Here is a 70,853-nt window from a genome sequence, read left to right on the forward strand (position 1 = left end):
TTTTTCTATAATTGCTTTTGTGTAGATACTGAATTTGTGCCATCGTCATTTTTCTGTCCATAAACGTTGTCATCGTTCTCGAAGTTGTCAGCATCCTCAAAAACCTATGTCATTGAGCTGCCAACATCCCCCCTTTTCCGCTTCTTTGAACTGTTGGATGCCTTACCGGGTATATAGTTAGTGCCATGAGTTTGTTTAAGAACTTCAGTTCCAGTTGGCGGAATAGGTGCAGATCGCAACTCTATAGTACCATCAAACTGATTATTCTGATGTCGAAATGGATGGTTTGCTTCTAACCATCGACGATGACCCATATAACAAAATTTTCCTCCATGTTTTAACCAATATGAATAAGTTGAATCTCCACAAGAAGGGCATGTAATACGCCCCTTAGTGCTCCAACCGGATAAATTAGCATATGCAGGAAATCATTGATTGTCTAGATAAGAGCTACACTCTATTTGAATGTTCGGCTAGTGAAAGCATCAATGCATCAATACCCTGCCATAACCTTTTCAATTCATCTATTAAAGGCTGTAGAAAAATATCTATATCATTACCTGGGCTCTTATCACCGGGAATAACCATTGACAGAATGAGTGAAGACTGTTTCATACACATCCATGGTGGCAAATTATATGGAACCAAAACAACTGGCCAAGTGCCGTATGTACAACTCATAGTTCGAAATGGATCAAATCCATTAGTTGCCAAACCCAGCTTAACACTGCGAACATCAGCAGAAAATTCGTGATGCCTATCATCAGATACTTTCCATGCTAAACTATCCGCTGGATGTCTTAACATTCCATCCCTTGTACGTCCTTCATCATGCCATCTCATTAAAGAATCCGTCTTTGATGATGCATACATCCATTTAAATCTAGGTATGAGAGGAAAATACCTCAAAACTTTAGCCAGAATTTTTTTAGACTATGCAGCATCCACTTCATTCGACAAATCATGCTCGCCTTCATTTTATTTTTTCCATCATGAAGATCCACATGTTCGGCACAAATTTTCATTAATATTTTCACCACGGTATAAAGTACGATCATTTGGACAACTATGTATCTTCTCATATCCAAGATTCAAGTCTTTTACTAGTTTTTTGGCTTCATAAGAAGTTGATGGCAAAATAACACTTTCTGGAAATGTATCTTTTAATAATTGAAGAAGCATAGTAAAAAACTTTCCAGACTATCCATTCAAATATTTCAAATGGAATAAATGCACCATAAAAGAAATCTTCGTAAAATTCTTACAACCCGAATATAGTTCTTTATTACAATCTTTCAGCAAGTTATGATACCGAGTTGTGTTATCTTCAGAGTCTATAGGTTCCTCAACATGTATAGATTCAGTAATGGTATGCTCATCACCTATTGGAGCTCCTTCTTGCTCTCCACTAAAATCTATTAAATTTCTAATATTATGTTCAAGAGCATCTCTGAGTAAGCCCCTCATATCATCTTCTACAACAGAATTTTTGTCTGTGTTACTAGATCCAATACTAACAGTGTGTTTTATAATTAAGGGTTGGTTAGATGAAGACGACAATTTAGACTCTCCATGAAATATCCATTCTGTATAACCCTTCAGAAAACCATTCCATACCAAATGTTCTTCAACAGTTTGTAAAGCGATAGCAAAACAATTTACGCATTTTTGACATGGACAAAAAATATTTCCATTCATTTCAGATTTCTCAAAAACAAATTTAACGAAATTTTGAACTCCATTCAAATATTCGGCACTGGATCTCGACTTATTTATCCAACTTTTGTCCATTCTATTAAAATACTGATTGAACTGCAACTAATATAAAAAAATAATAAACAAAATTATTGTATGAATCACCAATACGAACTCATGGTACAAAAAAGGGATATTGATCCATTGCATTATTGTTGCATGTGCCGCTAAAAGTAGTCATATTAAAGTTAAAGGGTGCTATACTAAATCTAATTCTTAGCCTGAGGCCTCATGAATCATCAATCTTTACAAACACATTTTAAAAAAATGCCGGCATGAGAACATAGAGGCATCAATGATCTCATAGGCCATTTTAAATATTCTTTTCAAACAATTATTAAAAAAATTTCTAGAGGAGGAGGAGATCATCATCAGAGCTGACCTCAAGACAGACTTAGGTGACTAACTCATGATGGAATATGGAAGTGTGGTCAAAAGAGTTTGTTGTTTATAATATCACTGTTAAAACAGTGATCTTACTCTAACAGTGATCCTCATGAATTCCAGAGGGTGTATTTTATTTGTAATAAGAAAGAATAAGTCATCCTATCTAAAAATCTGAATGAGAACATTTTATGGACTAATGACTGCTATGTAGGTCACACCATGCCTTTCATTTTATCTCACTTTAAAGTTAAAACACAGATTGATGTGCTGATGCTTGATCAAGGGTAACATATAAAAATTATTAAAAAAAATTATATATCAATATCTTTACTTATCTCCCCCATCCCATTCATTCACACCACTTTAGCATCTACCAATGGAATTAATTATACGGAGTGCAGCAAAAACCAGATATTATGAGAAACACAACGGATTAAAGATGGTCCAGAGTTGACCTTAGAAACAACAAATAGGAAATATATGAATGACATGAATATATTTAAACATGTATATTCTTGTAAAATTGTATATATACAGAAGGAATGTTAGACACTAATCTTCATGTTAACAGAGAGTATGAGGATCATGCAATTAATAAATGTTAACAGAGAGTATGAGGATCACTTACCTCAGACGATGGCGAGGTCGATGGCGGCAGAGTAGCTAGGGCTTGGGATGGAGGTGAGATGTCGGCGTGCAGCTAGGGCATCGACCGAGAGAGGATGAGGTGAGGGGGTCGGGCGAGCATTAAAAACAAGAAGAAAACAAAGAGGAGGAGGAGGAGGAAGAGAAGGAGGAGGAGGAGGCTTACCTCAGATGACAGCAAGGTCGACGGTGGCGGAGAAGCAGAATTTTCGATCACCGATCGGGGCTAGGGATGGAGGTGAGATCAATTTGATGTCAGCGCGCAGCTAGGGCATCGACCGAGAGAGTATGAGGAGAGGGGACCGAGCGAGCATTAAAAACAAGAACAAAACAAAGAGGAGGAGGAGGAGGAGGAGAAGGAGGCTTACCTCAGACGAGGGCGAGATCGATGGCAGCGGGGAAGCTAGGGCTCGCGATGGAGGTGAGAAGTCGGCGCACACGCAGCTAGGGCATTGACCGATAGAAAATGAGGAGAGGGGGCCGGGCGAGCGGTTGGGGGGTTTTATGTTTTCTAACGACGCTGTTAAACATCATCATTTCTAAATATTTTAACGACATTTTAGAGCGTCGTCGTTTCTGAAGATTTACCGACGTCGGGTAAAAGCGTCAGCAAAGGTTGGTGCTGAGCCAAACTTTTCCGACGCTTTCCCCTAGCGTCGGAAAAACACAGTCGGCAAAACTCATATTTGTTGTAGTGAAGGACTCCTACAATTCCTTTGCTGTTTTCATTGGACTATAAACGTTATACAAAGTGTTATCCAGTCCATTAAGGATATAGTTCTTGCATAGAAAGTTTGACTTATTCTATGCTTCAACAACAGCCTCATCTTCACCATTCTTGCTTGGAGAATCCTCAGAGGAAAACTTGGCCAGATTTAAAGTGATCAGGTAAAACAATATTTTCTGCTGCCACCTTTTGAAATCAAGCCCACTGAATTTCTCAAGTTTCTCTCCATGAGTCACAAGCATTGCACTAGATGATGCCATTTTTTCAGTCACTGAATTGTACACAAAATTATAAGAGTAAGAATTTTGTACAGTTCAATGGAACAAATCTAAATTCACTGTAGGTTATTAAAAAGATAATTTATACTAATTAACAGAAGTCAAACAAGTCCAATACTGTATAAATAATATTGATTTTAACTAAACTAGCTTGATATAGATACACTTACAGAAATCTGACCAAAAAATAATTAATTGTCCTTTCTTGCGCTAACTGTATACACACACAACATAAATACAGGTTTGACTAATGCATGTACATTAAAGTGATGAAGACCGATTAACAAGTGCTGGATAAGTAACAATTTAAAGTGTAAAAACACATGTAAGTAGATTTGTAAAACAATTCAGGAATGAGATCAACAAATCTGCACAAAATCAATGTATGTGTTACGTTTCAGTATTCCAGGAATGTAAGCAATACTACAAACAAATTTCAGAAATCAAACTTTGTAAAAGTATATATAGATGTAAACCTGCAGCATTATATATACTAGATAATATTACTGCATAAAAAACTGATAATATCAAAACTGTATAGATTTAGTAAAAATAGTTTAACACAGAAACTGAAAGACTACACAGATTATACTAGTGGTCAAATTTAATACTACATAGAACTGAGATACTGCACATAACACTGATAACAAAAATCTATAAATTATAATTTTGCACAAATTTTCAATTCTATATTGCTGCACAGATGTAAAAACTGGGCAGAAATCTATTTATTAAAATTGTACAGATTCAAAAACTATGCAGAAATCTATTTAACAAAAATCTGCAGCATAGAATTTTTATAATCTGTAGTACTGATAAAACAGAAAGATTTGTCTTAAGATTGTTAGAGGGTAAATTTATCAATACTACAATATTAAAATTCTAAGATAAATAAAAACAATGTAAACATAATTTGTATAAAACCACTTACAATTATTCGAATGTCAATTGAACTTGATAACCGAGTCTTGTGTTTAACACAATTTTCTTAAGACAAATTCGTCTCCCTCTCGGTGCTTAAGGTTTGTATAGACGTTGTCTCCCAGGATAAAATGATATGAAACCTCTTGAAAATGAAGCACTACAATCTTCAAGCCTTATTTGAAACTCAATGCTTAGTACTCAATTATGGGAATGGGCTGGAAGGAATAAAGAAACAAGTGGAGAGAGAGAGCAAATCTGGAAATCTGTTTGCAACTGCAGAAAAAGACTCTGCAGATTTTTGGAGACCTTCAGATTTCTGGAGTGAAGGATTATTATATATTACAACTGAATAGCAGTTATAGGAAGTTAATAAAATGCCTTGAACAGACACAACTATTGACAAATGACAGTTTTAAAAACTGTTTTGTCACACCCTTTAGACCAACTTTGTGGTATGTAAACCATTCATTAAAATATGTTCTTCCAATGTGGGATTTATATTTTTCCATCAATAATCCATTACCAATTTGATACTTTGAAACCAATTATCTAATTTACTATTTAACGAATTTGAGCATGTGAGCATCAATATATCACGTTATTCACGTTTCTACTTAGACCTGTTCAATTGAACATGTGGGTCTCACATTTAATTTGGCTTACACACTTAACTCCGATAATGCTCAATATTCTAACATAACCTTTAATTGCATATGCCATTGGTGTTACATTGTATGATGCGTCAATCAGGCATTCTTCTAGACGCTCTCATAGCTCTTCCATAATCATGATGTTTGAGTAAACGTCCTTAAGAGAATTCACAATCAACTATCTGAGCAGTGTTATCATTTTGTAAACAACTTTTATCTAATCAGTTTAAATGATAACTTTAGGATTCTCCATATATTTTTTAAGCTTTACTTATGTATAATTTCGAAATAGATCTATGCTCAAATTTTTTGTAAGTAAACATTATTTCATGATATTACCCATGCACTGGACACGCATATACTGGCTTTATACTACTGTATTAGTACTTAGTAGTCTGTTGAAGTATGGAATTATTTTTTGTTTATCTCTTATATGTATTATTCTCTTGGTCTGTTTTTCTTATAAAAAAAATTCGTGGACTGTCTTGAACTTGAGACACTGGGGCAGCCCGTTTGTTGCCTGCCTCCCCAACCTGTGGTCAGAATGGCAAAAATTTTGCACTAGATGCAGTTGTGGTTACGGAACAAGAGTAGCTGTAAAGGTGACCATGAAAAGATTTGGGCACAAGGATTGATTGGGAGAGGGAGGGAGCTGATAGATGAGATATATCTGCCACTGGTTTTGCCAAAGCTTAATAGGATTAAAAGAAAGTGGGATGATAAAACAGAACGGAAGAATTGTGACGTGCATCCTCTTCTATGATGGTTACAGGTTAAATTGGGTCTTCATTTGGCATGATCTTCGCCCTACGTGATTTGGTATTAATTAGATTGGGTTGAATTTATATTTTAGTTACATTTAGATTTTTTGATATGTGTGTTAATAATTAGCTCTAAGCCATGATTGTATGTCACATGTTTAAGATCTTACCTAAAAAGCTAGTTAGAAGCTATTTTTTGGGGTTCCTTAATCCTGTATAAGTACCCAAAATTTTCTCTGTGAATAACCGATATGGGACTAAACGCACATCTGCACGAGTCCTCACATGTGTAATATCCAACCCTTTCAGTGAATTGGTCTTGTCATTTGACTGGCCCAGTTGAGAAATATTTGGGCAAAAAGAGAGGAAAAAAACTCCCATGTGCTCGGCACGAGCGGAGGGAGAAAAAGACTCCCGATTGGAGTCTTCTTCCTCCCTACCTAACCGGAAGAAATCCGACCAAGGGATGGAATCCAGCTTTCTTTGGCCCTAGTTAGAGCCCCTCGGACCTCCTCTTTGATCTCACTAGAGAACCCCAACCCCCTTATCATAGTTATCATTGGATTTCTTTGTTCTTCTTCCTCGATCGTCGACTACTACTAACACGATAACCATAGTAAATCATCGTCAGAAGCCAGGTAAGGACTCTAAATCATTAGATCTACCTTCTTCTCCTCCCTTAGTGACCCTTGGAAGCCAAATTTCAGCCAAAGATCGCCAGCTTTTTGGCAGAAAAGGATGATGCCCTACTTCTCCTATTTACGAAAACTAGCCCTTTTTTCGGATTATGGCAGGTTCCACCATCAGTTTTTGTCATTGAGGCCTCCCTCCATTCCTTCGCAACGGCCTGTGGTCATGGCCGAAGACTTGGCTGCCATGTTTGTCCTATTTCACAACTTGAGGAGGCAGAACCTCTATTTTTGATTATTTTTGGTGTCGTCGGATACCTGTCACTACCGATTACTGGCCGTTTGTTGGCATCGGATGTTGGCTGCTTGTTGGTCGGTCGTCGATCCCTAACCCTGAGCACCACCTATAGCCATCCTCTTTCTTTATCTTCCTTGGTTAGAAAGAGAAGCTTCCTTTCTCTCCCTTGTTTGTCTCTTTTCCCCATCCTTTCTCTCTCTATTTATCTATTTACATGATCTAGGGCTTAGTAGAGGGTAACGGGACTTTACTTTGTGGACTCTAGATTGGCCCAAATACAAGGTCTAAGACCGGCTTAGTTGTGACCCTTCAACATGGTGACTTTTACCCGGCTTTTACTGGCATCATGGTCGTTGTTGGATTCCACTAAATTTAGCCATCCTCAATTGCTATAAATTACTTGTACTTTGATTTTATTTTTGATTGGATAGAATAAACTTGATCGGACCGATCGGTTTGTTGGGTCGTACCTCTCAATTAGCCCTTTTCCTTCTTCATCCTTATCGAGCATGAAGCTCTGTCTTTTTGTTGTTCAAGTCCGAGTTGGCTTTGGTTAGGAGGCCCTGAATCATCCCAATATTGAGCGGTATTATCAGCCCAGTACCCTAGCCCTGTCAAGTATCTCTAGAATATGGTTACCATTAATCTTCATTGAGTCATTTAAATCATGTCTAATTTTGATCAGTTCAGTTCATCTTGTTCAGACCGACCCATGCAGTCGGGTACCACCGCCTGATTGACATTGCCTTTCATCCATCCTAATTTGGGCATGAAGTTGTATCCCCAATAGTATCTTAATTTTTAATTTTGTTTGGCTTGTAAAATAATGATAAAATTAATGGTATTTTAATGATATTAAAACAAGTAAATCTGACCTGTCTAACTAAAGTGGAATATTTGAAGCAACAAGAGGTAAATAACCTAATACTTCAAAGTATGTTTTTAAAATTTTTGGTAAATTGATTATTAGTTTATTAAATTTTATTATGATATCTATTTTATACTTGGTTAAATAGGTGAAGCATATTATTGTTACGATAGTAATTATTTTAAATTATATTATGTGTTTGTTATGAAATTTGGAAAATATGACTTGGTAAATTATAAATCCATTATATATATATATATGTATTCTCAGTATGGTTATGATCTGGTCTCACTAATGGAGATTATTCGTTGGCCTTGTCAACTTGTAATATAATAAATTGGTTTCGACACCGAACCACCGGTGATTAAAATAGTGGTATTTAGACACCGAACCATCAGTGATAGAAATAGTAGTATTTCACACTTTGTGCATTCTATATCTTACCCATGCCACTGGGTTATATGGTCATGGCCTGATGTTGGATTTCTAGTATCAGTTTATAAAAATAATAGTACATTTCAAAAGAGATATATGTATTATTCAAAAATTTATTTATTTTGAGTTGGTCTCATACTCTTTAATTATTTATTTATTTAGCATACTTAGATCCCACTTGTTGGTGTTATGTTGCTTACTGGGCTTGTGTAGCTCATTATTTTTTCTTTCTCTATTTTTCAGATCTTGAATCATGATTGCTCAGGATTTGGAAGAGTGCGCTAGATCTTCTAAAGATATTTGTAATTGTTGGAGTTCTAGTTTAGTTTAGTTTACTTAGAATAATTTATTTGATTTGAATTAGTTAACATATTTTGACTTATATCACTTTGGAACTATTGACTATGAGAATAATTTTGTTTAGATCTTGATTAAATTAATTTTCGAGGATCGGAGAAGTATTATTATTGTTTTGTGATTATTATGACTTGATTTGTAGCCTTGCATGCTTGCATGGTTTGTCCTGCTGGTATGTGGCATTTGTTACACTCTAAGCTAGGGGTGCGTTCCGGATTTTGGGCGTGACATGCTAGACCAATTACCCTTTTAAATAATCGACGCTAGCTAGGTTTGTTGCATCATCCTGACCCATAATCCACATTTCGTGCTATATGATGCTACATTCTGATTTTACATGCGGTCATGAGTATGTTGGATTTACTAAATCGGAAATCTTGTACTGTGTTGGTTATGTCCGCTATAATTAATTTCTGCTGATCAACTTTAAGGTACTTGACCAATCCGAATGTGGAGTCCATCAAATTAATTGGTAAGAATTACATGCAGACATGCTTGCTGACGGCATAATCAAACAGATCACGGAAAATAAGGGACGTCAGATAGGGATGGGAAGTCCCGCCCTGCAGGAGAAGATTAGAATACTTTCAGGCCTGTTAAACCCAAGATTTTTATTCACGAATCCAGGATTTTACTCGTGTAATTCTCGATAGGATTGAAATGATTTAAGATTCGAATTATTGATGGTTGAGCTACTGCCCAAGTAATCACTTTTTTTTTTCTCTGAAACATCAATGGTAACATGTATAATTCTGGCTTTCTTCAATTGTTGGAGCCAATAGATCCAAGAAAATTATTCTACCAGGCCCTCATTTAGGAACGGTGGATCGTTTATCATTTCTTTCTTTCCTGTCGGTGGTCAGACTTGCTAATGCAATTTATCTTGGACAAGAATGGGAATGAGATTGAGACTCAATCGATCGCATGCTTTCGGAGTGCTAGTTTTGTTATTTATTTATTTATTTTAAAAAGGTAACTGCTAGTTGAAAAGGCGTACGATAGGATACTGTAAATAATGACCTAGAATCCAAATGCCTTTTGCCCGGATTTGCAAGGAGTGCAAGCGAAAAAAGGAATGTTCCCTTGCCCGTGCTAGGAGGTCACTACCGCATCACCGAAACCAAAGAAGACGAAATCTTTCAGCCGAACTCAAGGAATATGCTGCCCCGTAGAGCGCAGCCTATATGACCCACAACGCCGCCTCCCATATCCATCCAATCCCATCCCATCCTCCATCCTCCATCCTCCATCCAGCCTCAAGCCTTCATTCATGGATACCAGCAAATCACCAACACCCAACTATCAAGACGTCGATCCCGAATTTGAATGGTCTCAACAGGAAGGATCCTACACTCTTCGCGTCCATCTCCCAGGCATGCCTCCTCTCCTCTCCTCTCATCATCATGAGCTCCCCGTTTGTGTCTCTTTCTCATTTCACGCACCATAGATACGTCCATATATACATGCATACATATATATATATACACACACATACATAATATTTTATGTCTTACTTTTGTTCTTCTAGGGTTCAAAAGGGAGAACCTCCGTGTGCAGTTGGACGACGACGGCAACCTGATGACGAGCGGCGAGCAACCACTCGACAGCATTCGGAGGATCCGGTTCAACAAGGTATTCAAGATCCCAGAGGACTGCAACGTGGATGGCATCCATGCCAAGTTCGAGAACGGAGTCCTTTACGTGATCCACCCGAAAGTGAAGACCACCAGACTAGCTGATGATTCCCAGCGTGGGCCATCACCGGTGGCTAAGCCGGCCGAGGCCGAGACACAACCAGCGGCTGGGCAGCAGCAAGAAGAGCGAAAGAGCAGCGAGTTGGTGGATACTGCTCAAAAGGATGCGGAGAAGATCGCGGAGAAAGAGAAGGATCGCACCGCCGGGCCTGCACGAAACGGAAAGGTTGCGGGCGATGTTAGGGGCGACGAGGGTACCGACAACGGTATTAAAGCGGTTGATGAGGGGAGAATGGAGCCAAAGCCAGAGCACGTGACGGCAGAAGGTGTCGGTGCCGCAAGCGTGGCGGAGACGGTGAGATATGATAACGGTAGACCTTTGGGGGATCCTACGAAGCCAATGCAGCCGCTGTGGAATGTTGCTGCGGCTATCCTGGTGCTGGCGTGCCTTGGGATGTATATGGCCTATAAGCTCGGGAAGGCCTCGCGCTGATGGAATCTAGGATTTTACGTGTCATCTCCAAATGAGAGCATAGTCTGTAGTTTATTAAAAAAAAAGTTAATATATTGATTAATGAAATAAGACTAAGAAGACGAGCATTGCGCTTTCTATTTACTACAAGAAAATACACTTTCAGCGACCACTTTCGGCAACTAAATGAATCGTGGTCGCTGCAAATAAGGCTATTTGCGACCAACATATTTGTTAGTTACTGAATAATTGTCCTACACCGACTAAATGCATATTTGGTCGCTGAAAATCAACACCAAGTTGGCGGGGTGAAGGTAAAACGTTTGGCGACTAAAGTAAATAAGGCTATCTGCGACCAACATTCTTGTTAGTTACTGAATAATTGTCCTACACTGACTAAATACATATTTGGTTGCGGAAAAGCAATACCAAGTTGGCACGAGTCCAATATTTCGCACGGGCTGGAGGTAAAACTTTTGGCGACTAAATTTTGGTCCTTAAAGGTTCACCTCCAGCAACTAAAAAAAAATTAGTCCAGAAAAACTTTTACAAATGGTGCCTTTTTCCAATGAAAAAATTGGGCAGAAAGTTTGAGTTTTTTTTAGTGACCAAACTTTTGGTAGTGGAAGGTTCCCGTAAAACCGAACGATGTTGTACTAGCCCCCGTAAGATGCTAATTTCTAAGTTCAAAAAAAAAAAAAAAACTGCTTATTTTCAAACGGTGCCGTTTAACACATTAATTCACTTATGCATATCCTCGTCTCTTCGGCTGAATCTCAATCCCACAACTTTCACTACCAGAAAACAAGCATATAGTGACGGAAAACTAGTAATGGCCCGTTATCTGTCACTATTTGTGACGGATTAGTGACATACAGAAATTTGGTTACCGTGGTGTGAACTTAGTGACAGATTAGTAACAGACCGGTCACAGAATACGCGGGTAGGGTGGGCGCCAAAACTTAGTGACCACCGTAGTGACGGGATATTTGTCACAAAACTGGTAACCGAAATTGCAACCAGACAGTGACAAATTCAGCCGTCACAAAAATCGTAACTCAAGTGTTTATAAATTTTTAAAAGATTATTTTTAGCAGTGATGGATTATTGACAGAAATTTCCATCACCAAATTTAATTTTTAATTTTAAAAATATTAAAAATATTATTTTTGAATAATTATAATAAAAAAAATAGAAAGAGGAAAATTCAAAATGAAACTAAGTGTCGCCGCCCCACCCAAATTCCCCCCTTCCCAAAACCCCTGCAGCCGCTCAACCCGCGGCACCCACCCATCCCCCCCCCCACGCAATCCCTAACCCCTCCTCCTCCTCTCTAACCCAAATCCAACAAATCTCTAACTGGAAAGCCATCGACAGCAGGGATGATCGTCTGGATTCCGGACAGCCTTATCCACACCGTGGGGACGTCTAGCGGCTCTCCGATTTCCACTATCTCTTCTCACCACTATTTTATCCTCTCTCTTTTGCGTTAACTCCAAAACCCTAGCTTTCCCAATCCCTCTCCTCTCGAAACTCTAGCTCCCATGGCGGCCCTCCTATCCTTCCAGTCCCAGTGCCGTTTCTCCGCTGCCGCCCCGAGATCCTCCGTTTCGGCCAGACGGAGCTGCTTCGATGGCCACCGGAGACCCCTCTGGTTTCGCCGCCTAGGGTTCTGCTGCTCTTCTTCTTCATCGGGGTTTTGCAAACTCGATTCCGGATGGGGAGAGATACCGGTTGGTCCAGTTCTCTTCCAACGTAGGCGTTTTTAGATTATTTTTCACTTATTTATATGCAAGTAGAGTTTTAAATGGAAATATGAGCAATGTAGAGATATATCCGATCGGGAAGTTGTCATAATCTGAATGAATTGGATGAGTAATTCGATTAATATTCACTTTTTTGGATAATTAATGCTATTTGTTTCCTCACAGGAGGAAATGGGATTATTTTTTTATAATTGTATCATATGTTCTGTGAAAATCACCTTTTGAATAGTTCCATTCGGTAAGAAGGCTGAGATTCTTGGACCACTTCTCATGATTTTCTTCTCCACTATATTAGATTTTCTTCTTTGTGTTTGGTATGGCCTTTGCAGCAATGCATAGTGCTTTTCTTAACCAAGAAATTGAATTTTCTAAAAAGAAAGACTAATTCTGGATGGGTTTGATGAAAATCCTCTCTTTTTGCACTGTAGATGGTTGAATTAGTTGCACAATTTTGATTTCTTTTTCTTTGTAAAGTTAACTTGTTTTTTCTAGTAAAATAGTTCCCCCTTTGGTAAGAATGCTGAGACTTGTAGATATTTCTCCTGCGTTTTTTTTTTTTGGTCTCATAACATAGATCTCATGTCTACCTGATATGCTTACTATGAACTGTAAATCAATATGTCCATACTTCCTTTTAAGAAGATCAAAGTGTTTAAGAAGATCGGATATTTTGAGATTTTTAATTTACATTTTGATGTGTTTGGTGATGATTATCACCTTAACATATGGTATGGATGAAACATTGTGATGTACGGTTAATAGGTATGCTTGACTTTAGACTTATAGATGATGATATTTATAATGAATGATTATGGATTCTCCAACATTGTGTATACTTCTATTTGGATGAGCAAATGTATTGTGCAATATGGATATTGGATAGGCTGTGTTGGTTGTACAGGATTTGGAACGAGCCTAAAAATAAATATTAAGCTTATAATTTGAATTGTTAATTAAATACAGGTTAATACTTTCTGTCACCAAAAAATGTTTGTTGCCAATATATTCCAATACATTCTGCGACCAAACTATTAGTGGGGGAAGATAGACATTCAGTGACCATTTTTTTGGTAGCGAAAGACCAGCATTCCATGACCAACTATTTGGTCGGCGTTGAAATTAGCGACAACAGATTTGGTCGCTGAAAATTTTCTTCGGCAACCAAACGTTGGTCGTTGTTGGTGTACCTTAGGTGACTACACAATATTAGTCGCCAAAACCTTTCAGTGACTAGGGTTCGGCGACGAAGAGTATGCTAGTCGCAAAAAGGTTTCGGCAACCAAAAATGGTTATTCGGCGACTAGAATCTTAGTCGCTGAATATGTATTTTCTTGTAGTGATTGCAATTGGCTTCAACACAGATAATATGGTGAATATTTATCACCTTGATCTCAGTATACACCGAAATGTTTGGTCTCGGTACTATCCTAAGTTTTCTACCTTAGTGCCAGCCAAAATGCATGCCATCTTGATCCGACCAAGCAACCGAGAATGACACATATCTCAATGAAGACTATTTACGAGCAGTTAATACCCATCAAGGACGTGACCATGATCTTGATGATGATTACGCCAGCTCAGCCATTATTATACAGTTAAAGTGGTTATCACCATGTGCATGACGTGGAGAGCTATTACCATACAATTATCCCGCTAATCTCGGTAACAGACGCTGATACCATTCTTTATAGAGGAGAAATTGGAAGATCCTTAGGTTGGTTATTCTTTCTACTCTACTCTCTTTCTAGAAACTCTTTCTCTCTCTTTCTCTTTTGCTGGTTCCATAGAGTTCAACTGACTTGAGCATCTGTTGACCCAAAATATTTGATTTTGATGATACAAAATGTTTAAATAACAAGTTTACAAATAAATTGGTTAGAGTGTACCAAAATACTTGCAGGAAGCCAAGAAGATATTATTATGTAACTCTCAATATGGAAGAATGTAACTTAACTTTTTAAAACTCTACACAAGAAGAATCGATTCCAAGATCGTCTTGAATCGATCCTTGAATGCTCACAGGCAAAAATATAAACTTTTAATCTTGGGCTTTCTCAAGAGTCGCCCCCGGCATACTAGTATTGACTAATATACCTTCAAGAGTCGATATTGTATCTCATGAGTCGACCTTAGAATAGTCTTAGACGAAGCATAGAGAGTAGTCAAATTAAATCATCATACTGGTGAGTCGACTCATGAAGATCCCAAGTCAACTCCTGTCGAACAAGAGTTGATCCCAGAAACAAACAAGTTACCTCACAATGGCCATAGACAAAAGGCAAAGAGCAGTTGAAATCAACATATTGACGACTCAACCCATGAAGATTATGAGTTAAATCTAGAAGTAAATGAGTCGACCCTAGATTGGCCATAAACAAAAGATAGAAGGAAGTGAAATTTAGTATGTTAATGAGTTGTCCCTGGAAAACAATGAGTCGACTCCTAAACCAAAAGAGTCGACCCCATAATGGCCATAGACGAAAGACTGAGTGCAGAAAAAATAAGAGCTATTTCTAGTCGACCCCTAAAGATCACGAGTCGACTCCTACAGAAGTCTAGTCAACCCGTTTGTACTTGACAAGAGTAATGGCTAGTTTTTTTATAAATCAGAACGGTTGTTTTTATCTCACAACGGCTCTTTTAGTCTATATACTAGCTAGAAACATCTTCCAACTACTCATTGATGATATAAAGGCATAGGAACACTAAGAGGAAGATAAAGGCCTTTAAGTGAAAAAGAAAAAGAGATCGGAGAACAAAAAGAATGTTCAAGAAGAGCTGAAATATTATATCCTCCTTTATTAAGAGAGTTGGTGAAGAGCATTCAAGTTCATTCAAGGCCATCCAACTGATTCGAAGCTCCATCAATTTCTTGATTATTATTTTTAAGGAGCAGTAATTTATTTTGTTGCATATTTTTATTCTGTTTATTGCAAGTTTTAAAAATTGAAACTTGAGAAAAGGTCTATCCAATCTTGAATTAAATTATATTGAGCCTAGAAAAAGGCTTAGTATTGATTTTGATTAATTTCGAATGAAAATCAACTAAGTTGGTTGTGAGCCTAGTCAAAATAGTTGGACTGTAATTTTGGAGGGATGATAGTAGAAATTTTCAAGAAATATGTCTTGGAGAGTGAACGTAGGTGCAGGGTTAACACCGAACTACTATAAATTCGTATGCTTTATACTCTTGCATACTTACCTACATATCATTTTTTCAATTACAAATTACGCACACGCATTAAGTTTTTATTTCGTTGTAGTTTGTTTGAAGTTTTTGAAAAGCCCAATCCTTCCTCCATCTTGGGTTGCATAGCTAGGTAACAAGTGGAATTAGAGCTTTGGTACTCAACCCCTTGTTGACCTAACAGTCAAGAGTTACCAGAACCTTTCTTACCGAGGAACAGTCCATAAATAGATCATCTCTTTTTAATGGCATAAATTACACATATTGAAAAATATGCATGCGCATATTTGTACAAGCATTAGATTATAACATGTAGAGTGTCATAAATAATGATCCTCACACACCTACTAAACTCATAAATTGTGCGTCTCTTTCCGAGCATGAAGTGGAATGGGATGAGTACGATAAGAAAATGGCACAGCAAAATACTAAAGCCATTGATGTTTTATGTTACTCTCTATATGCTTGTAAATTTAATCTTATCTCAACTTGTAATTCTACTAAAGAGATTTGGGACAGATTGGAGATAATTATGAAGGCACTAACTAAGTCAAAGAGTCTAAAATCAATAAACTTATGCACAAATATGAGTTGTTTAAAATGGAATTAACTAAATCTATTACTAATATGTTGACTCGCTTTACTGATACTGTTAATGGTTTTAAAAGTCTTGGTAAATTGTATACTAATAGTAATTTGGTAAAAAAAGATGTGTCTAGCAACTCGTGGAACGAATAAAAGATGGTACTTGGATAGCGGGTGCTCTAGACACATAACATGAGATGAATTCTAGTTTATTTTTCTTTGGAGAAAGGATGGAGGGGTGGCAACAATAGTAAAGAAAAGATCATTGGAATTGGTCCATAAAGGACGTGCAAAAGAAGGACAAATGGAGATAAGAGAAAGAAAGGATGCAGGGCAAGCCAAAATATAGAGCAACCCACTAGGAGGCAAAAGAAAAAAAAATTGGCTAGAGGAAGATGAACCACGGAACGGAATCACAAGAGAAATGCCCATGTAAGCCCCATGCTTGCTCTCTTCCTTTCTTTAGATTATGGAGCGTGAAGGGACAAGGTGAAAGGGTTGGGCTTCCACCCCCCCTATTCATAGAAGACTTAAGAGACCCATTTCGGTACGGCGTTTCACCAACATCGGCTATGTGTCACCCAAACGTTCACACCTGAATGACCTATTAGATCACCATTGGACTCCAAACGGCCGTTCAACCTATAGGTGTCCCTCTCATGATTACAACATTTCGGAAATGACAAACATGGTCATGCCCCCTCATAAATGTAGGATGTGGGAAATCTCTGCCCCCGTATGGAAGAGTAGTGTAGATAATCATCAGAAATATTTGCTGGTTGGCCCTATCGAGGAAGCTATTTCCGCAACCCAAGCTAGCAAGCTTGGCGAGGTTATGGAGGTTGAAATCGACATGGAGCCAACGCAACACTAGTCGGGGCTTGCCACATGACACGCCTGGAAGCACGTGGCCAAGTTCGAATTTCAAAAGCTCCTTATAGCTAGCGACATTCCTACCAAAATTTCAAGCGATCACTGAAATTATGCCAACCAAATAAGTGGGGCGCGATTCATGTGCGAAATGCCCATGCCTAATATTCGGAACGTATGGAGGCCTGCCAATCATGGTGAGTCATATGCCTGAATTCCAAGGTATTAGGCCTTTGCTTTCTCTTGTACAACTAACTCTCAAAGGAACCTTCTAGGTAAGCGCTCAGGCACTTTGACATACTGGTGAGAACCTCCATATGTTCCTTGAGTATCATCGTGAATTAGATATCAGAGGAGGTACATTCTAGTAAGAGGACTTATTTGTCTTTGCTGTTTTAGATCGGAGTGCGGTCGCAGACCAGGATCCTGGCTAGAGTTACCCATCTCGAGTCATAATCTAGCTCGATCTGAACCTCTAGTACTAATGTCTTACTCACTTTATAATTGATATTTTTTTAAAATTTTATTTTATTTCAATTGAAGGACGCCTGTTTATTTTTTTTATTTTTATTAATTTAAATTTTTTAATATGCTACCGGAGAGCTGAGCTGCGCCTAAGATTCTCGTGACCCTAGACGTGGCGTTAAGCAGTGGATGAGGACAAATACACGATTAGACAGACCTATATGGGCAGGCTTTTGGATAAGATCGACCGTGCCTGCCTGTGCCATATGGTAGACCATGCGTAATGTCAGTGACGAGGAAACAGGTTAATTGAACCCCACCCGGAGGAAGCTCGACCCCGGAACGGATGCAGATCGAGATCGGGACGGTCCTAACCGCTCGAAACGGAGCAGCGAATCCTCCGGTCCGATCACGACGTGCGGTCGCCATCCTCCTAAGCGGGCGGGCAAGCGTGCCGGCCACTTTCGTCGCCACATGGATCGATATCATGATTTTTCCTTCCTTTCTTAAGATAGGATGGGACCCACATATCACATGCCGTGCTCCCCACCCCATCCGTTCGTTCCGGGTGCGGTGCGGTGCGTCAGGAGGGGTCCAGGGACCGAGGGATTCAGCTCTTTCCCGAATCCCGACGATGGAATGCGATCCTTTCAGTGGGCTCTCTCCGTACATGATTCGGTGGGCTGGGAGTGGGTGAGGCTCGGGAGGGAGGCTGGCGCGCGAACGGACGCATATTTATAATATGAGATGGTTTTCTTTTTCATACAATTAATTAGTTCGAATATTTTGCCGTGTAAATGGGAAATTGGGAATGGATAGGGTCAGATGGGCATATTTTGATGGCATTACAAGAATCTGTTTATTTTTGTACATAGCACATCCCAAAGCTCAGTCAAGTGTATCGAATGGATTTTTTTCTTTTTTTTTGATAAACCGAATATATTAATTGTTCAAGTATCACACATTTACAATTAGACTTAAAAACGAATCATTCGTGGAAGCTGATGGGCCATAATTGTCCTTTATCTTACCGCCCTGATCCCTCCGTTTAGATTTGTTTATTGTTTCCGTAGCCTTCACAAAAGCGGGGTGCTGATAAGACCGGGACACCTCACCTGGTCACGCTCCCCAACTCACGGCCTCTACCTCTATAAGCATAACAAAGGCTTTCTTCTCTTTCTTATTTACAGCAGTAAGAAGAAGAGAGAGAGTGAAGAGTCGGATCGGTATCCATCGCCCCTTCCTCTCCTTCCTTCTCTCTCTCCTTCCCCACTCCGCTCGCGGTGTCGTTGCGCAGCCTTTCCAGGTGAGACTCGTGCCTTCTCTTCTCCTCTCTCTCGCATCTCTCTGCGCATGCTGCTAAAAAAAAGCTGATAAATGTCAAGAGCCCTTGTGCCGATGATTGTGAAGTTTCCTGCACCGCGCCCTGCGGTTCGTGTTTCCTTCTCTTTGGCTCTCTGCTTCTGGGTTTCAGCCGTCTGTATTAAGCTGGCTCACAGCACGCGTGCCCTGAGAATCACGAGAGTGAGAATCCAGTTTGAGAGTTGACTAACACGCACAAACCCCGAAAAGAAATTGGGGGGAGGGGGATCCAAATGAGTTGACTAAGAGGGGGTAGACGAAGCTTGATGTATTTTTTTGGGCTTATAGTTCCTTAGAAACTATGTCCTCATAAATTGTCTTCATAAATCTGCTAGTCTGCAATTCCAGAAGAAAGAAAAGGTGACCATGGAGCTCTCATCTCAGAATAATTCGCATATGCTGCCTTTTGTTGGGTATTCTGGGATAGAAGATCAGGTCAACTCCTATCTTTTTGTTTTTTGTTTTTTCCCCAATAAATATGAACTATAGTTCGACTTCTTGGATAAACCTTTCATTTGTTCATGTGTTCGATTTCGTTTCCCTTTGATAAACGAGAGGGTATAAGACTTTACAGAGTTATTACTCCGAAAATGATTTACAAGGTATCTTCTGCGGTTCTCAAAAGAGATTTAAGGTGGATATGTAATCTAGGTTTCAGATTATCCATTCGTTCTCTACTACAAGATCGGAGTAGAGCCAGCAACATGCTGTGTTACAATGGAGGCACTATGCCATCTAAAGATGCAAAGGAAAAGAAAAAAAAAAAGGGAAAAAAGGGGGGGGGGGATCCAAGAACTTCGTAGTTTAAGCCTCGGAAGCATAATGAAAAAGGGGTTCTCAAATTCTGGAATATCTCTGTTAAGACAAGAAAGAAAAGGCGTTTTATAATATGAACTGGAACTGTCCTTCAAGTGTGCTGTGAAGGATGGGGTCAAGAAACAGGCAAATTTGGATCGTTGAACTACATTATGGCTGCTATTTTTGTACTAATGGACGAATATCCTTGATATTTATTTCTTTATTATTAATTTGTTTTTCAGGTGTACCTAGAGTCTGGGTCAAGGGGGCCCTATGCTCTGGTGCTTTACACCATTGTTGTGGGACTGCACTAACTAGAGTGTGTTAGAAAGAAAAGGTGAAGGGTAGTATCAGGGGATGCAATTTTTTTTTTTTTAAAAAAATCTACATGTTACTTCTATTTCTTAGTCTAGATGGTAATGGTTTCAATCCTACAATAACAATCACTATGATACTTCTGGCAAAAAAGTTATTTTAGAAGTTACAAATACCTTTTATATGAATGTTTGTGATTTCTGTTGGATGAGCCATTTGGGATTTTTGTTGTGGTAGGGAAGACAATGAATCATGACAAGATATATGTTTGGAGAGGCTAGATGGGTGCTTAGGTGAGCTTTTTGTCTTCTTCTTCTTCTTCTTCTTCTTCTTTTGTTTTCCCCCCTTTCTCCTCTTTGCTGATTGTCTTTGTGGATGGTCTCTTGCATGTTAATGCTGTCCTAATTAACCTAACTTTTATGGCATACGGGGTTATCAGGTTGTTGCTCTGAAAATCTTTGAAGGGCTTAAGAATTGATATAAAGGTGTTCTAGAGAACAGCAGACATAAAAAATAGACAACAGGGAATATTGGTTTTGAGTTCTAGGATTATCACAAATACTAGCTTGGATACACTATAGTAGGGGTGTGGAAATAGGTCTTAACTCTTAAGGTTTGCCATGCTGGACTTTTAAGTAGATGTTGACATGTGTAGATGAAGCTATCTTAGAGTTTAACCAAAGATATACTTTATCGCTTCTCTCCCTTAGTAGCCAGAATCTTTTACATAGTGTAAAGACACCCACTTTGGAATCTTCCTAGAATCTCCAACCTGCTTCCACTTTCATGCTCTACTTCTTAAGCATCTCATTACTAAAAGTGTTTCTCAAGTATTCATTTCCCAGCATCTGTAATCGCACCTGCTTCTGCACCTTCTCTGGGTTTGGCAAATAACTGCTGCCGCATATTTGAAGGTGTAAGGCTTTTAAGGAGGGGCCTGAAGTCCTAATTCCAAGAGAAACTAAATGGTACAAAATGGTGGATTCGGTTTTCTCCCACTCATACCAGAGGCTCAGGTCCTAATTCCAAGAGAAACTAAATGGTACAAAATGGTGGATTTGGTTTTCTCCCACTCATACCAGAGGGCTGGAACTAAAACCGATAAGGTTTGGGGACGTTCTGCGGGGAACTTTCTTCGCTAGGTCCTTTATGACCTACTAGCAGCTGAAGGAATCTAACGAACTCTTCCTTTTTGATGCTTAAGCTTGGACCATGATATGTTCGGTATGATTGTAACCTAAATGATATTAGGCAGTGATGGCAGTAAAAACTGTTCTTGATGGAGTTTGTAAGTAGACAGTATTACTTCTGCTTCCACATTGTGAATCACATGGGGCTTCTGGTGCTAGCCCTTCCATTAGTCAACTTTGCACTAAAATATCCAGGGGTGGCCGAATGCTTGGGAGCATTTCTTCATTTCACACATACTGCAAGAAGCTTATGAGAAGGGGAACCATAGTGTTTGAATTAATTGCTTTTGATATTGGCAGTGTGGGGGACCATGTTTGAATTTACCTTCTTTCGATGTATGAAAGTTCAACTTAGTAGTTCCTTCTTATGATTTTATAGGGATTCTTTCCATCTTTTCTTTGTTGGTTCCTTGTTGCAGAAACACATATCACTGCTAAAAAATAGATTACTAGAATGTGTATATTCCTTTCTCACTTTCACTATGATAGTCTTGTTAGTTAAAGGAAATTGAAAGATGGCTTTTAAATGGCATATTTTCTGATGCACAAAGAATTGAAAATGTTCATGATTCCTGCGAAATTTTTTCATGTAAATGCTAATGCTTATAGTGCTAAAAGATCTGTTTTTAATGATTCTTTGTTCAAAAATCTGGACACAGATGGTGGGTCTAGTATAGAGCAGAAGGAGGATACTTATTTTAATGATGTTATATAATTCTGTAGTCTAATGGTTATGTCATCGAAGTCAGGCAAAATGCAAGGAGCACTTCAAGCTATCCGTGCACAAGGAAATGTTCTCAAATGTGCTGTTCTGCAGCATATGCGTATCATGAATCCAGCCATGTTACCTACTGCCTTTTCACGCTTTGAGTCAACTTCTGCTCAATTGGAAGAGCACGGATTTGAAAGCACCACAATTTCAGATGTTTTAAAAGCTAAGGGCAAGGGTGCTGATGGGTCCTGGCTGTGGTGCACTACAGATGATACTGTGTATGATGCTGTGAAAGCGGTATATACTATCCTTCTCTTAATAATAAATGTTTGGTAGCTGCTTATCATGATTTTTTTTTAAAAAATTAGTGTTCTAGCTTCTGAAGCACTTCATCTTTCTTGAAAGATAATATTATGAGATAAATGGCTGAATTATGCTCTTCATTCAGATGACACAACACAATGTTGGAGCTTTGGTGGTGGTAAAACCTGAAGCTGATAAAGCAATTGCTGGAATTATTACTGAGAGAGGTAATCAGCATACTTTAATGATTGTGTCAGGGGAATCATGCATACATGCTCAATAATTTCTTGAGAAAGCAAACAAAGAGTAACAGTACAAATTCTTTGGACACTTCAAATAGAAACTAGAAAAAGATAGTCTAATCATTATAGTTCTGAAATCAGGTATTATGTGTTGGATGGTTACAATTGATAGACAATTAGATATTATAATATCAATTAAATATTGCAATTATGATGTAGAGGTGTGATTAGAAATTTAACAGTACAAAATTGTTCTCACAATTCTCATTTAAGTTCCAATAATCCTATAGTACATATTAGATGCTGCAGCGAGGGACCATTCAATTTGATGATTCTGATTGAAGGTTCCTATTTTATAAAGGGGGGGGTGCAGCTTTTAGTTTTGCGTACATATCAGAAGACTATGGAGGGGCCATTTGATTTGATGGTTACAAAAATATACAAGTGTATTTCTACTCACATTTACATGTTTATGTGTGTGTATTATGTATGTACATATGCATGTAGGTTGCAGTAATAATACACAAGGTGTAAAGAAAGGTCTTGCATCATGTACCAAAAAAGAAAGGTCTTGCATCTACTGCAAAGTTCGAAAGTGGCGGCTAGAAAATGGAAATCTAAATCATTGGATATGATATAGAAGAAGTCTTAAAAAGCCTATGTACAAAAAGGAAAAAAAAATCCTATGTTTTGAATTCTCCTATCTTGTGCATCGAGGCGTACCAAAATCAGCACACTTATTGTGGCATTAGAACTGTATATTTGGAAGGACTTGATCCATAGGCAAGAGGTTTCTGGAACATACGATTTTTCATGCATAGGCATTTGGACCTTGTAGATCACATCTTTCATTTTCATTTTGCAATTAGAAATTTGAGTTTTGCAGTGAGTATGAATTTCTCTTTGCACCTCATATAAGTGCATCAATGTATGTGTGTATTGCTTAAATTGCACCAAATTTCAAACTTGGTAAATTTTGCTTTTACAAGAAAATGACTGTTTTAGTCCCCGTGTATGGCATTAGGTATGAAATGCTATTTATGGAAGTAAGCTTTAAAGGGTAAGGGTTTAAAAGGGGCATATGTATTGCATAAATTTAAAATAGAAATGGAGATGATGCACTGGTTTAAAATGGTAGACAAGGGTTTTGACTGTGTGATCAGTTTCATTACCAGAGATTTGTGATACAAAATTATGGAGAGACCAGGACATAAGTCAAAGTGGAGAGGTACTTATAGGGTATTATGTGATCAATGATATCTTGGCAAAGCAAAAGGGGAAACTTTGTAGAATGACATCAAGGCATAAATGTTGTATGGTTAGAAATTTTGAGTAATAAAAAAGGTCCAAGAAAGTAAGTTGAATGTAGCTAAAACTAGAATTCCTAGATGGATGTCAAGGAAAACTAGGAAGGTTGTAGTGAGCGATGAGTATGCTAGATCTTGGAGGAATTGTAAGATTTTCCCAAGTTAAAGACAAAATGATGGAGAATCAGTTGACATGGTATAGGCATGTAGAAAGTTATAGGGGGCTCCAGTAAGGAAAGATGATTTAATTTATGTTGAGTGACGTAGGAAAGGTAGGAGGAAGACCTCAGATACGGTAGATGGGGATTCTGTGTAAATATATTGAAAGGCTTGAAATATCGTCTAAGGCAACCCTTGCCTATCTCAGAGAAAAGGGACAAGGTGGGACGGTTGTGATTATGATATTGCACTAGATAGCTTTATTTACATGGGGAACTTTTTGTCATTTGACCCAAGCCATTAGTGCACAAAGGGTGAAGAATCATTGATTTGATTTGTGGACTAGAAGCATCCAAATCAAATCATTTTTGGTCTATGTACATTAAAATTTCTAGAGCAGGATCAACAGTTTAGATTTTTCAAATTATATAACTGTAGTATAGTCTTTCTTGCTAGTTGTGTTGCTATTGTTAATTTTATGCCCACTTGAAGCATATATAGGAGACTTCTAAAACAAATGACTTCTAACCTTTGGGCATTTTAGACATCATAGATCAATGGTTTTCATGTTATTGATTTTCATTTGGAAGCATTTGGGGCCGAATACATGTATGCAGTTGGGCCTTGACTATATATCTGTCATTTCGAGAGGCCTTCGTCTTTTGTCATCTTCAAGATTTGTTAGGAAGGATATTTACTAACGCAAAAAATAACATGCAACACTAACTAGCAAAAAGAAAAAAAAAAGAAAACAAATCATGCAATAACTGAAGTGCTCCTTAAATGAAAATAAGGAAAAGACATTTTATCTGCAATGAAACCTGTTGCTGGAAATTGGACCCGGGGGCGGCCGTTGGCTGAGGAGGAGCTCCGGCGTAAGATGGCGGGTGGCGGTCCGTCGGCGGGCGGCGTCCTCCAGGGGACCTGCAAAAAGCCGGTGGCCAGGGTTTCCGGCGCCGGCCCTCCGATGCCTAAGTCAGAGGGGGCAAATGTATGAGGGAAGAGAAAATGTCTCCAGAATTTCAGAGTCCAACCCCCTCTAAGATGGAGGGGTTTCCCTTTTATAGAGGGGTACAGGATTACCTGTGATATGACGGGGCGAACGGGTTACCGTCATGATTGAACACGATCGTGTGAATTAATACATTGTCGTGGGAGATCAGGCCGGAGTCAGTAAGTCGTCGTGGTTGATTGGACGTGGCGGAGTAGCTCAACTGTCTGCCGTGGAGAGCTTAAGATCCGTAGATGGCACGCGCATTGATTGTTGAGTGAGCCGGAGATCAGTGGAGGCCATGCGCATTAATTGTTGACAGCAGTGGCAGGGCATGGTCCTTGGTCGAGCTGCAGAAAGATGTGACCGCTGCAGGTGGATAGCGAGGTCGGACCTCCGAAGTCGAATGCCGAGGTCAGGTGCTCGGATCGGGCGTCTCGGAGTCGAGCGCCTGGCCGGACGTCCGACCCGGCTGCGTGTCTTAAAGTCGGACGCCTCCAGGTCGGGCGCCTTCAGGTCGGGCGCCTTCAGGCACGTGATGGTCATGCACCCATGTGTTTCGGGACGACTTGTTTTTTCCTCCAACACTATCCTCCGACTTTCGAGTTCGAGCTGTTTGCGAGCTCGAACGTGGGAAGTACAACTTTACCATATTGGTGTGGGCCAGGAAGCCTTAACTTATTCCGGCGTTCCGCGTGTTTCAAAGCACTCTTAATGAGAAAGGACGGGGCGACACCCTTTTGCCTTTCGAGGTGGTCTCGCGTTGTGGGCTTATGATGGGACGCCGCCTTGATTCGGTATTCAAAGTGTCGATCTGAATCGGATATGCCGCTTCGGTCTTCGGGGCCGACACGTGGTACGATCTGGACGGAAGGCGGGATCCTGCCTCTCCGATCCGGGCCGTTGGAGAGGTCTATATAAATCCTTATCCTGGCCCCAAGGGCTCCTATTTGGCCGCGGCTATCGTTGCTCCTCTCCTTGTTCTCCTGTTCTCTAGTTTCCTCCGATGGCACTCCGAGGCGTTTCCAGGCGATCGTCTCGGTTTCTCTTCAAATCGTCGACATTTTCGGCGGAAATTTTAGTAGGTGCCCCTCGTCCGCTCGGAGGGTTTTTGCTCTTTTTTCTCTTTTCTTCTTCTATCATTTCCTTTCTAGGATGGGTCGTGGTCCGGACGAGGTCGGGTCCACTTTGAGTAGTGAGGAGTTAGAAATGGCCGATGAGTAGTTTTTTCCTCAGTGCGAGTTTCGTCTTGAACCCGCGGGGTCGAAGGATCGGATGACGAGGTCTCCCCCAGGTCGGATCGGAGTGTACATAGAGGCACTCTGGGCCGGCTTGCGGTTTCCGCTACACGGGTTCGTGAACGATCTCCTGGCGACTTATCAGCTTGTCCCAGCGCAGCTTGCTCCGAACGCATGGAGGACAATTGTCGGTTTTTTGTCCCTTTGCTTTGCGCACGGGATACCGACTTCGGTCAATGTCTTCCGGCGGTGCTTCTTGCTGAAGTCCAATCCGGGGGACGGAGAGTGGCTTTACCTTGCTCTTCGGAGCGGTCGGTCACTCTTTCGAAGTGCTCGTACATCCATTCATGGGTGGAAGAAGTTTTTCTTTTTATCCTCCGAGCGTGCGTGGGGGTTTGATACCAGGTGGGGGCAGGCCCGGCTCAAGATCGCCAATAAGCTCCCCAGACTTTCCGAGAGCGAGCAGGGGATCCTCGACGCTCTTTACGGCCTCGAGGAAGATATTCTTCTGAATGACCTCGTGAGCGAGGTCGTTTTGGTCAATGTCGGCTTGAGCTCGGCGCGCCCCCAGGGTAAGGGTGGTTGTCATTTTTTGTCTCGTTCGTTTTACTTTTTCTTTTCTTCTCTCGTCTCCTTTTTCCTGACATCTTTTTCTTTTGTCTTTTCAGATATTCCGAAGATGGTGACCAGCAACGCGGCTCTCTACGCCCGATTCAAAAAGAGGGCAACCGAGGCCGAGGCAGGTGGGGCCCTACCCGAGCCGAGGAAAAAAGCCAAATTAAGTGCCCCCGGGGCTGGGGCCTCCAGACCTGCTCGGAAGGAGGTTCCGAGCACCGATCGCGGGGGCTCGAGCTTTGCGGGGACTTCTGCGGCCCTCGCTTGCCCAGCTCCCGTCTCTCAGCGTCCCAGTCGGCAGCTCGTCCGGTTGTGGCGCTCGGTCCCGAGCCGGGGAGCGGCCTAGGGGTCCCGAGCTCGTCTTCGTGAGCCCAGCGAGGCCCAGTCTTCCGGGTCCTTCGGGGGGTGAGACCCGGCAAGAGAGGAGGCCCCACTGCCCTGAGTGGGCGGTCTTCGAGGGTGACTCGGCCCTCCATGATGCCCAAATAGCGTGTCAAGTCTTCCGGGTCGCTCTGCTCCCGGCCGATCGGGCCGAGTTCCAGTTCGCGGACTTCAATAGTCTTGTGGACGGGACCCATTGCTCCACCATTCGGGTAAGTTTGTTTTCGGCCTTAACTCCTGTATTCGATCTTTGGTCTTGGTTTATTCTTTCATTTGCTCTGTTTGCAGCATCTTCACGAGGTCGACATGCTGATCTCCATGGCAGCAGACTACCGGGACATGGCCCGAAGATGTCTGCGGGGGCAGGAGGAGGCCGAGAGGAGGCTGGGCGAGGTCGAGGTCTTGCGGAGGGAGCTCCTCGCGAGGGTGGAGGCCGCCGAAGACGAGAGGGGCGTGCATGCTCTGGCCAGGTCGGAGGTGCGCGTCGTCAAGGCTTGTTTGGCCGAAGCTCGCTCCGCGATTGCTGTCTCCCAGCATGAGGCGAGGGGCACCCAGCTAAAGGTTGAGCAGCTCGAGGCTCGAGAGAAGAGGGCCTTGGAGCAAGCTCAACATGCGGTGCAACTCTTCCGGGAGTCGGAAGAGTTCCGCGAGTTGCTGGAGGAAGAGGCCGTGGATGGACTTATCCGCGGCTTCGAAGACTTTCGGAGGCAACTGAAGCGGCTCTGCCCTGAGTTCGATCTCAGTATGCTCCAGCCCGGAGGGGGGATCGACGAGGACGAGGGCGGGCCCGAAGGCCCGGCTGGGGCTGAGGTCAAAGCAGCCGAGGAGGCTGCTCGGGAGGCTTCCGCCGAGGGAGCTCCTGAAGGAGTGCCTGATGCCGTCCCTGAAGCCGCTGGCGACGTTCCCACCGAGACCTCTATGACTGCGGCCGGGCCGGTGGAAGAACCCGGGGAGGCTCCAGCTGAGAATCCCGAGGTGGTCGTCGTGGACGACCTTGAGGTCGGTGCCGAAGCTGCGACTACTCCTTAGGACTTAGTCTTTTTTCTTCTTTTGGTTCTTCTTTTTGTAAGTGAGGTCAGCCATTGGAATTATTGTATGGTCGAACCTCGATTTTGTACTTGGCCTTCAGGCCTATCAATGAAGAACTTCTCTTTTTCCAGACTTGTGCTTGCTTTCATTTGCGTAATTGATAAGCTTTTATTCTGATTGCTTGAGTTGGATTCTTCCCGGCGAATTTCTTCAAGTCTTCGAGCTCGGCTAAGTCTTTATACCTAGGCTCCGATAGCATTTGCTAAGTTGTTAGGCTTAGATCTGGGCTTAGGCTTTAGGAATACTTGCTAAGTTTTTGAGCTCGGGCCCTGAAGGAGTCCCGCTAGGCCTTTAGGTCTGTCTTTTGGAAAATTTTGCCAAGTCTTTGGGCTCGGCTTCCAGAATAAGCTTATCAAAGCTTTAAGGTCGGACTCCGAAGAGATCCTACTAGACCTTTAGGTTTATCCTCTGAAAAATTTCGCCAAGTCTTTGGGCTCGGCTTCCAGAATAAGCTTGTCAAAGCTTTAGGGTCGGACCCTGAAGAGATCGTAGACCGAGGTCAGGCTATCGTTGGAGCTTTCGTGCTTTTTGGTCTCGAACTTGGTCGGGGTATCAAGAAGTGGAATCAGAACTTGCGGTGAGTGACTTGGCATTTCCGAGCTTGGCCAGAGTATCATCGGGCGGAGCTCGAGGTTGTCGCTACAGACCGTTGTCGGCTTAAATCGACGTTTGGATTCGGCCGAGCCCTCGTTCAGAGGGGTCCGGAGCAAGTGAAGATTGTCCTGGAGATTAGTGGTGAGGAGAGTATGCATGGGGTCGGGGGAACCTTGACTTATGGTTGACTTAGGGGAGCATCCCGACCTTGGTCGGGGGGGGGGGGGGCTTCCGAGCTTAGTCGGGGTTTTGCCGACCGTCTTGTAATATAGGCAAGTAAATGCAATGACATAGGTGCTGGGTAGGGTTATACCTCTTGCACCATCGGAGCCGGGCATCTCAAGTGGAGGCGAGCGACTCCGCTCTGTGATCGGCCTTTAGGGGCGTTCCTCGGCCTGCAGTCCGCTTCCGCAGGTGGTGTCATTTGTTGTAGGGATGGCGCTTTGATCGGAGTCTCGTGCAACAGCGTAGCTCGCACCGGTCGAGCAGGGGAGAATGCTGCATTCCCTACGAGGTATTGCCTGCTTTAGGCATGCCTGCACGCCAGGGGGTTGTTGAATGTCCTCCCGAGGTCAAGGGAGCTTGGGCTCACTGTCGACTCAGTGGGGCATCCTGACCTTAGTCGAGGGATCGAGCACGAGGTCGAGGGAGCTTGGGCTCGCTGTCGACCTGGTGACGCTTTCCGAGGTCAAGGAAGCTTGGGCTCACTGTCGACTTAGCGGGCATCCCGACCTTAGTCGAGGGATCGAGCACGAGGTCGAGGGAGCTTGGGCTCGCCGTTGACCTGGTGACGCTTTCCGAGGTCGAGGGAGCTTGGACCCACTATCGAACAATGGGGCATCCCGATCTTGGTCGAGGACTTTGAGGGAGATCGAGATTGAGATCGACGTGGCGAGGCGTTCCAGGCTTCGCTGGGGCATGTGAACTTGGTCGGGCATCCGAGCTTGGTCGGGTTTTCTGAAAATCACGAGCGTCCCAATATCAGGAAGAGCATGGAATAATTAAGGGAGAGCTGTAAACGAATTATCATAAGTAGAGGGCGAGAGTTGTATTCCCAATCGTTGAGGACCCCTGGGGGCTTTACTGGTAGTACATCCGAAGATTTTCGGAGTTCCAGCTTCGTGGAATAAGAGTTCCTTCGAGAGATTCCAACTTGTATGCTCCCGATCGCTGGACTCGTGCAATCCGGTATGGCCCTTCCTAGTTCGGGGCAAGCTTTTCCTGCTCGGTGGGCTGAGAAGCTTCTGCTCTCCTAAGGACGAGATCTCCTGCCTTGAAAAGCTTGGCTTTTACTCTGGAGTTGTAGTACTGTGCCGTTTTTCGTTGATATCTCATCATGCAAACTCGGGCTGCCTCCCTTGTCTCCTCGATGAGGTCCAGGTTGCCCCTGAGTTGGGAGGAGTTGGAGGCTGCATCATAATGTTCCACTCTTGGTGAAGGGAGTCCAACTTCTAGAAGGATGACAGCTTCTGTTTCGCATGCCAGGTTGAAGGGGGTCTCGCCGGTAGGAAGTCGGAATGTGGTTCTGTAGGCCTAGAGGACATTGTAGAGGTTTTCGACCCATTGCCCCTTGGATCGGTCGAGCTTGGCCTTGTGCCCTTGGAGGATGGTGTGATTCGTCACCTCGGTTTCTCCATTTGTTTGTGGATGGGCAATCGAGGTGAAGCGGTGGTCAATACTGAGTTTGGAGCAGAATTCTCTGAAACGGATGTTGTCGAACTGACGGCTGTTGTCAGATATAAGGATGCGGGGGAGTCCAAATCTGCAGATTATTGACTTCCAAACAAAGTCCCGCATCTTCTGTTCGGTGATCCGGTCCACTGGTTCGGCTTCGAACCATTTGGTGAAGTAGTCGATGGAGACGACCAGAAACTTTCTCTGCCCGGTAGCTAGGGGGAATGGACTCAGGATGTCAATCCCCCATTGGGCGAATGGCCGGGGGCACTGATCGAGGTTAGCGGGGCCAAGGGTCGGCGCTGGATGTTGGCGTTCCGCTGGCATCGATCGCACCTTCGGACGAAGTCCGTTGCGTCCTTTTGAAGTGTAGGCCAATAGTATCCTTGGCGCAAGATTTTATGGGCCAGTGCTCGGCCTTCCAAATGGTTCCCGCATATCTCTTCATGAACCTCTCGCATAGCATAGTCCGTCTCTGACGGGCGGAGGCATCTGAGGAGAGGAGAGGTGAAAGATTTTCGGTAGAGCTTGCCTTCATATAATATGTATCGGGAGGTTAGACGCCTGATTCGGCGAGCCTCGAGCTCATCATTGGGGAGGGTTTCATTTTGTAGATAGCTGATGAGCTCGTCCATCCAGCTCGGCTCGGTTTCGATGCAGAGGGTCGGCTCAAGCTCCTCCGTGCTGGGCATTTGGAGATATTCGAGCATTGTTGCCTTAGGAAGCTCGCTCATGCGAGAGGTTGCCAGCTTCGACAGTTGGTCTGCCCTTAGGTTCTTCGTTCTGGGGATGTGCTGGATATTGAAGGAGCTCAGGGTGGATGTGAGGTCTCGCACCTTTTGGAGATATCTCTGCATTGATGGCTCTCTTGCTTCAAAGTCCCCCAGGATCTGGCTCACGACCAGTTGGGAGTCACTGAAGACCTTCAGGTCCTCGGCTTTTAGCTCCTTTGCCAATTTGAGCCCGACGATGAGCGCCTCGTACTCTGCCTCATTGTTCGAGGCTGGAAATTCGAGGCGTAGGGCCTGCTCCGCAACTACCCCATCCGGGCCTCGTACTCTGCCTCAATCAGGCGGTTTCTTTCAAGGGAGCTCAGGCCGGAGCCGACCTGCACGGTTAGCTCTGGGCAATTTTCTTGTAAAGAAATCTGGGTAAGAAGCTCACCAGGTTCTACCCGTCCTTTCCGGGGGTCGTCCCGCACTTCCAAGGTTTGAACGGGCAGCATCTGATCTGACGTTTGAGTCGGCGCCTTGGCCGGTAGCTCCTCTCGGCTTGGTGCCTTAGCTGGTTGCTTTGCTTGGTGAGTTGCCATGTGGCACCGCTTAGTTATTGACTGGTCCCCACGAGCTTCGCCCACTCCTTGGTCGGTGGGGAATCGCACGAGCAGGTGATAGGTCGAGACCACAGCTCGGAGAGCATTAAGTTCTGGTTGTCCAAGAATGGTGTTGTAGGCCGAAGGCTGACGGACCACAAGGAAGTCCGTCCTCACAGTACTTTCTCGGGGGGCGAGCCCGACTGTGACAAAAAAACTGACCTCGCCTTCAATCGGGACCGAGTCCCCGGTGAATCCGACCAGCGGGGCATTCATTTTTCGAAGCTGGTTTTCCGTCATCCCCATTTTTTGATAGGCATCATAGTACAAAATATTTGCCGAGCTTCCATTATCAAATAGGACGTGCTTTACATCAAACTTTTTTACAATTATGGAGATGACCGCAGCGTCATCATGAAGAGTCTCAACTCCTTCCAAGTCCTCGTCCGAGAATGAGATGGCTTCGGAGGTGTGCGGGCGCTTCGGAGGGGTCCTTCCCTCGATTGGTTCTTCAGCCGAGCTTCCTCCTCCAATGGTGTTGATGGTGCCGGCGATAGGCTCGTTGTCATTTGGATTTTCGGACAGTGCGGCATTTTCCAGTGGCCTCCTTTCCTCACGCCGGTTCCGTACGAACCGGTTGAGTACCCCGCGGCGGATAAGCGCCTCGATCTCATCCCGGAGCTGGAAGCAATTCTCTGTGTTGTGGCCGTGGTCTCGGTGGAAACGACAATACTTCCTAGGATTGCGCCGAGCTTCCGTATCCCGCATCAGGGGTGGAGGTCGGAAATAGTTTCGACCTTCTATCTCCATTAGGACCTCTGCTCGGGGAACATTCAGGAGAGTGTAATTCTCGTACCTCCCCGAGGGCATTCGTGGCCGCGGCGGAGATCCGGTCGAGGCGGGGACCTTGGTCGAAGCTGTCCCCGCTGTCGAGGTGGGCTCCTCAGCTGAGGCAGGTTCTTATCTCGGCGGGGGGTCGGCTTCTCGGGCGGCCGTGCTCTTCGCGGCGCTTCTTCTGCTTCTTTGAGGCCTGCTCGGTCACGCCCCACCTGGAGGCGATAGCCTCCTCGGCCTTCGCATACTTCCGAGCTCGGGTCAGCATTTCAGTGAAGTCGGCGGGAAAGCTCTTCTCAATGGAGAAGAGAAATCTGTAGGAGTGAACCCCAGTCTTTAGTGCCGACATGGCTATCGACTGGTCGAGCTCGCGGACCTCCCAGGTTGCAACGGTAAAGCGGTCGAGGTATTCTCTGAGGGATTCCCCCTCCTTTTGCTTGACGTATAGGAGGGAGTCCGATGTTCGCCGCTGGCAGCAAAGTTGGTGGCGAATTGCCTGCCGAGCTGCTCAAAAGAGGATACTGTGCTCGGCTTCAGTTTAGAGAACCAAAGCCGAGCCGTTCCCCGAAGAGTCGCTGGAAAGGCCTTGTAGAGTACAGCCTCCGAGGACCCTTGCAATGTCATGAGGGCTTGGTAACTTTCCAAATGGTCGAGGGGGTCGGTAGTTCCGTTGTTGGGCTCCACTTGGGGCATTTTGAACCTCGGTGGGATCGGCTCATCCTCAATCTGGCGGAAAAAGGGGGACTTGGTGGTAAACTCAAAGTCGCCCTCGCGCCTTGCCTTCCTGCTGTGAAGCGCTTTAATCTGGCGCTCAAGGTTCTCGACCTTCCTGTCGAGCTCCCCAGCCTGGGGGATTGCCACAGTAGTCTGCTTCGGCTCGTGACGGTCCGGGGCTGACTCAGCTTTCGAAAGCTGCGGCCTTCTGTCTATGCTCCTCCTTGGCAATTCTCTCCGGGGAGACGCCCGGGCTGAGCCTTGGCGACAACATCGTTCTTCATTGTTGGCCCTTGAGGAGCCGTGGAGATTTAGGCCCTGGGGCACCGGTCCATTTGGAGGAAGCATTGGCTGGACCTGGGCCTCCGGAGGCGGCGTAGGTGGGGCTCCCTCACGTTGCAGGCCTTGGACGGCTGCGGCCAAGGCTTGAACTTGCTGCACCAGGATATTGAATTATTCTGGCTGGACTTGGGGAACTAGGTCAGCCGGAGGTGGCGAGTTCTGGACAGAGTGTCCGTCCAGGACTTGGTGGGAGACGCCGGGAGGCATTGGAGGCTCCTTTGCTTCTCAACTTCATGACCACAACTCGGTCCCTTCCTCTAGCACCAGCTGTTGCTGGAAATTGGACCCGGGGGCGGTCGTTGGCTGAGAAGGAGGAGCTCCGGCGTAAGATGGCAGGTGACGGTCCGTCGGCGGGACTCCTTTGCTTCTCAACTTCATGGCCACAACTCGGTCCCTTTCTCTAGCGCCAACTGTTGCTGGAAATTGGACCCGGGGGCGGTCGTTGGCTGAGAAGGAGGAGCTCCGGCATAAGATGGCAGGTGACGGTCCGTCGGCGGGATTTCAGAGTCCAACCCCCTCTAAGATGGAGGGGTTCCCCTTTTATAGAGGGGTACAGGATTACCTGTGATGTGACGGGGCGAACGGATTATCGTCATTATTGAGCACGATCGTGTGAATTAATACATTGTCGTGGGAGATCAGGCCAGAGTCAGTGAGTCGTCGTGGCTTATCGGACGTGGCGGAGTAGCTCAACTGTCTGCCGTGGAGAGCTTAAGATCCGTAGATGGCACGCGCATTAATTGTTGAGTGAGCCGGAGATCAGTGGAGGCCATGCGCATTAATTGTTGAGTGAGCCGAAGATTAGTGGAGGTCATGCGCATTAATTGTTGACAGCAGTGGCAGGGCATGATACTTGGTCGAGCTGCAGAAGAATGTGACCGCTGCAGATGGATAGCGAGGTCGGACCTCCAAAGTCGAGAATGTCGAGGTCGGGTGCTCGGATCGGGCGTCTCGGAGTCGAGCGCCTGGCCGGACGTCCGGCCCGGCTGCGTATCTTAAAGTCGGACGCCTCCAGGTCGGGCGCCTCAAGGTTGGGCGCCTTCAGGCACGTGATGGTCATGTGCCCATGTGTTTCGGGACGACTTGTTTTTCCCCCCAATAAAACCTTTTACAGCTTTTGCTTGTGGCAAATGGCCTTGGACATAATACATTTGTTAATGTTTTTAAGAGAGCCTTATCTTTTTCTTGTTTTGAAATGCATCATAAAGTTTATTTACCAATCTCAGCAGTGATATGCTTTTCTTGCTTTTATTTGGATATATATAAAATTGATGACCCTAAATTATGGGACACTGTTCTGTGCTTTTCTTTGCATAATACGTCAAAACATATGGACATGGATCATGTCTTTTGGTTTCAATTACATTTTTCATTGGTATCCTAGAGATTAGAATTCATAAAGCTAATGTTTGTTTAGTAAGACAAAAAGTGAAGTTGCACTGTATTGAAAAGCATATTAGTGCATGACAATGACTATTACCATGCCTTGGCGTATCTTCATAATCTAAAATGAAATTGTTATATAGTCAACAAAGTACCTTGTTCAAAAACCATGTCCGATTAGATTGGTTTGGCTATGTATGTCAGTGGATCTTAGCCATAGATATGCCCCCACTCCACTACCAGATCTCATTGGTCTTGTGTGAAACTTACACAGTTGATTTGATACCCTCTTCTAATCGGGGATGTTGTTGGCCTATAAGAGAGAAAAAAGGAAGGGTTTTACTGTATGCATGCATACCTCATTCCCGTATCTGAAACCATAACTTCTCATGCAGATTTATATTGTCAGATATATATTCTTTGGCATTTGTGAATCATTTTAAGAAGCAATGTTTATGGAAGTTGAAATATCAAGAGATAAAGGTTAGGTTTGGTGATGGCATATGGCTGTTTATACCTGTTTCTGAAGGAAATTTTTGTATATTGGTGGTATATTTATACTGTAGAGCATTTTCTTGATAGCGAAGATGTTTTTCTTGATATTGAAGAGGTTAATGGCATGACTAGCTGCAAAAAGAGTATGCATGGTGTAATCATATAGATTACTTACAGATACTTCCCATCATAGCCAATTGTGTATGAGTAATTTTATCAAATGCTTCTATATGCATTGGTTGCAGTGCCCATCTATCAGAAAATGCAGTTACATTTGTATTTGTCCTGACTAAATCTCGACATGAATTTGCTCAAGTTTTTTCACTACTTTGAAAACAAAATTCCCCTCTGAAGCAACCAATTCTCTTGATATGACAGCACCATATACGATGGTGCTTAGAATGGAATGAGATATGATCTCACCTCCTTATTGACCATATTTATTTATGCCAAAATGTGCGTATTTTTTCTTCAAGTTCTAAGACCACAATTTAGCAACTTGATGATCCGTCTTCACTCATTTTATATCTCAGGGAAATAATCTCCTCAATAGCTGGACATGATAATGACAACCTTTTCTTGTTTTTTGTTTTTTTGTTTTTTTTGAGGAAATGATTAGGATAAAGGCCTAATCTCTTAAGAAAATGAAAAAAGCATGATAATGAAGACACTGTCGAATGCTATGGAGCTTCTTGTCCCAATTCCTTTGGTATTCCTGCTAAGCGCTTGTCAGTGCTTAGCCGGATGAACCTTTCTGATAGCAAGATGATGGGAACCTGGTTCTCCCAACAGTGGTAAATTATAAATAAGGGGAGAATATGAGTAAGGGGACGGAACTGGTGCTTGATCTCTTTAGGGGAACCAACCTCCACAGGTATTAAAATGTTTCATTTGCCAAGGACTTGGTGCCATTCACACTTTGAGATAACATATTACTTGACGTGCAATGGCCTTTGTAACCACATAAAACCTTGGATATTCTGTCATCTGTCATCTACATCAAGATATGCACAACGTACGATGTTCACCAATTGAAAGTCTTCGTATAATGTTAATGACTGTGCTTCCCTTTTATTGAGATTATTGAGGATTTCCTTTTTCTTATCCAATAAGTTAGTTAACAAAATAGACCCTGCAATCTTCCAGAAGTTTAGTTCTTTTAACCCCCAGCGTTTCCAATATGCTGTCTGTTGAGGCTCTGAATTGTGTTATTTTCATTTGATCAAATTAGTTGCCAGCATTGGGAGTGCATGTGGGAGTAGGTACAGGTGCAGGTGCGGGGAAGCAGATGCTTCTGAAACACTGGAAGTGAGGCAATGTTTAGGGAGTGGGTGTGGGTTTGAGTTTCAGGAAAGTTTCCTTTTCCTGCTGCCAATGATCAAATCATGTTGAACTGGAAGTATTAATTCCGTATTCTTGAGCATCATTTCGGGAATATAAGATGCAGAGGATTAAAGTCTATGTTACCTGAAGAGCTATATTGAGCTAGTTGATCTTTCGGCTGTGTAATTTCTGTTCAACATCAGATGATCCTCAGTCAATAGCTCAAAGAAGCATTGAAGTTGGTGTGAGTTCAGCAGCAAATATTGAAGCGTCAATCAGGCTTGTGCTCAAATGGTAGCATTTTCAGTATCTAACATGATTAGTTGATGGAACACAAAAAACATCAAGCCGTTCATTTGATTTTTGTTGTAAAATACTTGGTCGAAGATTATTGTTTTCTCTATTCATTGTTTTAGCCGAAACCTGAAGCACTGATCAGTTAATATGTACTGAGTATTAATTCGGTTTCGTTTGTTTTCAGATTATCTCCGGAAAATCATTGTTCAGGGAAGATCTTCAAAATCAACTAAAGTTGGTGATATTATGACTGAAGAGGTACGTACTTTACCGAAGCCAGCTGAAATGTGCCAGCCTACACGTGGTCGGTTTTCTTTGCCCTTCTGGTATTAGAAGTATGATTTGGTTGTTGATATAAATGATGCAAGAAACAAAAAAAAAAAAAAAGAAAAAAACTTATAAAAGGTGAACCTTAAAATAGTGTGGATAATATGTTTTGGTGGGATCAAGCAAATACATGATTATATTTCTCAAAAAAAGAAAGCAATTTCCGAACTAATTTTGGATGAACAGATCCTTTTCAACCTTAGTCTCGCCACTTATCGTTTTGGCTTCCATTTGACCAGAACAAGCTGATCACTGTGACTCCTGATACCAAAGTTCTGCAAGCTATGCAACTGATGACAGGTTTCCCATGCCTTTGTGTATTTAGCAGTAGTTCCAAGTTGAGTACCTTGTATGATATTAGTTGTAACTATTGCTGTTTTTTTTCTTGTTTTTTTTTTGTGCCTTGGTAGATAATCGTGTCAGACACATTCCAGTGATTGATGACAAGGGTATGATCGGCATGGTCTCCATTGGGGATGTTGTTCGAGCTGTGGTGACTGAGCATCGTGAGGAGCTGGACCGCCTCAATGCTTTCATACATGGAGGTTACTAGAATGAATAATTCTAGACTGTAATAAAGTTCAATGATGTTGGCGAAAAGTGGGGAAAATAACCAAGTTTATCAAGAGACAGCATGAGTTTTTCCAGTACTGGTTTTGCATGTGTACGTAAGGGATGTTTTCTTCTTGTGTGTGCTATTCTCCTTCAGCCACGAAATGGCAGGGTTGGTGTATAAGATACGTGGTCAGGACCAGGTATCCGATGAGTGGCTCCTTTGTTGTTTGCTCTGGCATGTTGTTCATATTTTCTGTGCCCAAGCCTGGTCAATGATCAGATCTACTCTGGATTTAATGTTCCTTTAATGCTCATGCATGGTTTCATATACAATATATTTGGAAAAGGAAACAAAGTTCTTGCAGGTGTGAGAGCTATGATATGTCAAACTTTTTATCTTTCTGCCGGAGTCATCTAAAATTATCAGTGCTTGGGATCCTGGGCCATCAGCATGCTATGTGGACGTGGATACCACTTGGTAACCCCTACTGGACTCTATTTAATAGCTACAGTTCTAACTTGGGATAATTTGGAGTCTTGATTGTATTGGATATCATGTTTCAGTGATGTATAGAAGGGGGAAAAAAAATCTTGGACTGCATGGTTTAAAGAAATCGGATTTTCCATGAAAAATTACCACGATGCTATTTTTGTACGCATGGCCGCTTCACATCTTCAGTGCATGTACGTATAATGGCCGTGTGCATTGTCGATATCATCAACTTGCCACCCCGCCGCTTCCTTGTGGTGGTGCCTGTCGGTGTTGCGGCCGCTCCCATCTCAACCGTGGCTTTGTTATTAATTCTATCACCACTCTCCAAGCCCCGCCCTAACCGAAACGCTCTTTCTGCAGCACCCCACAGCCGTGAGCCTCGAGTTAGGGTGTTTTAAGGGCATGGCAGCTGGGATGGTAATAGAGGGCTGAGTAGGGCAATGGCGACGGTGCTGGAAATTATTAAAATAATATACTAATGACTTGATGATAATTGTTTATAGTGGAAATAATTAAAAAGTAAATAACATGATTAAAGAAAACTAGAAAGGTGTGCTTACAACAAGTTATGTATGAACACAGTCCTGAAAAAAAAACTCTCCCTCGTGTACGTATCTAGCGATCCTTCCCAGGATAGAGTGAACATAGCTTAGACCAAAGCCTCTATCACACTATGTTATGCCATGCCATGTGTACGCCACGGCACGGCCGATCGAGCTGAGGGAGTATGTGCATGCGGTCACCAGCTTACCCGCAAGATCTAACTAGGCTTAAAACTATTGGACTTCATTAAATGCAAATTTACTTGCATTCAAATATCCAATATGAGATTATTCAAAACATCAAAGTTTTAAAAGAATTTAAAACTTTTTCAAAAAATTATAAAAGTAAACTATTCTAACAATCTCCAATCATAGCATTACAGTTTTAAAACTACTAAAATATAAAGCAAATATTTTAGACAACTTATACTGCTCAATGGATGAGGTCTCAAATGAACTTGAATCTTATTTAGTATTGATTGTATTCATCTAAAAGAGCTCTAATGAACTAGACTTTAAAACTAGGTTCTTGTCCTAGATGTAGCCTTTATAATAGCTCTCGTAAAGGTGAACCCTTCAAAAATATTTGTGATTTAATATCCTGCAAACTTTCTAGGATTCACTAAGAGTACAGCACAACCCTTAATTACTTTTATGGTTAGTATAAGCACTCATTATAAGAATGGAAGGAGATATTCTCCAAAAGTTGTGCTTTAGTATGATCACTCAATCAGTTTTGTTTCTACCATATTGAACATCTTTCATGGAATATATTTCTAGTTATATATGTTGATTATCTATTGTCAGTAATCACATGGTAGGCTTTAGTCCCATCCTCCTTGATGACTTTAGGACTCCGTTCCTAGAGAAACCCTTGGGTAACTGATCTTCCAAGTTTTTATGAGACTTAACATATTTCTAGGATATTATATTATTTTTTAACATTATCTTAGATATTATGATGAAGCTAGATGTGTCAACTCATCTTTTTAGTTGTACTATTTTGATTTGTTAATATAATTATTGCCTTATTGTCACAATAAATTGATATAGCTAAAATTGGTTTGGCTAGTAGAGGAATCTTTGATATTAGATTTTCAACTCATCCTAACTTTATACAGATGAAATCCAGTGCAATCACCTCTGCTTCATATCACTCAAAGATATAATTATTTACTTGGAAGATTTCCAAGCCATGGCGGTGCTATTGAGAAGAAACAAATATCTAGTGGTTGATTTAAGATTTAAAGATTTAGAAACATAATTTGTTTATTGTAACCCTCAACCACATCAAGATATCTAGTATAGCGAAGAGAAAGATCAACGATTCCCATAAGATATTGAGATACTATTTTTATAGTGATCCAATGATATTGTTTTGGATTATTAGTATATTTACCCAATTTCATTAAAGCATAGGAAATATTAGGTTTGGTCCTGTTTGCCACATATATGAGAGATTCGATGATTTCAGAATATTGAATTGGATCAGTTGGGGTATCTAAGTTTTATTTAATGTGCACACTAGAATTAGAAAGAGTAGATGTTGACCCTAAAGGATTGATTTTGATGGTACAAAACAATTAAGTAAAAAGTTGACTAATCTATTTGCCTTGAGTTTGATTGATTAATTTCAGAAATACTTTAGTTACTCATAAATGAAGATGATCGATTTGAAGTTCCACATTAAGAAGCTGAACTCCAAAAATGCCATAAAAATATTTCTTGGAAGCTCACATACAAGTGCAGAAAATTTCATCCTAAGCTAACTCAAGAGTTGACTAAGCTTCAAACGAGTCGACCCCGACATATTGTTGCTGTCTGATACGCCTTTACGAGCTGACTCTAGTGGATCGTGAGTCAACCCCAGATCAGTTACAGAAGATAGATAAAAAGCCATAGAATTCAATGTAGTGGCGATTCAACATATGAAGAGCTCGAGCCGACTCCAATTAAACAAGAGTTGACTCTAGACAAAAGCGAGTCGACCCCTGAATAGCCATAGAAAAAAGACAGAGAGCTAAAAAAATCATTACTTTGGGGAGTCGACCTATGGGAATCACAAGCCGACTCTAGTCAGATAAGAGTCAACCCCAGAAATAGATGAGTCAACATTTGAATGGCCATAGTAAGAAGATAGAAAGTAGTAAAACTTAGTTCTTTAAAAAGTTGACCCCTAAAAATAATGGGTCGACCGCAGTCATCTGACGAGTCAACCCTTGACTAAGAGAGCTAACTCTACAATGGCCACAGTAAAAAGATAGAGTGCAGCAAAAGCCACAACAAGTTTGAGATAACTTTTAAAGATTATTAGTCGACTCTTGAAAATCTCGAGTCGATCCTAGAAAATGATGAGTCGATTTCTCTACGTCTGACAACAGTAACAACTAGTTTTTCTATGAATCAGAATGATTTTATTTCTATCTTACAATGACTCTTTTACCTATCTAACGTTTAGGATAGTGTTCCAACCTCTTTCAAAGGGTACAAATATATGGAAATACCAGGATAACAAGTGAGTTTAAGTAGTATAAAGAAAAATCCACTAGAGCAAGAAAAAAAAGATAGAAAGAGAGCTTCAAAGAGAATATCATTCAAGAGCTTTCATTGTAAGCTGAAAGATCACATCTTCAATATTTGAGAGTTGGTGAAATGCCTTCGAGAGCAATCAAAGCCAACAAACAAAATCAAGCTCCATTTATTATTTTATATTTATTATTTTAGAGCTATATTATTGTACTTGCATTTATTTTTTTATATCTTGTTGTAACAAGTTTTAGGGATTGAAACTTGGAAAAAGGTCCATCCAAATCTTGAATTGGATTGTCTTGAGCCTAGGATAGGTTTGGAGAAGAGTTTGGTTGATTGCTTAAGAAAATCAATTGGGTTGATTGTGAGCCCAAGTAAAACAATCGGTGTAGATTTTGGTTGATTGCTTGAAAAAATCAACTGGGTTGATTTTGAGCCCGTGTAAAATAATCAGACTATAACCTCATAAAGATTATAGTAAAATTTTCAAAAAGAAAATCTTGGGGAGTGGATGTAGGTATAGAGTTGGCATGGAACTACTATACTCTCTGTGTGTTTGTCTTACGCGATCTAATCGCTTTAATCTTCAGCATATTTACTTTTTTGTTTGCTACTAAAGTTTATACTCTTATATCAAGCACTTATTTCGCTGCATTATTAGTTAAAGTTTTTGAAAAATCTAATTCACCCTTTCCTCTTGGGTTAAATAGCTGGTCAACAAGTGGTATCAGAGCTTGGTACTCAAGCCTCTCATTGACCTAACCGTCAATTGTTAAAGATCTATGAAAGCCCAAATTGGAATCCCTCTTGCTGAGGGTCAATCCACAAACAAGCTCTTGCTGAGGGTCAATCCACAAACAAGCCTCCACTATTTGATGGCTTAAATTATTCTTATTGGAAAGCAGACATGCGTATTCTTATTCAGGCACTAGACTATGATATGTGGAGTGTCATAGTTAAAGGACCTCACATACCCACAAGGATTATTGATAGCGTGTCTCTTCCCAAACCTGAGCAGAATAGAATAAATTTGATAAGAAGATGGCACAGCTAAATGCTAAGCCCATGAATATTCTTTATTTCTCCTTAGAAGCTAGTGAATTCAATTGCATATGTACTTGTCTTTTTGCTAAAGAGATTTAGGATAGGTTTGAAATAACTCATGAAGGCACTAACCAAGTCAAAAAATTTAAAATAAATATGCTTGTACATAAATATGAGCTATTTAAAATGGAGTCCAGTGAGTCTATTTTGCTTTACTTGCTTTACAAATATTATTAATGGTCTTAAAAGTCTTGGTAACTCCTATACTAATAGTGACTTAGTGAGAAAGATTCTCAGGTCTTTACCAAGAATGTGGGAGGCCAAAATCATAGCCATTGAAGAAGCAAAGGAGCTCACTGATGACTTATTAGCTATCTATGAAGCAGAGCCTTGAAGAAGAGGATGAGTCAAAGAAGAGAAGAACCATCGCTCTTAAATCAACTGCTCGGGAAGAAGATGAGAGCAAAGAATCTGATAACACAGAAGGGGATGAGGATATGGTTTTGATAACAAGGAAAGTTCAACCCCCTTACTTCAATTACGGTGCAACATGTTGAGATGAGCATGCCCTTAAACAGCCTCTTTCAAAGCTCTACCTCATTCTCCGGGAGCATAAACTCCTCGACCTTGTCCCACATGACTTAGGGTCACCCCACCAAAGTACTAAATTGGAAGCCCTCTGACCAATTCGGCCGAAAGACCCCGAGCTTAATACACTGCGGGGCAAATCGGGATGAAGAGGTGGATGCATGAGCAACCTCGATGGTAGTGGCTGGGGTACAAGCTAGTTTAGACATCGCCATCAGAGTTGCGGCAGCATCCAAGAACAGGCATAGAAGTCAAGGGTTCCAATGGGTGGGCCACTGAAGATGGGACAACATCCGATGCAACCAAAGGACTAGAAACGGCTTCTTGATCCATCATAGAAGTTGTAGTAGCTACAAACTGGAACATCCTTGGAGGCACCAAATGGGAATGCTTCTTGGACGACCTCTATGGCAGGTGGACAAATAGAAATAGGAGGGGCAGCAATCACCTTCACCTCAGGTGATTCTCCTCCAATGGGTTTCTCCTTGGTCCTAGCAACGGAGCCTGATTTAGTAGCAGGCCCAACTACGACAACAGATAAGCTCGCTATCACCTTCTTCTTCCTCCTACTCGAGGAGGGGCTAGCTTCTCCGAACTCCTCTTCCTTGAGGAGGTGAACAACTCGCTCACCTCAAACTTCATCATTGACAATATGAAGAATAACTAAGTTAATCAACAAACCAATATCGATAAAAGAAAATATGAGACAAAGAAGTATACCTATGGTGGAAGCAGTATTCAAGCCGACGTTTACTAAAGCTGCCTTTCGAAGCAGCTCGATCATGGCTAGAGCCCTCATCTATTGAAGGGAGTCAACGGACTCCTACTCCTCGTCTGACAAAATAGGAAAAAATCTCAACACGTTCTTCTTTGGTCTCTTTCACTGAATTAGAAAACCCCATGAGTCCGTCTAGGTTATGAACAAGAACTGGCCCTTCTAACCATGGATGGATGAAGGATCGAATGGGAGGACATTGTAATCCTTCCTACAGAAAAGGTACCATCATTTTTTATTCCGAGGGTGTGCCTTCACTTGAAAAGGTACCACCATTTTTTATTTCGAGGTGTGTCTTCACTTAAAAAAAAGGCTCGGAATATTCTCACTGTTGCCCAAGGTGACAACCCAAGAGGGGGGGGGGGGGGGGGGGGTGAATTGGGTCTTTTAAAAACTTTTCAACTACTTCTAATCTTTTAGAGTTAATTAGGCTAAGTTGTATGGATGCTTAGTGGAATTTAAACTTAGCAAGAGTATGATTCTAATCTAATCAACTATTAAGCAGCGGACTCAATAAAAGATTAGTCTAAGTTTGCCCAAGTATGCAATTCAATTGAATGAGACTTGATTAAGTAAATTGAATATGCTTGCAACTAAAGGATGCACGGAGAAGAGTTAAGCACGCATAGTATCTAAGTAAGTAAGTGAGTGAGGAAGTCAGACAACAAAGAGCATCACAAACACAACAAAAGTATAGTGGTTCGGTGCATCCCAGCACCTACATCCACTCCCCAAGACCTCTTGGGAATTTCATTATAATCCCTCAGATTACAGCCGGTTGTTTTACAAGCTCACAACCCAACTTGTTGTTTTGCGAGATCACAACGAACTCGGTCGGTTTTCACAGGCTCACCGACTAGAACCAACCGATTGTTTTCACGGGCTCACAATCCAACCCAGTTGGTTTTCCCAAAGGCTCACCAACCACAACCTTACAACGATTGTTTTTCGGGTTCACAATCAACCCAGTTGGTTTTTCCAAAGGCTCACCAACCACAACCTTACAACGTTGGTTTTCCCTTTGGCTCACCAACAAACCTTAACCCCTTGATTCAATCCCTTGATTGAATCAAGTTACAAGATATTAGAACAAGAGTTTAAATCAAATACAAGCTTCTCATATAAGCAAATATAGCAAATATAAATAAGTAAAGTAAAGAGAAGAAGCCTTCAAACTAGTTTGTAGATGGAGGAACTCGGCTTCTTCTTTCCTTAACCCTCTTCTGATTTTGCACGAAGTAGAGGATCACCGAGGCAGCACACGGATGGAGAGGAAGCTTTGGGATTCACTTGGATGCTCTTCTTCTCTCTATTTTACTTTGAATGGCCCTTTTGTGCTTATGGGAGATTTTCCTTGTAATCTCTTTGAAATCTCTTCCCTAAATGTTCTCTCCCACTTCCATACGTTCTCCCCTAGCTCTCATCTTGATTTTATAGCTTTAGATGTCGTGAAAACAGAAATCTAGCCGTTAGAGACAAAAATAGAGCCGTTGTGCACAGTCTGCAACTCCTGACAATGTGTCCGTTGGGATCGGAGTCGACTCGCGCGATCTGGAGTCGACTCATGCTTTTCTGGAGTCGGCTCGGCAACTGTTCCAGATTTGAATTAAAGTGGTCTTCTCGACTGGGAGTCGACTCGACTTAACCCGGAGTCGACTCGCCAAAATCTGGAGCTGACCTTGCACTTTTGGAGTCGGCTCATCCCAAGGAATCCATAAATGTATTCTTCAACTTGGCTCACTCGAGTCGACTCGTGAATTCTGGGAGTCGACTCGGCGCTCAGAGGCCGAACTCCCGATCTTCTGTCTTTTGGCTCGTGCAGTCTTGGAGTCGACTCGAACTGTTCCGGAGTCGACTCGGCTCTCAGTATCCGAAAAACAGTCTTCTGTCTTTTTGGAGTAGCGCTGCCTTGGAGTCGACTCGAACTGTCTTGGAGTCGACTCGCGTCTCAGAGACAACAATACTGTCTTCTGTCTTTTTGGGGTCGCGCTGTCTCGGAGTCGACTCGGGCTTTGCGGGAGTCGACTCGCCTCTCAGTGCCCGAAAGTTGGTCTCTGACTTTTGCCTTGTATAACACTGAGAGTCGACTCTCGCTTTCTTTGGAGTCGACCTGCCAACCATCGGAGTCGACTCGAGTTCTTCAGGAGTCGACTCGGAGACTATTCTTTTGAATTTTTCTTTGAATTTGCTCCTCCAACTTGAATCCTTTGAACTTGAAACTTGGGCCAATAAATTGTAGCTTTCTTCCAACTTTTCTTGAGAGCTTTGGAGGCCTTCTTGTGTTCTTCCAACTTGCTATGTTCCTTACAAAATAAATATCTTTCTCCTTGCAACACAAACATTAGTATTTATACTTCAAGGTTTTGTGATCATCAAAATCAATCTTTAAATCAATCTTTGGGTCATCAGTCTCCCCCTTTTTGATGATGACAAAACTTGGAGTATATGCAATATAAAATATATTGTGTTCTAGAAGTAATGCATAGCTAAGTTGTTTGAAGTAGAAAATATATATCTTTAAAATATACTTCATGATAATGCTTTAGATTTAATCAGCTTAACACAATCAACATATTTTAATTTAAGCTGATTTGTATTCAATTCAAAACATAAAGCATTATGAGCATATACTCATACTCAAATATTTCTCCCCCTTTTTGACAACATCAAAAAGGTTGCAAAGTAATGAAACATTAAGCACAAAGGTTGCAACAAATGATACTCAAATATTCTTTTTCCTTAGTGTACTCTGATTTGCATGTCAAATTATTGCAAGAATATGAATCATATAACTCAAGGTAATAATGTTAGAAAAAGATTAATGAGCATAGATCAGAGCCAATTAGGATAATTTCAGAGGAGAACACATCGAATGTGATTCCAGGAATAGTTTTCAAATCAAGTGTAGGTGGAAACTTTCTCAAGTTAATTCAAGAAGTACCAAGAATGATATTCAAAGAAAGCACGAATGAAAATCTAATCATTCTTTAATAATAAGTATGAAAGCTTGTTCATTTAAGATCTTTTGCCCAATATATTAAGTATTTTAGCAACATGAGAGCAATTGAACTAATTTTCTTTTTGGAGTATAATAGCAATATGTTAAGTATGATTTCAAAATTCTTTTATGATAATAAGAGCATTGGGGCACAAATACCAAAATATGGATTCATGCAATTTTTGATACATCTTAGAGCTCTTTTAAAGACTTTCTTTTATTCCTTTAGAAAATAAGCACAATTTGGTACATATAATAATGAATTGGCATAAAAATTGAAGTTCTAAAGAACAAGCCAATAAGAACTCATTAGTAAATTCCAAAGATAGGTTTTCTAAGAAATACTCAAGAAAATTCAACACATTATTCTCCCCCTTTTTCATTAAGTTAGAGGCTCTTAAGATCAACTGTCTGAATTGCAATTTAGTTCATGATTTATGCATAAGATATATTAACCAAATAACAAGCCTCAAGGTGTATCATAAAGATTTTCAGATCTAAATTTCAGATGATACATATTGGAGAGTATTAGGATCACTTTTCATTTAGTATTCTTTCTCTCTCCTTTAGTTATAGATTTATGCGATTAAGTTCCATAAGACCTCTCCTTCTGAAATTTTCTTTCTCCTCCTCAATTGATCATTCCATTTAAGAGTTTAGAATTTGAAGATAATGTTCAATAAAATTGTCAATCTCAAAAAAATATATATTTTCTATAAGTTTCAGCTTATTTTCATAAGACTCAAGGTTTGAGATAAGACAACCTTTATAGAACTCATCTCAAGGTATAAACTTATAATTAAAGCAAGTCTTGCAATATAAGGAGGTTCATCAAAATCAATCCATAAAAATCAAGGTATACAATCTGAATTAAAGTAATTTTTAGGATAAGATACTGAATATCTAAAGCTCCCCCTCAAAAGATGCATTCCTCTTTAATTATTCTTTTCTTTTGTTGAATTTCAGATTATAATGACAAGTGTGAATAAAACTAAAATTCTATGATATCGAGAATGTAGAGTGATCTAGAATTATTCAAAATTTATAGCAATCACTCTTTTTAATCTTTCAAGAACAAGTTATGCTTCCTCTTAATTTTTGAGAAAATGTACTAAAATATTAATCAGAAAATGATTCATTTGAAGCTCAAATTCTTTCAAAAGCATTTACATTTTCTTTCTTTTAAGAATTATTTGAGTGAGCTGAAATGTTTCTAGACTTAAGATCATTCACTCTTTTAATAATATATATATATATATTTTGATGGAAGTCTTTAATAATGTAGGAGAGAGAAAAATATATAGATGATCATTGAAGTATATATAGTTATAGAACTCAATTTCTTAATCATAGTTTTTCAGCAATGTATACATGAAGCACAATAAATCTTTTTAATATCAAAATAAAATCATATATTTAAAAATATTTGTTTGCAATTAAGATCATTGAAAGACACATCATTTAGACCAATATTAGTACACTTAAGGATAAGAAAAGATATGTTTCAGATGCGTATCGAGACAATCAACCAAGGCGTCAAAATTAATTCTGTTTTTCTTATATTAAAATTTTTATTTAGAAATCATATTGAGTTATTCTCCTGAATGACGTGATCATTGAAGCATATAACTAAGGTTACAAAGATGTAACGATATAAGCATTTTTAAGTTAAGTTTAAGCTTTTATACAAAATCAGATTCTGAATTATCATAAGAATTTCCAAAAAGGCTTTCAAAATTATAATTTGAGATATGTATCTTCTTCATTGTAGCTCATCTTAAATCATTACGATTGAAAACACATATTTCAAACATATAAGAGCATATTCAGAATATTTGTATTTATGTTGAGTTTTGGTATAAATTAGAACATTATATACCAAGGTTAGGCTAGTTGAAGGATAAAACAAACTCAATTCATTTTGCCTATATAGAGATATACTTCTCTTCTCCTTTTTACAGATTTATTCAACTATCAGATTTTAACGATGATTGTGAACGACAAATCTGAATTTTCTTTTCAATAATACCAAACAAAAATTTTATGTAGTATTTCAAACATTCAATCAAATTGTCCAAGCATGGAGCATCACAAAATATTGAGAACCCATAATACAAGACATCATGCCACATGCAAAATATATTATGTGTTAAGTCATGCATTAAAATATTAAGAGTGAGCATGTCAAGGATCAAAATCAATTCTTAAATAAACTCCCCCTATTTAAATATAATCTTGCACTGATTTCATCCTTAAGGTGTGTTTCCAAGTGACTAAAACTTGACTTGATTCTTCTTATATACTTTCATTTACTTTGTCATTCATTTTTTTGAATTTCTTTTTTTAATCAATTAACGAACATTTTGTTATTGTTTTTCGTTTTTACTTTCTTATGCTCTATACTCTATTTGCTCCCTATCCGGTGGAGTTGGAAGGGGCACGAGGTATGTTCGTCCTTTCCTGTCTAACTAAAAATATGCTAGACAGATCGTTGTTAGAACCGACGAACAAAGTTTAAATTTAAATTTTACTCTTACCTTTCCTACTCGAAGAATAGCGGTTGTAAGAGGTCGATCCACAGGGAGGCGATTGGAGTTGCATAAAAATTAGAACGTTCACTCGGATTTGAAATCGATTTTTGAATGATAAAAGGAAAATATTATTTCGGAGATGTTGATGGATTCTCTAGTCTACCGGATTATGATTTTTAATTGAAATTAACTAGAAGACATGTACTTAGATTCAAAAAGCATTTTTAATGAAAAATAAAGCTCTGACATAAAATTAAAATGGATGAAACTAAGGGGATTGAAGCAAACATAAATTTCATAAAAGAGGATTTAATGTATTGCATAAAAGAAATTAAAATTTCAGCATAAATACAATCTTAAAAGTAAAACACTCCACCAAAATAAAATTCTCTAAAGTTAAAACTTAAAACATTGTTCTCAAGTAAAACTCAAACTCAAAACACATTGCTCTCAATAAAACTAAACATAAAGCATTGCTCTTTAAAAATAAGACTAAGCATGAAACATTGCTCTTAAAAATAAAACTAAACATGAAAAAAAAAAGAAAAAAGAATAAAAAAAACAAAACAAAACAAAGGAATGTGCTCTGTTTGAAAACAGAGCATCAACACTCCTCTCTGTTTCTTCTTCCCCGAACCAGCCGATGGCCTCTTTCCTTCTTCTTCTTTGGACCCGATCCCAGCCGAGCTCCTCCTTTGGTTCCCACCCCAACCGAGCACACCCTGCCTTTCTTCTTCCCCCCTTCTTATACACTGGGACGAGGAGGAGAACGCGGAGGATGCGCAAGAGGCGGCCGGGCGCTTGGATGCGGAGGAGAAGATCACGGAAGAGCTGGGAGCGTGATCTTCGGGAGGAGCCGATCATGGACGCGGTGGAGGGTTGCTGAAAATCCGTTGCTGTGGCTGCTGATTTGGGAGGCTCGGGATGCTTGAAAATGGTTTGAGATGCGGATGGGCTGCTGTGAGGCGCTGGGAGAAGGCTGGATCGCTGACTGTGAACGCGTTGATGGGCTGGAGTTTCCTTCATGGACGTGGGATCTGGGATCACGGACTGAATCATGGGATTCGGAAGAGCTGGCACGGGAGAGCTTAAGCGGAAGGTGGGGACTTGGCTTCCTTCTTCGGGTGCTGCTGATGCGGAAGGGAGGTGCTGGGATCTTCCTTGCTGGGAGGTGAATCGCCCGGGATTGCACGCGGAAGAGGAAGGATGATGGGGCTTCTTTCGCGGATGCGGGATCTGTGGAGAGTGCCGTGGGATGCTTGAAGATGGCGGCCTGATGCGGAAGAGGGGTTTCCTTCTTTGGGTGCTGGGATTTCGAGATGATGGGATTCCGGGCGTTGCTGGCACGGTGGCTGGCACGCGGAAGGACTTCCTTCTTTGGTTGCTGGGAAGGAGCGGAAGGTGTGGCTGGCTGGCGGGCTGAGGCGTTGAAGAACGGGACCACGGGAAGGACATGGATCCGTGGGTGCAGAGGTGTGTCACGGATGCGGTGGATCTTGAACGCGGAAGGAGGGAGGAGCCGGGAGCTTTGTGATGCGTGCGGACTGCTGGGAGGATATGGGAGACATCAAGTTCCATCCGATTAGTCATATATTATGATATGAAATTTTGGGTCATCTATTTTGGCTGGAGGTCAAGTGCAATTCTTTCAAGTCATGGGTCACCCAGCACCTTATGGCAAATTTAGATTTGCCCAAAATTATTTTCCAAAGGCTCAAAAGAAATGGATCCGATTCGGACCCGAACCCGACTCGGACCCGATTTGAAGTCAAATTTGTACTCAATGTGCATTTTATCTATAATTTATACTAATCTATGTTAAATCCAAATATAATATTAATCTAGTGAATTTATTATTATCGGTTAACAATAACACTAATTTTAGTAACATGTAGGTCGCACTTTTGTGCTCTCATCAAGGTACTACCACTAGCCTCCCTCTTGTGTCGTCCCTAATATACCCTACACCGAATAGTTGGATCAAATAGTGCCGGGTACTACCACTAGCCTCCCCATTGGCACCATCCCTATGATGAGCAATATAGAAATGTTAAAATGTTTACTTCAAACTCTTCCTGTTTAAGTGTATTTAATTACGGATTTTATCCCTTCCAAAAGAATGCTCACACAAGTCTCACAAATGTGCCGAATATATTATGCTTGTTTTGCTTTTTCTTAAGATTGGAGTATTTGCCTTTACTTAGATTTTACTTCTCTTGAATAATATCCATTTTCTTTTCTTTATCTCTCTCTCTTTTTGTTATTCTCAAGTAATTTACATGGAAGAGCAGAATAAAGAAATAATCTTATGTATCATATAGGTGTATATCATGCAAACAACTTTTTTATTGTGCTCAAGGATTCATAACTTCTCACAAGTTATTTTAAATCAAAATTTTAAGCATTTACTTGTGTATTTCATGGTTATGATATAGGCAAAGAAATATTTTAGTTTGAGCAAACCATGAAATAATTTCTAAAAGCATAAGTCAATTTAATGCATATATAGACATGATATCTAGAAATTAATATTTAAAGATTTTAATCATGCCACAATAAGATTTAAGTTATTGACTTTGCTTAGCTAATTTATGAGAGAGATATCTAGAATTACCGATTCATTCTGCATTCTTCAAGTCAAATACCTACTAGATTTCTTATGTATCAACTTTTGGCTGAAGAAGGTCGTCTCTCTTGTTTGCATGTGAATGTTTATTGTATCTTATGTGGAGGTGTCCTTCAAGTTGAAATCTCTCATTTTCTTGCTCAAGGATCCTGCATTATTAACAAACTCCTTTTCTTTCTTGAAAGAAAGTCATTAGTTTCTTCAAGATACAAACCATTCATCCAACATATTTTTTAACTAGATGACTCAATATAAGATATGACAATAGTTGAATATTAAGTCACTTTACTCAAGAGATTGCCTAAATATAAGCAAGCACATATCACTTGAACTAAAGAAATAGTTTCATTAACCAAGATGGTTCAAGGACAAGCATGTGAGGCAATAGGAAGATTTATTAAGGTTAAATTAATTTCTTATTTTCAAAATCGATTTAGTTTAGATTTTATTTGCTTAAGATAATTATCAATAAGACACGCTAGCTAAGTTTTAATCAACTTATCTTAAACAGTTGTTTCTATCAAAATTCAGATTATGATTTATTTGTTATCAATAAAATATGATTCATTAAAGTTAGATTGAAGTCTTGCACAAGGTCACATAATGAGCATACAATCTGGTCTACTAGCTGTATGATAAAATAAGGGTTTTTTGCATAGATACCCTTCTAAATGTTAGATTTTGTGTGAATACCCTTCCAAAATTGATATTTGCATGTATACCCTCGTAAAACTCTGTTATTGTACAAATATCCTAATGTAACTGTTGTTCTAACGGTGTTTAAAAAAATTGTATTTATATTAATTAAAAATAAAAATAAAATTCGAAATGACATTATTACCCTTAACTCTTCCACTTCCACACCCCCGCGCCTGGGTTCCCCGCACCACCACCCCCCCCCGGCCCGGCTTCACCACCCCCCCGGCGCCCGGCTTACCCACCACCGGCGCCCCCCCCCCCCCCGGCGGCTTCCCCACCCCCCGCAGGCTTCCCCCCGGCGCCCCCCCTCCCGGCGGCTTCCCCCCCCGGCGGCTTCCCCACCCCCCACGGGCTTCCCCCCTCCCGGCGGCTTCCCCACCCCCCCGCGGGCTTCCCTCCCGGCGGCCGGCTTCCCCAACCCCCGCCCCCACCCCCCGGCGCCCGCCCGCCCCCCACGAATCGGGATCCCGATCGCGGGCGTCCGCGAGATCGCGACGTTATCGCGGGCGTTCGCGAGATCGCGACGCTATCGCTGGCGTTCGCCCGCGGGAGACGCGATCGTGAGATCTTGGCTGGTTCGCCCGCGGGCGTTCGCGATGGCGAGATCGCGATCCCGCGGCACATGGCGAGCGAGAGCTGCCCGAGATCACGAGGCGCTCGCTCGGGATCTCCGACCCCCTTCCTCCCTGTTCTGGAACCCAACAAAGAATAAAGAAAAAAAATTTCTGGGTTGTAAATCTTTCCTCTCCAAAGACGCAATCGATCTTTCAAACCTTCAAAAACTCTGCCATCTGTTGATCATAAACAAAGTTGATCATAAACAAAGGTATTTCAATATCATCTTTTCCTCTCTTCTCTTTCGTTGATTTATACTATTTTTCTTCTATTAATTTGAACAAAAAAAAATAATCATTACAAGTGTTGGAACAACAATAATGATTGTTGTAGCTGATTTTATTTCATTCCTATTTTTCGCTGTGAACCTATATTGAAACTCTATTTTTTGGTTTCTAACTGTATACCATATACTTTATTTGGGGGTAAGAAAGACGAACCCATTTTTGATTGATTGTTGAAATATAATATGGTTGTATATTATTCTTTTTTTCTTTTATTTTGTTAGAATACATTTGGTTGATAAACACTCTCTTACAATTTATATCGTGCATATTTATTTATTCAATGTACAGGTTCTTAAATGGAGCAACAACTATTCAAATTGAAGGTAAAATTTGGAGGATATTTTAAGAAGGTTAAGAATTCTACAAGACTTAAGTACTACTTTGGAAGACAAAAGAGCTGGTTAGTTGATGTTGACTGTTATTGCTATAAGGACCTATATGATGATATAGTGCATACCTTCAATTTGAAGCTTGAAGAGACTATAAAGATTTGGTCTGTGATTAGACATTTAATGCCTAAGTCTTACATGATATTAGACACAGATCAAAAATTAATGAGTTTGTTTGAGGAGTATAAGGATTTAAAAGAGTGCTTCATATTTGTCACAAAAGAGACCAATATTATACAACTTTCTCAATCAACACTAGGCAGCCAAGATCAAATTGAAACATGTAGAAGCACTGCAACTGCAATAGAAGAGATTCGAGAGGATGAAGTAAGAGAAAACCAAAGGTACAACGAAAATGAGCATCTAGCTACAATAGGCATTGATACTTTAGCTACTGCTATTGAAAATAATGACTTTGTTGGGGTAAATGATGAAACTTTATCTCAAGAGGAGCAGAAAACAGATACTGAAATTTATGGTTCTGAGAGTAGCTATCACAGTATTTATAATAGCGATTCTGATGATGATGATGAAAATATCATAGAGTATGAGGGAGAGACATATGAGATGGACATTGTGGATCCTAACATGGCCGTAGGGACAAAATATACAAGTCGAGAACAGTTCAAGGTGGCACTGAGTCAGTATGCTATATTGAATGAATTTGCCGTAAGAGTTCTCAAAAGTGAGCCTGGTAGAATGACAGTGAGTTGCAAAGATGAAGCTTGTAATTGGAGACTTCATGCTTCACTATTATGTGATGGTCATACATTTCAGGTATTATGGTTGAAATATGTTAGCTTTTAATTACAGGGCTTATGAAAAATATTGCATGTATTAATATATTATTTTGTTTGTATGTGCAGGTCAAAAAATTGAAGGAACCTCATACGTGCTCATCTATAAACAAATGTGGCAACAAGATGGCCACACAATTTTGGATATGTGATAGGATCATTGGTTGGCTACGAAAAGAGGGTGACCTATCGCCTATTGAGTTAAAAAGGAGATTGTTGCAATTCTATCATCTTGAGCTTCCATACCACAGAGTTTGGAGAGGAAAGGAGCTTGCCATGTCTATGATTCATGGTAATTGGGCAGATTCTTTTGAGAGAATGGAGGATTTCAAGGAGGAGCTTTTGAGAAGAAACCCAGGTAGTGTAGTAAAGCTAAAGTTAGATGTGGTTGATGACAAGCATTACTTCCACCGCTTCTTTATTTGTCTGCAAGCTTGCAGTACGGGCTTTTTAGCTGGTTGTAGGCCTTTCATAGGCCTAGATGGTTGCCACTTAAAGGGAAAGTTCAGGGGTGTGATGATGGCTGCTACATCACTTGATGGAAATAATGGTTTGTTTCCAGTTGCTTTTGGTATTGCAGAATCTGAAAATAGTGATACCTGGACTTGGTTTTTGGAGGCACTTAAAGAATCAATTCAAACTCCAGAAGGTCTAGTACTTGTATCAGATCGACAAAAGGGACTCGAAGAAGCAGTGCAACATATATACCCTCAAGCAGAGCATAGAAAATGCATGAGACACTTGTACAAAAAACTTTCAAACAAAGTTTCCAGGAGACTGGCTTAAAATTAAGGTATGGGGAGCTGCAAGGGCATATACAAAAGTCCAACATGACGATATCATCAATCAAATTAAGGAGGCTAGCTTGGAGGCATTCAAGTATCTTAATGCTGAAAATATTGGCTTATGGAGTAGATCTCAGTTTGGCATCACAGATAAGTGCTCCTATATAACAAACAACCTTTCGGAGTCATTCAATGCTTGGATTTCTGAGGCTAGACATAGGCCAGTTCTTGATTTATTAGATGTCGTAAGACAAAAAATTATGGTGAAAATGGAAGCAAGAAGGAGAATGGCTGCCCGTTGGAAAGGAAATTTAGTTCCTGTGGTAATGAAGTATGTAAGAGACATTAGCCTTAAGCTAGGTGATTATAATGTTTATAGAACCAGTGATTATAGAGCAGAAGTAATTGAGACTAATGGAAGACATGAAGTAATTCTAAATGAACAAAGGTGCTCTTGTCGTCTGTGGGAGGTGTCGGGCATTCCTTGTGTGCATGCTGCAGCTTTTATTTGTAGTATGAGAGGTGCAAATTTGGAAAATTATGTCTCGGAGTACTTCACTGTTGCCAAGTATAAGACTGCCTATGCATTAGAAATTGGACCATTACCTGACAAGGTCCAATGGATAAAAGTTGATATTGGATATAAGGTATTGCCTCCTAAGCTCAGTCTAAGACCTCCAGGAAGGCCTAAAAAGAAGAGAATTAGGGGTACAGATGAGAATACATCGAAGAAGATGCACAAATGTAAGCGTTGCGGTGATCTTGGGCATCATGCAAAAACTTGCAAAAATTCAGTAGTGGAGGAATCTCAAGCTTCAATGTCCTCTTCTTCTGCACCGAAGAAGCTTGGGAGGTAACATATAGCACTACTCTAACTTAATGATGTTTGTGTTTTATCACTTGGTTATCATTAAAATATTGCAGGCCTAAGGGAAATGGTTCAAGAGGAAGAGTGTCATGTTCAGGAGGCACACATGCAGTGTTCGTAGCACCAAGAGGAAAAAAAAATAAAGGACGACCCCGCAAGCAAACTAAGAGAATGGAAACTTTAGTTAGAGAAGATAATGCCTACCCACAATCTTGATTGGTACATGTTGGATATACCTATCCTAACGTTTGCACCTTATTTGCTTTCAAGTTATTTGGATCACTTTTAGCATTATTACTAAATATAATTTATTTGTTGATATAGAGTTAATTCTCATACTTATTCTTTTTCATTTTTTTGCTAATTGCAGATTTGATCGCATGTTTTGCTGGAGCAGTGAAGATTATGTTGGATATAGATTTGTTCTTTTTTCTCTAGTACAAGTAGGTTGGTAGAATTAATGCTATTATTTCTACTCCTACCTATTCATCTTGGTTGGTGTTTAATGCAAATCTTGGTACAAGAATATCTCTTCTTTACTACAAACATGGTGACTGTTTTGTTTTGTTTTTTTTTTTTAAATTTGAAGAACTATTGGTGCTTTTGGTTGATGTATAACTATAGGATAAGGTGGTTTTCTTCTGCATATTTTCAAATTACTGCTCATAGATTACGTATGAGAAGCTGAATGATTGAGGAGGTGATCGCAGAGGGGAAATATATATATATATATATATATATATATATATATATATGTGTGTGTGTGTGTGTGTGTGTGTGTGTGTGTGTGTGTTTTTTTTTTTTTCGTTTTTTCAGAGATTCTAAAGCCATAGCATGTCGGAATGAATTTTAATCTGATAAGATGGGATTAGGTAAAAGAAGAGAAGTTATCATATATTGTTTTTAAATAAAATATATAGCCCGGCAAAACTAGAGTACATATGTTTCCCAGTATTCCATTAATTACTTATTTTGAGCATTCTTATCATTCTTGGTCCTTGGATGGGGGACTGTGGGATGTACTCTTCAACTATAATACTATATACACCAAATTCGTTTACTTTGAACATCTTGGGATATCTACCTCCATTTGTTACCCGAATTCGTAGATATCAGGCATACCTTTAGCAAATACATACAAAGACACGTGTGTGTGTGTGTGTGTGTGTGTGTGTGTGGAGATTGTTTTGTTGTTCCTCAAATGATGACAACCATATTAACGTATCTAAATTCTTTCCATCTACTAGGACCGGGTGCATTTCCTAATAAATACAGAATTATAAAGGCTATCACATTAATTAATGTATCTAAATTCTTTCCATCTACTAGGCTTTTTTTTTGCGTATATACCCTTCTAAATATAGGAAATTGTATGAATATCCTTATAAAGTTACTATTTGCTTGTATACCCTTATAAATTTTTTTATTTGCACGCCTACCCATTAAGGATATTTTAGTCATTTTAATTTGAAACCGTTAATTTTTTAACGGTGTTAGATGGCATGGGTACATATGCAAAAATAAGAATAAAAAAGGATAACATAGCAAAACAAGTATTTTACGAGGGTATACATGCAAATATCAATTTTGGAAGGGTATTCACGCAAAATCTGATATTTAAAAGGATATCCATGCAAAAAACCCATAAAATAATTATTCTATCATGCTTCAATACAGCTCTAAAACAATAGATTTACTTTGCTCATCCTTTTCAAATTTTACAAGATGGGGTCATAGACATACCTTCTTCATGCCAATCTTCTATAAGAGTTTTCTTGTGGACTAACTTTGGTCAATGAAGATCCCCTTTCTTGTTTGTCTTAATTTGGAGTTTAAGAGAAGATGTTAATTCATTCATCATACATATTTCAAACTCACCTTGCATGAGCTAAGTAAAATCTTCATATAACTCTTCATTAGTAGAACCAAAAATAATGTCATCAATGCATACTTTGAGCAAATAAAATATCACAAATTCTTCTTTTTGATGCATAGATTTATCACTATTACTTTCTATCAAAAAAGGTTACTTAAGCTTTTATATCATGCTTTTGATGCTTGTTCCAAATTATATATTGCTTTATCATATTTGTAATGAGTGTTTTCAAATATGGTGGTTATTTAACATATATCTTCTTTAATAAAATAAGCACCTAGGAGTGCATTCTACACATTCATTTGATAGAATATAAAGCTCATAAAGCAAGCAAATGATAATGGTGATCTTTAATTCTAATCATGCAAGAATCAAGATCTATTTCATCTTTTCTTGATTTAGTCTTTTAGTAGTCATCAATTTTTCTTCATTAAGTGCATTTCCGAAAAAAAAACTCAATTTGGTTATAATTATTAACAAGTTTTCAGATTGTTATATGTAAAAGATTAACCATATACATATATAATTTAATTTTAGTATCTTGATAATAAATCATTAGTCTCATAAAGAATAACTCGAATCTTTTCATTGAATGTTCTATATGCATTGCTTGATGAATGATATCAAAGGATAGAAATATCTTTATCAGATTTGGCATTATTTTCATAAGAACATATCAAGCATAGTATGTACGACTGAAAAATATGAGAGATATGCAATAGTTCATTTTCTATTTTTCAGAAGATCAAAAGAAGTTTTCATCAAAAATAGATCTAATAGAAGTCATATGTATGACAAGCAGTGATAATAGCTTTTTAAAAATCATTTAAGTAGATGACTATCATACTCAATTGTCTTTTTCATTTCTTCAAGAATTCTATTAACCCTATTTTACTTATGGTGTCCTTGGAGCTGAAATAATTGAATTTAATATTATTTTCTGTATAAACTTTATCAGGATTTTAGTTTTCAACACTGTGCCATGATACTCTTTATCTTCACAGTTTGAAAACCTTTTTCATTTGAAACACTTTTTACAAGATTTAGCAAATACAGAAAATACTTCAATTTTATTTGCCAAGAACAAATCCAATATAAGTTTTTGAAAACTTAGTGATGGAAACAACATCGTTAGATTTAGAAATTGATTCTTGTTTGTTTCCTTAGTTAACATGCATAGCAAACTTTGACCTTTCAGAAGATAATCTAAGTAAGCCAATGGCAAGGTCTTTTGAGATTAAGTACATACTAGCATGAGTTGATTTTATATGCCAAAGATGGTTTCTTTAATCTTAGTATTCATAGTGCATATATTCAAAAGCATACCAAGTACACATTATCATATCTATGATCAATAAACAATAATGCCATGGATAAAAACTCTCAATCAAGCATATAGAGAATTCATAGAGTTATTCTTAATAAATTGATTAATCATTTAGCAACTTATCCAATAGTGAGTAAAGCATACTATAAAATGAAGTGATTTGATTATATTTCCAAAAGTATTTTCTATATCACAAAATTGATCAATACTTGCAATTCATATCAAATACTAAAGCAAAAATAATGATGAGATGCAAGGATTACTGATTTCATTATTATTATTTTTGTTAATTACTTTTCATAAGTATATTTTAAGTTTCTTTTGTTCCATGGGTATCTTGGCACACCTATGTCTACATCCTCATATTTTCATTTTGGGTACCCAAGCTTGCTTGGGTCCTTGAGAGTTAGGACATATGGTTCCTTTTGGAACCCAAATCTGTTTAATAGTAATAACTTTACCATTTGATTTAATTGTGTTAGAACGATGAGAAAAGTTGTTATGCCCATTCTTTTCATGTTTGAAATAAGTTATCTTATTTAATGGTTTGCTTGGTGAATTGATAACCTTTTTCTCTTGAGATTTATTGTTAAGTAAAGAAGGAGTCAAGCCAAGTTTTGATTTATCATAAGCAACATATTGGCTTTCAAATATCATTTTTAATCGTTCTGAACTTACGGTGAATTTGTTAATAAAAGATTTTAATTGATTAATTTCTTTACTTAAGTTTTGATTTTTTTTAATTAAGCTATGATTTTTCTGAATCAATTCTTCTGAAAATGACCTTAAGCTTTTATTTTCAGAATTCAGTTTGTCTTGTATTTCAGCAATAGAATTTTTTTCTTTTGAAATTTCCAAATTTAGCTTTTTAAGATTTTTATTTTTCATAGCTAATTTTTTACATTCGCCATACAAATCATGAAAAGCATTTAAAAGTTCATCATAAGAAAATTCTTCATGAAATTCATTTGGTGTAAAATTAGATTCAGATTTTACCTTATCTTCTTGTGCCATAAAGCAAAAGTTAGTTACCTCTTGTAGTTCCTTGGAGCTAATATCATCATTGTTGCTCCTAGCTTTTATTTCCTTGCTTGACTCTTCCTTAGTCAAAACTTTCTTCCTTTTTATCTCTTTCTTTCTTTCTTCTTGCTTCCTCTTCTTCTTTGTCTTTAGGAAGCTTTTGAATTTTTTTGTTGTTCTTTTTTCCTCGAGTCGACTCGGGTTTACTTGGAGTCGACTCGACTGACTTGAGAGTCGACTCGAGATCTTCGGGAGACGTCTCGTTCTCAGAGGCCTAAAAGATGATTCTCTGTCTTTTGAACTGTTCTGCCTCCGAGTCGACTCGGGTCTTGTTGGAGTCGACTCGGCTAACTTGGGAGTCGACTCGAAAATACTTGGAGTCGACTCGTTCACAGGGTCTTCAAGACTGTGTCTCTGCTCTTCAGACTGTTCTTCTCTAGGAGTCGACTCGGACAAACTGGGAGTCGACTTGGCTACTGTGGAGGATTCTGCAATCTCATTGTTAGTACGCAATTGAAGCACATGTGAGCTAATCTGAGATTTATCATAAATAATTGTTAAAGTATCCCAGATTTCTTTAGCAGATAAGCATGCAGAAATCTTATGAAATATAGATTCATGGATAGCACAATATAGAAAGTTCATAGCATTAGCATTCAATTGTGCTAAGTCTTTTTCATTGACATTTTGAGAAAGTGTGTGAGGTCCATTTATAATGATATTCCACATTTTATAGTTTTGTGATTGAACAAAAATTTTTCATTCTAGCTTTCCATTGAATATAGTAAGTTCCATCAAACAGTGGAGGTCTATTTATGGAAAGTCCCTCGGCAAATAGTATGTTATGTGGGGTTGTCATAACCTTTAGCTCTAGTCGGTTAAGACTTATAATTAATAGAAGAGCACCTGCTCTGATACCACTTGTTGCCCAAGGTGACAACCCAAGAGGGGGGGGTGAATTGGGTCTTTTAAAAACTTTTCAACTACTTCTAATCTTTTAGAGTTAATTAGGCTAAGTTGTATGGATGCTTAGTGGAATTTAAACTTAGCAAGAGTATGATTTCTAATCTAATCAACTATTAAGCAGCGGACTCAATAAAAGATTAGTCTAAGTTTGCCCAAGTATGTAATTCAATTGAATGAGACTTGATTAAGTAAATTGAATATGCTTGCAACTAAAGGATGCACGGAGCAGAGTTAAGCACGCATAGTATCTAAGTAAGTAAGTGAGTGAGAAAGTCAGATAACAAAGAGCATCACAAACACAACAAAAATATAGTGGTTCGGTGCATCCCAGCACCTACATCCACTCCCCAAGACCTCTTGGAAATTTCACTATAATCCCTCAGATTACAGCCGGTTGTTTTACAAGCTCACAACCCAACTTGTTGTTTTGCGAGATCACAACGAACTCGATCGGTTTTTACAGGCTCACCGACTAGAACCAACCTGTGGAGTGATTGATTAAAACCCCATTTGATTTTGATGAGCTCAAAGCATTTGAGTATATCTTTTGATTACTAATGAATTCAATTGAGTGTTTCAGTGAAAATTCTGTCTAAGTGTCCCAAGACTTGGTTCATAATTTTTGGATAAGTTAAGGAGTCTGTTTGAACCAATGTCTGAGACTCGAGTCGACTCCCGAGTATCACGAGTCGACTCCAAGCGTATCAAGTTCACTGGCACGAGCTCGAGTCGACTCCAGATAAGTACGAGTCGACTCCGACTGAGAACAGACAGAAGGACAGAAAGCTTCAACTCAGAACCTGTCAGCGAGTCGACTCCCGAAGTGCGCGAGTCGACTCCGATATTCACCGAGTCGACTCCAAGGAAGTAAGAATCGACTCCAAGCAGTCACAGGCAGAAAAGTCAGAGAACAGTTTTCGGGTCTGAGATTCGAGTCGACTCCAGTGGAACGCGAGTCGACTCCGATAGGTGGCAAGTCGACTCCAGAGAAAGCAAGAGTCGACTCTCAGCGGTACACACAGAAAAAGTCAGAGAGCATTTTATGGACTCTGAGATTCGAGTCGACTCCCGCAGTACGCGAGTCGACTCCGAGACTCCGCGATCATCAACAGACAGAAGATCAAGTTACTGCCTCTGAGATTCGAGTCGACTCCCAGACATCTCGAGTCGACTCCAAGACAGCTTCACATCAAAAGGCAGAAGACCAAGTTTCGGAAACTGAGAGCCGAGTCGACTCCGAGGAAATTCGAGTCGACTCCTAGACTGGACGAGCCAAAAGACAGAGGATCGGGAGTTCGGGCTCTGAGATTCGAGTCGACTCCCAGGACAGTCGAGTCGACTCGAGTGGACAAAATTCAAAATTGGATCCACAGACTTCAGTGGATGAGCCGACTCCAAAATTGCCAAGTCAGCTCCAGAAGTTGGCGAGTCGACTCCAGGTCAAGACGAGTCGACTCCCAGTCGTGAAGGCAACTTTAATTCAAATTTGGAATAGTTGCCGAGTCGACTCTGGAAAAGCTTGAGTCGACTCCCGCTACAGCCGAGTCGACTCCTGATCGCGCGAGTCGACTCCAACCCACCAATGGTCATATTGTCAGGCTGCGCAGAGTGTTCAGAATGGGCAGAAAAAGTACTCTAACGGCTAGTTTCCGTGGGGGTTGGCTTAAATAGCCACAGAGGACTGTAGCAAGGTAGAGAACAACCATTCCACTCCAACTAATCAAGCATTCAAGCTCTGCAACGTGCTCTTCAACGAAAAAGAGGAAGATCTGCATTTACTGCTTCCAACTACATCTTCCCAGCAATTAAAGCCTCCTTCTCCTGCATTCAAGTCGACTACTCTTTCAAGAGGAGACCAGAAGTTTAAGAAGCCATTCCTCATCTCCAATCTAAAAGCGTTTGAGGCTTCTTAACTTCATTTATTGTTCATATTGTTTTCATCTGCTTTTTGAGAAGCTCATTTTCTGTTTTCTTTCTACAACTTGTATTTACTTGGTTCAATCGGGGATTGAATCAAGGGGATTGTGGTTGGTTGGTGAGCCGAGTTAAAACCAACGTGTGTAAGGGTTTGATTGTGATCCCGAGAAAACAATCGGGGCGGTTCTAGTCGGTGAGCCTGGGAAAACCGACCGAGTTCGTTGTGAGCTCGTAAAACAACAAGTTTGGTTGTGAGCTTGGAAAACAACCGGCTGTAATCCAAGGGGGTTATAGTGAATTCCCAAGTGAGACTTGGGGAGTGGACGTAGGAGCAAGGGTTAGCTCCGAACCACTATAAAACCTTGTGTTTGTGTTGGATTGTCTCTCTTCTTCTTCCCCTCACATCACTCATAGCACTTAGCATTAATTAAATAACTTGCAATAGTTTTTAATTAGTCAACCACATCGTTTTAATTATTCAAATTATTTTAAAACCCAATTCACCCCCCCTCTTGGGTTGTCTATCTGGGCAACAAGTGGTATCAGAGCCTAAACTCTTCCACCCAAGAGTTAAAAGATCAAAATGACAACCCCATTTGGATCTTCCCACATTGAGGGTCAGTCCACCCAAAGACCCCCTTTCTTTAATGGATCCGACTACTCATACTGGAAGGCTAGGATGAGAATATTCATCCAAGCCCAAGACTATGAGATGTGGACCATTGTAGTAAATGGCCCATACATCCCATCCATATATGTAGAGGGTGTCAAGGTACCCAAACTAGAAAAGGATTGGGATGAACATGACATGAGGAAGGCACAACTAAACTCTAAAGCTATGAATGTGTTTTATTGTGCCTTGGATAGAAATGAATTCAATAGGGTCTCTACTTGCAACTCTACAAAAGAGATTTGGGATAGACTTGAAGTGACCCATGAGGGCACGAATCAAGTTAAAGAATCCAAAATTAATATATTGGTTCATAAGTATGAACTATTTAAAATGGATTCTAATGAGACAATCACTAGCATGTTCACTAGGTTTACTGACATTGTCAATGGCCTAAAAAGCCTTGGCAAGAGCTATACTAACAGTGATCTTGTCAGAAAAATACTTCGCTGCCTACCAAGGTCATGGGAAGCCAAGGTGACGGCAATCCAAGAAGCTAAAGACTTGAACAAGCTTCCACTTGAAGAGCTCCTTAGATCCCTAATGACTCACGAGCTAACCATGAAGCAACACAGCGAAGAGGAGTCCTCCCACAAGAAAAAGGTAATAGCTCTTAAGTCTACTTCATCTAACAAGGACTTGTCTTGCAGTAGCAGCAGTGACGAAGAAGAGAATGAGGAAGATGATGGTGAGGCACTTCTTGTGCGCAAGTTCAAGAAATTTATCAACCACAAGAAGGCGTATCATCAAAGGAGAGGCCCCTCAAATTCCTACCGCAAGGACAAAGGTAAGGAAAGGAAAAATGAGGGGATTGGGTGTTACGAGTGCAAGAAGCCGGGTCACATAAGAGCAGAGTGCCCCCTACTGAAGAAGGGGAGTAAGTACAAGAAGAAGAAGGCTCTTGTCACTACACTATCCGACTCCGACTCATCATCCTCCTCATCAGATGATGAACAAGAAGAGAAGGCCAATTTCTGCTTCATGGCCAACGAAAACGAGGTAACTTCCGATACGCATCTTGATTTTTCTTTTGATGAACTTTATGATGCATTTAATGAATCAATGGTAGAATATAAGGCCATAAATCTTAAGAATAAAGAACTAAAAATAGCTAATCAATCATACCTATATAAATACGATAAATTAGTTAAGGATAAGGATTTAATCATCAAAGAAAATATAGAACTTAAGACAAGCAACCAACTTTTAACTCAAAAGAATAGTACCTTAACTAAAGATAATGAAAAACTAACTAAAGAACTTAACAAATACAAACCCTTAGTTGAAAAATTTACATATAGTTCTGAAAAATTAAACATGATACTTAATAGTCAACGAGCCGTATTTAATAAAGCGGGTTTAGGGTATAAACCAAGAAATAAACAAAAACTTCTTAGTAACTTCCTTGTTAAAGCTGGGGAAACTAAAACTAAGAAAATAACTTGCTTTTGCTGTGGTACTATAGGTCATAAAGCAAATGTGTGTAATTTTAGGAAAAATAAAACAAAAAGAAAAATTAAAAGGGTATGGGTTCCAAAAGGAACCAACTTGACTAACCATGAAGGACCCAAGAAAACTTGGGTACCTAAGATGACATGATTTGCTTGTGTAGGAGTGTCTTGCAGCCAAGGTCAACAAAAACTGCTGGTACTTGGATAGTGGCTGCTCAAGGCACATGACGGGTGACAAAGATCAATTTTTCACCCTTGAAGCTAAGAAGGGAGGTGCTGTGACTTTTGGAGACAACAACCAAGGTCACATCATTGGTATTGGTAAAGTTCAAATCACCCCTTCTACTTTTATTGATAATGTTAGATATGTTGATGGTCTTAAGCATAACTTATTAAGCATTAGTCAATTATGTGATAAAGGGTATGATGTTATGTTTAAGCCATCACTATGCATTATAACAAACCCTAATGATAATAGTTTAGTTTTTAAAGGGATTAGACGTGGAAATGTATATGTTGTAGACCTAGAAGATCTTGCAAAACATAACCAATGTTTAGTTGTAAATGAAACTAAAGATAATGATGCTAGTTGGTTATGGCACCGTAAGTTAGGTCATGCAAGCATGGACACAATAACTAAACTAGTTAAAAGAGACTCCGTGATAGGTTTGCCAAAATTAAAATTTGAAAAGAACAAAATATGTGAAGCATGTCAATTTGGCAAACAATCTAGGAACTCTTTTAAATCCATAAAATGTGTCTCTACCTCTAGGCCTCTAGAATTATTACACATGGACCTATTTGGTCCAACTAGAACAACAAGCCTAGGTGGAAATAAATATGGTCTAGTTATAGTAGATGATTACTCTAGGTACACATGGGTCATGTTCCTAGTGCATAAGGATCAAGCATTTTCTATGTTTAAGAAGTTCCATAAGGAAGTAACAAATGCTAGAGAGTCTTCAGTCATAGCCATTAGAAGTGACCATGGTACCGAATTCGAAAATCAGTCATTTAATGAATTTTGTAGTAAGAAAGGGATAACCCATAATTTCTCAGCACCTAGGACACCACAACAAAATGGAGTGGTGGAAAGGAAGAATAGAACACTAGAGGAAATAGCTAGAACTATGTTATGTGAAAGTAACCTCCCTAAGTACTTTTGGGGAGAAGCCATTAATACCTCTTGTCACATACTAAATAGAGTTCTATTGAGACCCATTATAAAGAAAACACCTTATGAACTGTGGAAAAACAGAAAACCAAAGGTTAATTATTTTCATGTTTTTGGATGTAGGTGTTTTGTGCATAATAATGGGAAAGATAATCTAGGAAAATTTGACCCTAAATCTGATGAAGGAATATTCTTAGGTTATTCTACAACTAGTAAAGCCTATAGAGTCTTTAATAAAAGAACCTTAGTTATAGAAGAATCTATACATGTTGTTTTTGATGACTCTAGTGACATCTCGTCTAGTAAGAAGGTTAATTTTGATGATGATGTTGAAATACTTGAAGAAAAGATAGATAAGATGGGATTACAAGATGATAATCAAAAGTTGATTAAAGGAGAATCATCAAGCCAAGAGGCTATTATGGATCATGGGCTAACTAAAGCTTGGAGGTATGCTCATGGGCATCCTAAGGAACTAATTCTAGATGATCCATCTCAACCCGTTAGGACTAGAGCATTTCTTAGGAATTTGAATAACCATCTAGCTTTTGTTTCACACTTTGAGCCCAAACATATAGAAGAAGCCGAAAATGATGTAAATTGGATAAATGCAATGCAAGAAGAACTAAACCAATTTACTAGAAACAAAGTGTGGAATCTAGTAGAGAGACCTTCTGAATATCCAATTATTGGTACTAAATGGATTTATAAAAATAAACTTGATGAAAATGGAATTGTTATAAGGAATAAGGCTAGACTAGTAGCAAAGGGGTATAATCAAGAAGAAGGTATAGATTTTGATGAAACCTTTGCTCCCGTAGCTAGACTTGAGGCGATTAGACTACTATTAGCATATGCATGCTCTAAGGACTTCAAACTATTTCAAATGGATGTAAAAAGTGCATTTTTAAATGGGTATATTAATGAGGAGGTATATGTAGAACAACCTCCTGGTTTTGAAAATCATCAATACCCTAATCATGTATATAAACTGAACAAAGCACTTTATGGCTTAAAACAAGCACCTAGAGCATGGTATGAGAGGCTTAGCAAATTTCTATTAGAACATGAATTCTCTAGGGGAAATGTAGACACAACATTATTTCTGAAAAAGCAAAATAAAGATATGTTATTAGTACAGATTTATGTTGATGATATCATTTTCGGTGCTACTAACAATCGCCTCTACGAAGAGTTTGCTGATTTGATGCAGAGTGAGTTTGAGATGAGCATGATGGAAGAGCTGAACTACTTCCTCGGGCTACAAATCAAACAGTCAGAAGGAGGCATCTTCATCAATCAAGCCAAATATATCAAGGAGATGCTCAAGAAGTTTGATATGGAGGGAAACAAATCAATCAGCACCCCCATGAGCTCATCATGCAAGTTAGACCAAGATGAATCAGGTAAATCTGTAGATCAAAAACTTTATAGAGGTATGATAGGATCTTTATGTATCTTACTGCAAGTAGACCTGATATTATGTTTAGTGTGTGCATGTGTGCTAGATATCAGGCTAATCCTAAAGAATCACACCTAGCTGCAGTTAAGAGAATTCTTAAATACCTAATAGGAACTAAGAACATAGGGCTATGGTACTCTAAAGAATCTAGCCTAAACTTAATAGGATACACAGATTCAGACTTCGCTGGATGTAAGCTTGATAGAAAAAGTACCAGCGGGTCGTGTAAATTTCTAGGAGAAAATCTTATCTCATGGTTTAGCAAGAAACAAAACTCGGTTGCATTGTCTACTGCTGAAGCTGAATATGTTGCATCCGGGAGTTGCTGTGCTCAAATCTTATGGATTAAACAACAATTAGAAGATTATGGCATTAAACAAGATAAAATTCCTATTAATTGTGATAATACAAGTGCCATAAATCTAACTAAAAATCCAATTCAATATTCAAGAACTAAACACATTGAGATAAGACATCACTTCATAAGAGATCATGTATTGAATGGTGATGTGACACTCCAATTTGTTTGTACTGATAATCAATTAGCAGATATTTTTACAAAACCCCTAAGTGAAGAGAGGTTTAGTGTGCTTAGGAGGGGATTAGGAGTGATTGATCCATCCTAGTGGTTCCACTAGATACATTGATTTTGATGATTACAATGTGGTTAAAAATAGGTTTTCTTTCCAATGATCATCAAATCAGATCTTAATTAAGTGATTTTCGGTCATTCGGCACGATTATAGCATGAGTTTTAGGTGCGTGCCAAAGTTAGAGACGACTCGAGTAAGTTTCAGAGCCGGCTCCTAAGGGGGAGTCGACTCGCGCATTGGCGGGAGTCGACTCGCAAAGATGGCAGCAGAGGGGGAGTCGACTCGCATACTGTCAGGAGTCGACTCGAGGTCCACAGGCGCATAAGGAGAGTCGACTCGCGCATATTCTGGAGTCGACTCGAGGTCGAGTCGACTCGCGACTCAGTGGAGTCGACTCGCAGTCGGGATCCGACTTTTTAACCCTAGATTTGTCGTTTCGAAAACACTTTTCTTTCAAGCCGCCACTGTTCAAAAAGCCCTAGAGCCGACTCCTAGGTCGTCCCCGATCGTCTCCAAGCCATTTTCCCGTCGATTCTTCGCCGGACATTGAGTTCTCCTCCCTTCCTAGGTCATTCCCGGTCGGTTCCGAGTCTTTTCCGTCGGTCCTTCACCATCCTCTAGGTTTTTCCTCTCAGTTTAGGTCAAAATACCGCGTAAGACCGTAGTTAGGAAGAGGTCCCGACCCAAGGCCGGTCCCGAGCGGCGCTCCAAGGCGCGGCACGATCCCGCGAGGCAACCACCTCCGGCTCGTTCCCCGCCTAGGGCGGTTCCCGCGAGGCCATTGGCCGGGAAGGTCGTCTCCACCGGGAGGTATGTCGATTTCGACTTCCTCTCCCGGGAAGGGTTCACCATAGGTGATAGACTTAGGGCCCAGGGCCTAGAGTACTTCCTTACACTGGACCTCCCCACATACCCGGGCCTTATTAGAGAGTTCTATGGTACCGTCCATCGGGGAGATGGAGGTATCGAGGGCACAGTAGCCGGTGTCCCTTTGCATGTCACGGAGGATCTTATTGCCCACATCCTCCACCTTCCATTAGCAGGGGTGGCTCCCGCACACCCTGAGGATAGGGTTGAGGCCCTTACGGCCGTTCTAGGACATCCACCCCAGTCACCTCTAGACGAGGTATCCGCGAGCTCACTACCGATTGAGGTGCGGATCCTCTTGAGTATTTTGTCTAGGTCCATCTTCCCTAAGACAGGAAGATTTGATTTTGTAAATGAGAGAGACCTAGCTCTTATGTTCTATATCCTTCAGGACACCCCAATCAACTTTCCTAAGCTCATCTATAGGTATATGTGTGAGCCCCTAGATAGACCTAGGCTCACCCTCCCATACGGCATGATTTTCACCCTTCTTTTTAGGGAGTACGAGGTTCCCATTCCTGAGGGGGAGCCCTTTCGCGCTTTGCGATGGACTGATCGCACGCGTGCGGGGACCCTACACAGGATGGGGTTTCGGAAGAGAGAGGGGGTATGGGTTAGGAAGTCTACCCTCACCGCTCAGACCACCAGACCTTCACCCA

At 40.4% G+C, this 70,853-nt stretch overlaps 2 protein-coding genes and 1 pseudogene across 4 annotated transcripts; all 3 read left to right on the forward strand.

Annotated features, from left to right (window-relative positions):
* Positions 1 to 9,876: 9,876 nt before the first annotated feature.
* LOC103720710 (uncharacterized) lies at positions 9,877 to 11,022 on the forward strand. Its single transcript, XM_008810549.6, has 2 exons — positions 9,877 to 10,087; positions 10,243 to 11,022. Exons 1-2 carry the CDS (start codon positions 9,985 to 9,987, stop codon positions 10,899 to 10,901), a joined length of 762 nt encoding a protein of 253 aa, XP_008808771.2. The 5' UTR covers positions 9,877 to 9,984; the 3' UTR covers positions 10,902 to 11,022.
* Positions 11,023 to 18,900: 7,878 nt separating this feature from the next.
* Positions 18,901 to 38,669, forward strand: CBSX3 (Cystathionine beta-synthase (CBS) family protein). Of its 3 annotated transcripts, XM_039117734.3 has the most exons (7): positions 18,932 to 19,059; positions 20,466 to 20,521; positions 22,168 to 22,427; positions 22,579 to 22,660; positions 37,608 to 37,681; positions 37,990 to 38,050; positions 38,161 to 38,669. In XM_039117734.3, the coding sequence occupies exons 3-7, from the start codon at positions 22,173 to 22,175 to the stop codon at positions 38,301 to 38,303; spliced, it is 615 nt and encodes a 204-aa protein (XP_038973662.1). In that variant the 5' UTR covers positions 18,932 to 19,059; positions 20,466 to 20,521; positions 22,168 to 22,172; the 3' UTR covers positions 38,304 to 38,669. The 3 variants fall into 3 exon arrangements, with proteins under 3 accessions (XP_008808769.1, XP_088569832.1, XP_038973662.1); XM_008810547.5 differs by lacking the exon at positions 20,466 to 20,521 and having other exon boundaries at positions 18,901 to 19,059; XM_088713706.2 differs by lacking the exons at positions 37,608 to 37,681; positions 37,990 to 38,050; positions 38,161 to 38,669 and adding exons at positions 27,039 to 27,578; positions 27,655 to 28,525 and having other exon boundaries at positions 18,919 to 19,059; positions 22,579 to 26,942.
* Positions 38,670 to 55,437: 16,768 nt separating this feature from the next.
* On the forward strand, positions 55,438 to 57,074 carry LOC103723383 (uncharacterized; annotated as a pseudogene).
* The last annotated feature ends 13,779 nt before the right edge of the window (positions 57,075 to 70,853 follow it).

Source organism: Phoenix dactylifera, chromosome 17 (assembly GCF_051530095.1).
Source record: "Phoenix dactylifera cultivar Ajwa chromosome 17, Ajwa_hap1_PhDact_Kaust_v1.1, whole genome shotgun sequence".
In the NCBI taxonomy this organism is placed as follows: domain Eukaryota; kingdom Viridiplantae; phylum Streptophyta; class Magnoliopsida; order Arecales; family Arecaceae; genus Phoenix; species Phoenix dactylifera.

Bases quoted from the DNA above. Each gene is read 5' to 3' on its own strand.
- LOC103720710 (XM_008810549.6), top strand. From the start codon at position 9,985: ATGGATACCAGCAAATCACCAACACCCAACTATCAAGACGTCGATCCC. The intron at 10,088-10,242 runs GCATGCCTCCTC...TTGTTCTTCTAG, and splicing joins TCTTCGCGTCCATCTCCCAG to GGTTCAAAAGGGAGAACCTC.
- CBSX3 (XM_088713706.2), top strand. From the start codon at position 27,673: ATGCTGATCTCCATGGCAGCAGACTACCGGGACATGGCCCGAAGATGT.